Source organism: Diabrotica virgifera, chromosome 2 (genome assembly GCF_917563875.1).
Source record: "Diabrotica virgifera virgifera chromosome 2, PGI_DIABVI_V3a".
NCBI classification, from domain to species: Eukaryota; Metazoa; Arthropoda; class Insecta; order Coleoptera; family Chrysomelidae; genus Diabrotica; species Diabrotica virgifera.
Window position 1 is genome coordinate 173,954,766 of NC_065444.1, and position 72,089 is coordinate 174,026,854.

A 72,089-nucleotide genomic window follows, 5' to 3' on the forward strand; every position below is an offset into this window, starting at 1 on the left:
ATCGATGAAGGTTTAACAAAATAGGAAGTGAAAACTTACAGTGACTGCACTTTCAGAAATCTAAAAAATAATTTAAAAAAAGGAGTGTATTTCACCCCTAAAATGCAAAAAGCGCAAGTTGGCACTATATCACCTTTGTTCCTTGAGGTATCTTTTAACCACTCACCAATTTTTATGAAAATCGATGGAGGTTCAACGAAATCTGAGGTAATAACTCATATCCACCTTCATTGCCTCCACTAATAAGAATATATTGATTTATAGCATGTATCAATATCTTCATTCGATGTATCATATGATACAATATATCGATGTATAATTTTTTTGCCATCCCTTTTGGGACGTGATTTGGGAATTCCTCGCATGTAAAAGTCCTTACATGTTCGCTAGATGACTTTCGACTCGGCTAAATTGGTTTAGACTAGGCCCTACTAGTTTTTCCTGAAGTGCGAGTCTTTATTGTATCAGGATAAACTAGTTTGACCTAGGCCAAACTAGTTTGGCCTGAAGTGTGTGTATTTATATCAGGATAAACTAGTTTGGCCTAGGACAAACTAGTTTGGCCTACGCACGATACGACAAATTAGTTTGGCCTAGGCCATACTAGTTTATCCTAACGCGTTTAGGACAAACTAGTTTGGCAAACTAGTTTGGCATAGGCCAAACTAGTTTGTCCTGAAATCGGGTTTGTCGGTAACATATATACTTAGAACAAAAAATAGAACTGTCAAAGCTTAACCTAAAGGCTGATTTAAATAAAAGATGTTCCTTAGCATGGGCAGCATTTGCTCGATTACAAACAGTATTTAAATCAACACCAAACGTGTTGATGCCCAACTAAACCAGACTTTACGTATTATATCAGGTACAGTCAAGGCCACACCAACGTATTGGCTACCAACACTAAGCCACATAGCCCCCTCACAAATCCGTCGAGAACATGCTCTTGTCAGGGAGTATAGAAAAATTAACGCCGATCCTGTACTCCGCTCTCACGTTGATATTAACGACAGAGACATAAGTAGGCTTCGTTCAAGAAAAAAACCCTCTGGATTCTGCAAGGATACTAATTGAAAGGAATTTCGAAATAACCGACCGTTGGCAAGAAGATTGGGAGAAGAATGCTCCACCTGACATCCGAAATATGCCATGTATTACAAGCAAACCAGAGGACTTCAATCAACCAAGACGGATCTGGACTACACTAAATAGAATTAGAACCAAATGTGGTAGGTGCTCTGACTCACTTTTTAGATGGGGAAAAATACCTTCTCCAAATTGCGATTGCGGTGCTGAAAGACAAACGGTTAAGCATTTGGTGGAGGAATGCCCCATCAGATCGTACAGTGGCAATTGGTCCGATTTTTTAATGGCGACCAATGAATCGATTCAATATATTTATCAACTAAATTTTCGTTTATAAAAAATTAATTATTATTATTTTTTAATGTATTGTGATCTTTATTTTTATACAAAAACTGTGATAGAGCCATACGCTAAATAAATAAATGCCAAACACTTTAAATGCAAAAACGTTCGATCAGTACCTGTTGCAGTTCTGACATACGGAACTGAAACTTGGGCTTTTAACAACAGCGTAGTCCACAAACTTCAAGTGACTTACAGAGCTATGGAACGGAGAATGCTCATTAAGTTCAGTGATCGCAAGTCCAATGAAGTGATAAGAAGACGATGAAAAGTAACAGATGTGGTCCAGAAGGTTGCCGTGTTAAAATGGAACTAGGCAGGACACATAGGAAGAATGGAATACAACCGTTGGACAAAGCGAATTCTCGAGTGGCGACCAAGGGCAAGCAAAAGAAGTAGAGGCAGACCTCAAACAAGATGGACTGATGACATCAAGCGAATGGCCGCCCACAAATGGATGCAAAAACAGCCAACAGATACGAAGGGACACACCTAAGGGAAGCTTACATCTGACGATGGATGGAATAGCTGTAGATGATGATGATGATGAATAAATATTGATTACAACCGGTGTTGCCAGGAGGGTGGTTATTTCATATACTTTCTGAACTAGTTGATATCGTATATTTAGGTATTCTTCGCCAAAGAGTTTTAATCATTCTACAGATATGTCATTGGGAACTGCCGCTCTTTGAGGTTTGGCTAGTTTTATTGCATCAGATATTTCGGTCATTAATATAATATTGAGTGACAGTTTATTTTATTCTCCTGACTAGTTCTGTTCCATTGTTCTTGAAGATTTCCCATATGTATTTTACCTTCTATGTATTTTACCTTTGCTTCTTCTATGTGTTTTTGATCCATCAGTAATCGAATATTATCTATTATAATTGTTTGATGTTGTAGAATTCTCTTATTGTGTTTTGTCCCTTTTTTATTTTCGAAATTTCCCTTTTTTAATTGTTGAAATAATCATGCATCTCTTGTATTTCCTCTAGTTCATTATAGTGTTCGTTTATCCATTTCTCTTTCCCCATTCTTATTAGTCTTATAATCGTTTTATGTGTTTTTCTGTGTCTAGTTTTATCTCTGTTTTTCTCTGTTTATCTCTGTTTTTGTCTGTTCTTTTATACAATATTGTTTCATCCAATAACGATACAATTTTACGTGTCATCTATTTATTTTTCGAATATTTTCTGTCCTGTCGAAACAGTGTTTAACAGTGTTTCTTGTATACTGTTTTTATCTTTCCCCTATGTGTTCTCAACCTTAGCAACTGTTAACCATCATCATAATTCATATGATTTGTCCAATTGTTGAATATAGGCCTCCTCCAGATATTTCCTACTTCTTCTATTCTGCGCCTTCTGCTATCCAATTGGACACAATTTTTTTGGGGTTGTCGGTCCATCAAGTTTGTTTGGGGCCTTACTCTGCTTTCTCTTATCTGCCCGTGGTCTCCACTCAAGCAATTTTTTTGTCTCTCTGTCCATCTCCATTTTTGCCTTGTAATACGTTCGATAGCATCTTCTACTCTGGTTCGCTTAAGAACTTCCTCGTTTTTTACTCTATTTCTTAAACTTATTCCAAGCATTGATCTCTTAATAAAGGCAGGAGTAAGGCAAAATACAAAGAAATCCAGAGATTAATAGGAAAGAAAATAAAAAACTCCAAATCCACCTGGCTGGCAAATCAATGTAGTGAAATAGAAGAATATTCTAAAAAGTATGATAACTTTAACATGCATACGAAAATAAAGGAAATCACAAATACACAGCGAAAAAAGAAAGATGGCCTTCTTAAAGACATAAATGGAAAAATTATTATAGAAGTCAAAGAGAAATTAAAAAAGTGGAAGACATACATAACAGATCTGTTTGAGGATAATAGACAAGAACTGGAAGAAATCGACAGCGAACTGGGACCAGAGATCATAATGGAGGAAATCGAACAAGCAATACGAAACGCAAAAAACGGAAAAACTGTAGGTCCAGACGAAATACCTGCGGAATTACTGAAATGTCTAGAAGATGAAACTCTACCGGTACTACTGGATCTGTTTAATGAAGTATATAAAACCGGAAAAATCCCTCAGAAATGGTTGGTGTCCACCTTTGTAACAATACCAAAAACAATATACGCCAAAGATTGTTCGGACTATAGGACAATATCACTAATAAGCCATACCCTCAAAATATTTCTAAAGGTGATTTACGGAAGATTATACAGAAAGCTATGGATGATACCCAATTTGGGTTCCTCAAAAGACTTGGAACAAGAGAGGCATTGTTTGCGTTTAATGTCCTCTCTCAAAGATGCTTAGATATGAACCTGGATATTTATTCCTGTCTCATCGACTTCGAAAAAGCGTTCGACAGGGTCCGACATGAAAAACTAATAGAATTATTGAAAAACAGAGATATAGACAGACGAGATTTACGTATTATCATCAATCTGTATTGGAATCAAAATGGAGAATATAAAGATAGTAGAACAAGAATCCGAGAATATTGATATAAAGAGAGGAGTAAGACAGGGTTGTGTTCTGTCGCCGCTACTGTTTAACCTGTACAGTGAAGCCATATTTCAGGAAGCGATAGCGGAGCTAAGTGATGGAATCCCTATAAAAGAAAGAATAATAAATAACATAAGATTCGCTGATGACACCGTTATAATGGCAGACACCCTGGAATCGCTACAAGAATTGCTAAATAGAATTAACGATTATTGCATTCGATACGGACTAAAAATAAACACGAAAAAAACTAAATTTATGATTGTCTCAAAAACAGAACATGGAAATGAAAGGTTAATGATAGAGCAAACCCAAATAGAAAAGGTTAAGACATACAAATATCTGGGAACCTGGGTTGATGACAGAAATGACCAAATCAAAGAAATTGAAGTACGAATTGAAACTGCAAGGCAAGCATTTATAAAAATGAAGACACTGCTTACAAGCAAAGACCTTCAGTTGCCTCTCAGATTGAGGGCTCTAAGATGCTACATATTTTCTATATTGCTGTACGGAATGCAAGCTTCGACATTCAAGAGACAACACATAAGAAGAATAGAAGCGTTCGAGATGTGGTGTTACAGAAGAATATTGAAAATTCAGTGGGTTCGAAGGATTACCAATGTTGAAGTACTACGACGTTTAAATAAGGAGTTAGAAATTATGAAAAGTATAAAAATATTTGGGTCACATTACCAGAGGAGAAAAATATGAGTTGCTGAGAATTATTATACAAGGAAGGATCCAAGGAAGAAGAAGCATAGGAAGAAGGTGCATCTCCTGGCTGAGGAACCTTAGAGAATGGTTTAACTGTAGTTAATTACAACTATTCAGAGCAGCAGCCAACAAAGTGACCATAGCCATTATGATATTTAAGAAGAAGAAAAAGATCTCTTAATATTTCGTTGCCTCCTTCTCAATTTTTATGCTGACGTTTTTGAGAGAGTTAAGGTTCTGCTCCATATGTGGGGACTGGTAGAAGGCACTGGTTAAAAGCTTTCCTTTTTAAATAAATTGGTATATTTGTTTTACACACCTCTCTCATTTTTCCAATTGCAGCCCTAAAACTAAACCTAAATTTATTCTTCTGAATTGCTCGCACGTTTGGTTGTCTCGCGTTAACTTTATTTCGTGACCCAAATACACATATTTTTTCACAAGTTCTATGGGCGATTTCTCGATTTCTATTAGCTCATTGGGAATGATTTTTTTTGTTCCATTAAAACAAACTGTATTGTAAATCATTTCTATGGTCAACAATAAAAATTTCGCTTTCAATAATCTCACTGAAGAATAAACTACTGACGTGCCATCCTATATAAGTCTCCAAGAATTATTATATGTAGATGTTAAAAAATAGGAGTAAACTCAAACAACTATTATAGTGACTAAAAGATAATAAAACTCCTTAGAATACGAAGAAAGCGCTAATAAATTAATAAAGTAGTATGGTGGTGTATTTTAATCCTTTTCCTACTTCCAATTAGGAAGATATACAAAAATCGCCATTTTTCTTAACACTGCAATCTCATACTTATAAAAATCCGTTAGCACTTTCTTATGGTGAAGAAAAATATCAAATCTGTTACGGTTTTTATAGGTGGATAAGAAACTCACGACTTTAATTAACTTGCCAGAGTTTAAATAGTTTAGCTAAAATACGGTAAATTAACTGACGATCTGATTTTATATACTATTAAATTCTGCATATTACGTATACATACGAGTACAAAAGAACTAATATATGGATAGAGAAGTTTATTTTCTTGAAAATGTATTCAGTATACCTACAGATATGTTTTAATAAGACACGTAACACTATACACTGAAGGAAATATGATTGGAAGTTTTCACATGTTTTTCTTCATATTCTAGCAAAAAGGAAGAAGATGTGAGCAAATTAAATTTATTCATTTTGTTCTCTTTGATTTCATCCAACCTGCTGTATAGTGCGTCTTGTTTAGTTGTGACTTTTTAGTTGTTCAAATTTACGTTTGTTTTTGATAATGAGGTTTATAAAAAAATTAAAATTCGTGAAAATTAAAATTCGTGATGATGCATATAAGAATTTCAAATCATGTGGTCATGAAACACAAAAACAAGTTATGTGTAATAATTTCAAAAAACATAGAAATGATGTAGTTAGTACTTTAAAGTCCAAAAAATCTGCATACTATTATAATCAAATAGATAATTATAGATCAAATCCTAAAAAAATGTGGAAGACACTAAAAAAATTAGTCAATACAAATACAAAAGATACACCTAAATGTGTTCAATTTCGATGTAACATCAATGGTGAAATAGCCGTTAAAAGAGACAGTATGGACATATCTATGGGTTTTAATGAATATTTTGTTGAGAGTATTTCTAGTATTGTAAGTCATGCAGAATTTTTTAATGATTGGATAAATGTAAATTGTAATCTTTATTTGCCATTTGACAATTTTGTACAATTAACTTTGAAAGAGTTAGGTTCATTTATGAATGTGTTGGATAATAAATATTCTAACTATGAAATTTTAAATGGTAGAACGTTAAAGGAAATTTATGAGACAATTGGTCACATCATACTAAACTTAATTAATACGTCACTGGATGCTGGTAAGGTGCCAAATCAGCTTAAAATTATTGCTATCCAAAAGATCAGTAATACAAATAAGGCTGAGGAATTTAGACCTATTAATACATTACCGACAATTGAGAAACTCCTGGAGCTAGTTGTTTATGAGCAATTAATGGAACATGTAAAAAGGAATTCAATTTTAATAGAAAATCAATCTGGGTTTAGAAAGAACCATTCTTGTGAAACTGCATTACAACTAACAATCTGCAAGCTAAAGAATGATATAAAAGATGGTAAATATACTATTGGAGTTTTTTTGGATCTGAAAAGAGCTTTTGAAACCATTGATAGAAACATTTTATTAGCTAAAATTGAACAATATGGAGTTTTCGGTAAGGTTTTAAGTTGGTTTGAAGATTATCTAAGCAATCGCAGGCAAAAAGTATGTTTTAATAATACAGTATCGACTGAGAAAGACATTTTGGTAGGGGTACCTCAAGGTAGTGTCCTTGGACCACTCCTCTTCATACTGTATATAAATATAAATATAAATGATATAGATTTGTTTTTGGATTGTGAATTTATCAATATTTTTACTGATGATACTTTGATAGCATGTAGTGATGTTAAGTTAGAGAATGCTGTAGAGAAGATGAACAGAACACTTGATCGAGTTAATAAATACCTCAACATGAATAAATTAAAACTAAATATTGATAAAACCAAAGCTGTTATTTTTACTACTAAATACAAGTATAGTTTAATAAATTTAAATCTGATTAATTTACACATTAACAATGAAGAGATCAAAATTGTAAAAACGGCAAAATATTTAGGTTTTCAGCTTGATAACGTGCTGTCATTTGATGGACATTTTGAGTATATAAGTAAAAGAATTTCAAAAAAATTGTACTTTTTCACCAGAATAGCTCAAAATCTGTCGACTGAGACTAAAGTAACGGTATATAATACAATAATACAGCCACACTTTGATTACTGTGCATCGATTGTATATTTATTCAGTCTTAATAAAATTAGTCAGTTAAAAAAACTTCAAAATAGAGGGATGCGCATCATATTAAGAACTAGTAGAATAACGCCAATATTGATTATGTTAAAATCACTTGAATGGTTGTCAGTTCGTCAACGTTTGCATTACCTAACCATGGTTTTTGTGTATAAAATATTGAACTCGTTGGCTCCATCTTACTTTCAAAAATATGTTTCTTTTCAGAGAGATGTACATGATTATAATACAAGGGGTACAAATAATCTACATGTTGTTGAGTTTAAAAATAGCTTTATGATGAATTCTTTAATTTGCAAAGGGTTTAGAGAATATAATGAACTACCTGTCGATTTAAGAACTTGTAGAAACATTAATACATTCAAGTACAGTTTAAAAAAATATATTATAGAGAATAAGATGTGTTGAATGTATTTGTGTTGCCTTGTATGTATACTTATTGTGCTTACATTAATCGCATTGGTATTTTATTCAAATGTTTGTGGCTTTCGATATTGACATTTTAATTAGTTTCAGTTTTTTACTTTTTAAATTTTAAATTATCAAATGTTTGTGGCTTTAGGTATTGACATTTTAAATTAGTTTTAGTTTTTTACTTTTTAAATTATGGTATGCACTATATCAATACTTGTATTGTTTTGACTATATGTACTTTAGCATGTTTATATTAGGTTATCCTATTTCAAATAAATAAAGTATTATATTTATTTTTTGATCAATCTTTTTCAAAAAATGATATTTATGGTATAATTGTTAGCAGAAATTATGGTCGGTAAGATAACATAAATAATATAGTTATACAGTGTGTTTGGTAAAGAATGGGCCATAGCTTAACCCCAGACTGCTGAGGTTAAAATAGGTCGATTTAAGCTAACTTACCTTAGTACCAAAGTTGATAATAACCGAAATACAGGGTGTCAAAGTTAAACTTTTATTTTATTTATTTTTGAATATTTCCTAAGAGGCATGGGATATCAACACGAAATTTGGTAAGTGCGGGTTTTTGAGACGAGCAAACTAAATTTCCCACCAAAAGTTATGTGTTGCCCAGAGGGTGCCACATACGTCTTTCAGCACTAATTTAATACCTTCAATTTTTAAATCCCCACTCTATATATTTTGAGTTTCAATTTTTTATTTCCCTATTATTTTTACTTAAAAAAGGTATACTACATTCATCTCGCTTAATTAAACCGTTTTCGAGATAAACGCATTTTAAATATGCGATGCAACATAATTTTTTGCATATCGTTGTAGTTACACCCGAAAAATAAATTTGAAACCATAATAATTGTGAAAGTTATCATATTTATGTCACTGAATCGCAAATTCCATTTAAAGAAATTGGAGATATATTTTTGGAAATTATTAGTTTTAAATTTATTTTTCCGGTGTAACTGGAATAATATGCAAAAAAGTATGTTGCATCGCAGAGTTAAAATGCGTTTATCTCGAAAACAATTGAGTTAAGCAAGATCGATGCAGTATACCTTTTTTAAGTAAAAATAATAGGGGAATAAAAGTTTTAATTTCAGAATTATATAGAAAGGGGGATAAAAAAATTGAACGTATTAAATGAGTGCTGAAAGACGTATGTGGCGCTCTCTGGCCAAAACATAATTTTTGGTGGGGAATTTAGTTTTCTCGTCCCAAGAGAACCCAACTAACCAATTTTCGTGTTGATATCCCATATCTGTCCGCAAACATTCAAAAATAAATAAAATAAAAGTTTAACTTTGGTACCCTGTATTTCGGTTATTATCAACTTTGGTACTAAGGTAAATTAGCTTAAATCGACCTAATTTAACCTCAGGAATTTAAGGTTAAGTTATGGCCCATTCTTTACCAAACACCCTGTATATGGCAATAATCTAGAAAGGCTAGCATATTGTAAGTAATAATTGTACCTAATATAGAGGGTGTAACAAAAATGCAGGTCATAAATTAAAACGTAATATATTCTAGGACCACAAATAGTTCGATTAAACCTAACTTACCTTAGTACAAAAAATTTACACATAAAAAACGTTAGAGCTCTTTGAAATTACAAAATGAAAATCGATTATTTTCAATATATCGAAAACTATTAGAGATTTTTTATTGAAACTGAACATGTGGCATTATTATGGCAGGGGCATCTTAAAAAAAGTAACAGTGAATTTGTACACCAGATAAAAATTTTATGGGGATTTGTTCCCTTAAACCCCCCCAAACTTTTGTGTACGTTCCAATTAAATTATTATTGTGATACCATTAGTTATGCATAATGTTTTTAAAACTTTTTTGCCTCCTAGTATTTTTTCGATAAGCCAGTTTTTATCGAGATGCGGCTTCTTTTTTAAAATATGTTTACATAAGAAATTTACGGGAGTTTTGTTCCTTTAAACCCCCCAAATGTTTGTGTACGTTCCAATTAAACTATTACTGTGGCACCACTAGTTAAACACAGTGTTTTTAAAACTGTTTTGTCTCTTATGGTTTTTATTAAAATGGTGTCTAACTTTTTAGGTATATTAAAATATACCTAAAAATGCAAATTATAAATAAATCAGATTATTAACAGGTCTCTTCTAATCGTACTTAAACATATACAAAAATATGTGATGTATTCGACAAATATTCTGAATATCTCGATAAACACTGGCTTATCGAATAAGTACTAAGAGGCAAAAAAGTTTTAAAAATACTGTGTTTAACTAATGGTGTCACAATAATAATTTAATTGGAACGTACACAAAAGTTGAATGGCAGGATCGCCATATGGTGGTAAACGAGTTTTTACTACCCTAACAATGGGGTTGATTAACTGGATACACTATTTGCCCATTTAATACTTTATTAATATATAAGGTACATTTATTCGTGGTTTCTAGTACTCAGTTGACGATGGAATGAACGTACTCTCTTCGAGGTGGCACTCTCTCAAGTAACCCCAACATTAGACTGTCCTCAATATCTCTGTGTATCAATACTTATTGATTACCTATGTTTGTGATACTTTCGTATATGTATGTTAAGATTATTATGTCAATAATAATATAAATGCAATCTTGCACTAATACCTACATGTGTAATTTTGTTTACAAGACTACTTAAACATTCGGCATGCTTGATTATTTACTAATATATTTAAATATAGTACAGTGGATTAATTTTAAGATATTTGAAATTATCTGAAATATTGTTAAAATCTAGGACAAGGGGTTTAAGGAACAAAACCCCCATACAATTCTTATGGGGTGCACAAATTTCACTATAATTATTTTTTAAGATTTTTGCTCCCATAAGAATGCCACATGTCCATTTTCGATAAAAAATCTATGGTAGGGGAGCAAAGTATGCTAATTGTGCAGTCACTCGAGCGCTTTGGGGATCTATTGGGTTGTGAAGAGTAGGTCCTAAAACCAAAAAAAGTTAAGTAAAATTTTCCATTTTAGTGGGCGCTTGCCATTTTTTAATTTAATTTTCCATTTCCAACAATCGTTTTTTCCAATTATAACGCCATCTATCCATAATTTGAAAAAATGTTTCGAATAAAAGTTACTTTATAATAGTTTTCGATATATTGGAAAAAATCGATTTTCATTTTGTAACTTCAAAGGGCTGTAACTTTTTTTGGGTGAACATTTGTACTAAGGTAAGTTAGGTGCAATCGAACTATTTTTGGTCCTAGAATATGTGATTTAATTTATGACCTGCATTTTTGTTACACCCTGTATTTCTGTTTGTAGAATCTGACAAATAGACGACGCTAAACGCTAATATTGAAGTAGGAAAATAGTTCACATACCTATGTGTGCAGATAACTGAGGACGGTAGCGAGAAGGAGGAAATAAGCAAACGGATAAAGCTTGCTAACAAAGCATACTTATCTCTGTCGCAGGTATTGGGATCCAAACCATCCATATGGAAGTGAAGTTCAAAGTATATAAAACTATCGATAGCAACATATGGCGTAGAAACTTGGATCTTGTCACAAACGACAAACCTTACCAATACTCTTGAAAAAAAGATATTGAGAAGGATGTTGGGACCCATCTGCGACAACGGTATGTGGAGAATTAGGTTCAACCACGAGTTATATCAATATTACAAAGAACCCTCGATAGCAAATTATGCAAAAATTTAAAGATTTTGCTGGGTAGGTCACCTCATAAGAATGGATAATGACAGATCACCTAGTAGAACGCTTAGTGGAACTATTGTGGGACGTCGGCTAATAGGAATACCGAGGAACAGTTATACAGACGGAGTGAGAACCCATACTAAATAGATATTGAGGGTAGATAAACGGAGAAGAGCAGCGAGGGACAAAGATACTTGGAGGTGGATGCTGGGGAGGTCAGGACCCGACTTAAGGTGAAACAGTAGCGATCAACAGGTAGCGAAAACGCGTTCCTAGATTGCGGCTGTAATTTTGAATATTTTTTCGAGATATTTGGTACGCGTATTCGTAACATAATAAAGAATGGCGGTACAGAGTCCAATTTGAAAAATATATTAATATGTGGAAATTACTCTGTAATTAAATACAATATTAAAAAACGAGCCTGTACCGCCATTAAGAAGAACAAAAAAATGCACTTTCTTCAAATAAACTTTTTTATCCAATGCCTAGATTTTGTGTCATTTTGGAATTACTAATGAAATAAAAAAATTTAGTAGTTCCAAAATGACACAAAATATAGGCAACGGATAAAAAAGTTTATTTGAAGAAAGTGTATTTTTTTGTTCTTGTTAATGGCGGTACAGGCTCGTTTTTTTAATATTGTATTTAATTACAGAGTAATTTACACATATTAATATATTTTTCAAATTGGGCTCTGTACCGCCATTCTTTATTATATTACGAATACGTGTGCCAAATATCTCGAAAAAATATTCAAAATTACAGCCGCAATCTTGTAACGCGTTTTTGCTACCTGTTGATCGCTACTGTTTCCTCTTAAGCTCTAGCGCCATAGAAGAGAGAGAATCTACTTCTGCTTATTTTTGCAACAACTGCTGTCTTTTAATTTATGGAAATAAAAGACAGATAACGAGCAACTAGTTTATTAAATCTTACCCAAGTATACTTTTGCTCCTAAAGCATCATCAGAGGCGTTTCGTCAAATCAGGAAGGTATCCTAGCAGAACGTCTTAACATTTGTTTAGTAAGAGAGATAGCTTGGCAAATTAATATAGTACATATAGTGGAGTCACTGAAGGTTTTCACCTCCGATTTCGTTGAACCTTCATCGATTTTTATGAAAATTGGTGAGTTGTAAGAGGATACTTTAAGCAACAACGGTGACATAATGCAAACTTGCGCTTTTACCTTGGAGGTGGAAGCCACCCCTTCTCGGGGTGAAAATTATTTTATCAAAAATAATACTACAAATCGGTATAGGGACAAATTCTAAGCAAAATTTTTTATATAAGGTTATTAATATAAATCAATGCTTTTTGAGTTATTGAAGATCAAAGATTTGATTTTTTCGTAAAAAATGCATGTTTTACAGCAGATTTTCACGTATAACTCAAAAACTATAAGCTTTTACAAAAAAGTTATTATTACCAAAATTGAAGGTAATAAATAGTTGAATACACTTCTTACTTAAAGAACTAAACTTATGTTAATTCAAAGTATATTATGGGCAATTGAATGTAATTTTTTTTTTCGAAGAGTACACAAATCTAAGTATTCAAGCTTAAATAACGGGAAAACGATGCATTTTATTAAATATACCTGCTGAACACTTGTCAAAGCACTTTAGATTACCTATCAAGTAAGCTCCAGAAGAAGTTAAATATCATTAAAATTAAGCAAGTTATGTTGAAAATAAGAGAACCCTTCCGAATTTTCGAGAACCCTTTTTAGGAAAAAGTGAAGAATAAAACATACGCCATTTCCATAAAAAGCAAAATTTATAGTAATACTTACAACAATTTCTTTATATTAGCATAAGTAATGATTTCAAAAACTTTGACCTGTTTAGAATGCAAAATTTGAAAAAAATTTATATAATTTAAATAAATCATAATTTTTAAAATTAACGTAATTTTTATTTTCTTTTGATATTAACTCCAAAAATACTCAATACACGTAAAAAATGTTATATAACCAAATTTTAGTTTTTTCTGTATCATATATATTACCTTTTTTTATTTCTGTAGGGTAAAAAATAACCGACATAGAAACGTTTTAAACTGAAATTTTGCTGCGGGAACCATGTAACCGAGGCCATTTAACCTTTTATTTTTAAAAATGTAAGGTGTCTAAAAGATTACATTCAACGTCGTTTAATAGCCCTTAGAATTTACTTTCAAATGGTTTTTAGGTGAATCTGAGATCCTAAAAATTAACGGAGTTATTATAAAAAAACAGTAACATTTTTTGGAAAAAATTTTAAAAGATAAATTTTGTAAAATTTTGGAACATAAATTTTAATGCTATCAACTTGTTCGAGTACTCATTTGATAGATATTTCTAAGTACTTTGACAAATTTTTTATAAGGTTATGTTATAAAATGCATCATTTTTCCGTTATTTAAGCTTGAATACTTAGATTTGGGTACTCGCCGAAAAAAATATACATTCAATAACCTATAACTCAGTGTTAGTAAAACATTAAAAGGTTTTTCTAGTAAGAGGTTTATTTCATTTTTTATTATCTTCAATTTTCGTAATAATAACTTTTTTGTATAAACTTACAGTTTTTGAGTTATTTATGAAAAGTCAGTAAAAACATGCATTTTTCTCACGAAAAATTAAAAGCTTTGATCTTTAATAACTCAAAAAGTTTTGATTTATTTTAATAACTTTATATAACATATTTTGCTTAGAATTTGTCCATTTATCGAATTATGGGATTATTTTTATTAAAATAATTTTCACCCTCGAGAAGGGGTCGCACCCACCCCCAGGATAAAAGCGCAAGTTGGCACCATGTCACCTTTGTTCCTTGAGATATTCTCTAACCTCTCACCAATTTTCATGCAAATCGATGGAGCTTCAACGAAATCGGAGGTAATAGCTCATATCCGCCTTCAGTGACTGCACTAATAAAACACACGCTGGACAAAAAACAAAATAGATGAAAAATTAATAAATGATGTAATACCGGCACCTATTAATTTTTAATTCGAAATTAGTTTTGTCAGAAAATACCGAGAAATCCGAAAATATGGGAAAATAGAAATTTTTCGCAATTTTCTCGAAAACTGCAACTAGCGGAAAAATAATTAAACCATTGTATTTTTGGACGATTTTACATAAAAATAGATGTTTAAATTTTAAAAAGTAGATAATTATAGTGACAATTATATAGGGTGTCCCAGAAGTAGCGGGACGGTCGATTATCTCGCGAAATATACATCGGATCAAAAAACTGAGAAATACATTTTATTATAGCCCATAGATTATAGCGCCATCTATCCACAATTCGAAAAAATGTCTCGAATAATAGTTACTTATTTTTGCGTAGGCAATCCGATTTTGCAATAAAAAATGTGTGTTTATATTTAAGATTTTAAAGTTACCCCTCATCCCACCTCCAGGGTGTGGAGGGGATGTCGTGTTTGGTGTCATTCGATAGATTTTTGAAAAATATTGAAAACGTATTTTTCTAACTATGGTTTTAAGCATGTACATATTTATCTGAATAACTTTTAATAACCCTTTACATCAAATAAAAAAAATAAAATGAACGAAACATTTTATCATTTGTGCATTATTTTGAACTCTTGACTATGTAGTACTAACGAACTATATTAGTACATCGAATTTCTAAAAAAAATCTAAATCGATTTTATCTATAAACATTTTAATACCTCAAACTGAACAAAATAAATTTTACACTTCTACTTTCTTAATTAAATATTCCTTACCGCATCCGTTCACATTTCACAGTCAAACGTCTTGATAAATAGCATAAAATTTTTGATTTACGAACTCTAACAACTATATGTATATTCGGACAAATTAAAATTTATTACAAATTCAGGTGTTAATTTATCATTATATTTTAATAAAATTATGATAATAATGCTAAATAGGCAATATTTTAAATTGTAACTAATCAAAAAATGTAATTATTTTTTATAGAACCCATATAATTTATTAATGTCATAAGTCATAAGGATCACAAATTAGTGACAACTAAACAATGAGACAGTAGTATGAAGTAGGTTCCTGCTAAAAACCGAACAGAATAAGACAAGTATGATAAAAAACAAAATGATAAAAAAGCATGCCAACCCTAGAATACTCTACGTTGCTAAATATAATGCTAGATTCCTAGCAATAGAAGAAAGAATAATAAAGATGGCAGAAATGAGATGTAATGTGCGTTAGTGATGCAAAATCATAGACACATTAACAATAGGTCAAACTGGCAAACAGGTGTATGTTCTCAAAGAAATTGAAAGTGTGTAATTTTTTTTTTTTTAATAATCAGCTAAGTACTTTCAACACATTACGTGCCATCATCAGAGCTTCGACCTATTATAAATCCTTCATAGAAGAGCAATTGTTAAAAATCACATAAAAAATCATGGATACTGGGCAAAAGCCACAGATATCGGGTATAAAAACCTTAAAATTGTAAAATTTCACATCTAAATTCTCTTTTAGTTTAAAATTACCACATGGCTGCGTCAAACCATTTGTGAGTTCACGTGAACAGCTCGTGAGTGAGCATTGTGAGTTCATTTGAACTCACAATGGTTTGACGCAGCCATGTGGTAATTTTAAATTAAAAGAGAATTTAGATGTGAAAGTTTATAATTTTAAGGTTTTTATACCCGATATCTGTGGCTTTCGCCCAATATGCATGATTTTTTTATGTGATTCTTAACAATTGCTCTTCTATGAAGGATTTATAATAGGACGAAGCTCTGATGATGGCACGTAATGTGTTGAAAGTACTTAGCTGATTATTAAAAAAAATTTTACACACTTTCAATTTCTTTGAGAACATACACCTGTTTGCCGGTTTGACCTACTTAGAAGTGTGTACAAGTCATATAGTATTTTTCAATATTAACAATAGATCAGGCTAGGTATATTCCACTCAATGCATCGGGGTATAACTCTAATATCAAGTACGGTGGTCTAGCTATCTTTGTCTGTCGTACGAGTGTGAGCGTATCTACCAAGAGGTGAGAGTAATGGAACGACACAGACACAGAGGCAGCGGCCATCATATGCTAGAAAGAGAGAGCTAAGTGCCAGTAGAGAGAGATAGATAGACCATCGACCCGAACTGCTCCGCGTTACGCTATTTTTCAGACCTTGCCTAATCTATTTTTTATTATATATATGGGCAAAATACCGATCAGAAAGCCTAAAAAAACTGAAATCAGTTTATTTGTTTTATTAGGTCGATATTGAACCTGAAACAATGAGAGGCTTTGACTACTTTGTACACAGAAAACATAAATACAACATTATATCAGTAAAAAATTTGTCTACTACAGTTGCCTTCTTTAAAGTTAGAACCTAATGAAAGGTATGATTTAATATCGTAAAGGTATAATGCCTCAAAAAGTCGCCATGCAGTCTACAAAATAGACGAATTCTACGATGATATTACTCCATCCCCAAACGATCCAATAGCACACTATTCACTAATATATGAAGGCTTCACCGCTGAAATGGGGAGAAAGGCAGATGAGACAGAAAAATTACTGGGAAATTTTGTTTTGGGAAAAAAGAACGAGCGCGGTAAAACTGGCAATATATTATAAAGTTGAAGAACACATTAAAGTTTTCTCGAAAAGCAATAAGATTTTAGGCTTATTAATTGTCAACACTACTACTCCAGGGAAATAGGGCAAAAATATACCATGTTTTTTGGGTACTATATACCTAATACATTATACATACAAAAATGCCCGTCAGAGTTCGGACGAGAAATTTAGTTATTAACAAATAAGTGTCAAAAATGGCAGTTTTTTCGTTTAAATCGCTACGGGTAAAAATAGGGTAATTGAATATCTTACTTATACTGTTATTCTCATATTAGATGAGCCAAAGTTTAAAATGGCAGTTTTTGAATTTCGGTTTGATCATTTGTTACTTCAGAAATTGCAAAATAAGGCTAAAATTTCGAAAATAAAAAAATTGCTATAACTTTTGTGAAAATGACCTTAAGACTTTCATATTGTATGAAAAGTTAAGACAAATAGTCCATATAATGCACAAAAATTTTTAAGACGATTCGTCAATTAGTTTAAATTTTATTCAATTTGTTTTTCCCAATGAGCTTTTTCTTCGCAATAATATTGTTCAGAAAATAGTAACGTAATAGCAATTCCGTGAAAACTACATGAAAGAAGAAAAGTCATGATTTCAAAGTGTTTAAAAAAACTCATTAAAAAGTCATTTTTATCATTCCGAAAACATTTTACAAAAGTAGGGTCATCTTTAGTTCATAAACAATTTGAATAACTTTGTTAGTATTGACTGTAGACTAAAACTACTTTGGGATTTGAAAAGCTGGTATTTTTATACGAATTTTCAAAAAAACACTTTTTGCCTAGGTTAATTACAGTCAAAATTAGCCACTTTTTTTATTTAATTGACAGCTACTTTGTTTATAACAACTAAGCAACCCAACTAGCGCCATTTCGAAGTTGAAGGTATACAGTTTATGTGTAAAAGTTTGAGTAAACTTTAAACTTCAACAGAGTTGTTAATAAAGCTTTAAAAATAACGTTCTAACGAAATCGATTTGTGGTCGGTGGAAATGAATTATTAAAATCCGTGCACTCAAAAACTGAAACTGATTCTTCAAACATATGCTGCGATTAATATCTCCAGAGCTTTTTGATGGATTTTGATCATAATTTTTTTAAATTGTATGTACTCGTAGTTTTGTAGAGTACGTTATGTACGTAAATCCCCGCCTAACATTTCAAAATGTTAGGGGGAGTTCCCCTTATCACTCAGGGATATGAAAAATAGATTACGACCGATTCTAAGACCTACCGAATATACATATATAATTTCATAAAAATCGGTCAAGCGGTCTCGGAGGAGTATGACAACTAACACTGTGACAGGAGAATTTTATAGATGTAAATATATAGATGGGTATTAACAAATAGGGGTTGGTGATGGAAAAGTGTAAATTAAGGGTTGTATGTATTTCTTAATCCTACATCATAAAAAATTAAGATAGACAATTTTGTCCAAAAAAATAAAAAAATGTCAGGGGGGCAACCCCCCTTATAACTTATGGATATGAAAAATAGATTAAAACCTATTCTCAGTCCCATAGGATACACTTGTAAAATTTCATAAAAATCGGCCAAGCCGTTTCGGAGTAGTATGGTAACTAACACTGTTACAGGAGAATTTTATGTATATTGAAGTAACTGTGAATTAAATAATAAAAGTGGCTAACTTTGACCGTAATTAACATAGGCAAAAAGTTTTTTTTTTGAAAATTTGTGTAAAAATACCAGCTTTTGAAATTCCAAGGTAAATTTACTCCACAGTCAATATTAACAAAGCTATTTAAATTGTTTTCAAGACAAAAATGACTCTACTTTAGTAAAATGTTTTCGTAGTGACAAAAATTACTTTTTAATGATTTTCTTCAATAATTTGAAAACAAGACTATTGTTATTTCATGTGGTTTTCACAGAATTTCTATATAATTATTATTTTCTGAACAATAACATTACAAAAAAAAGCTCTTTGGGATAAACAAATTGATTAAAACTTAAACTAATTGACGAATCGTCTTATAATTTTTTGTGCAGTATATGGACTCTTTGACTCAACTTTTTGTGAAATATAAAAGTCGTAAGGTCACTTTCGCAAAAGTTATAGCAAATTTTTTATATTCGAAATTTTAATTTTATTTTGCTATTTTCGAAACAACAAATGATCGGACCAAAATTAAAAAAAACTGCCGTTTTAAACATTGGCTCATCTACTAAAAGAAGAATACTATAGATAAGATATTTAATTATCCTATTTTTACCTGTAGCGATTTAAACGAAAAAACTGCCATTTTTGACCCTTATTTGTTAATAACTAAAATTCTCGTCCGAACTGTGACGGGCATTTTTGTATGTATAATGTATTAGATATGTAGTACCCAAAAAACCCATTTGCAACCTGGCTGCTCAAGTGTCCCGACAAAAACCTTATCTCCCTGGAGTATACTGTTTATTTTACGTTAAAAATAGAACATTACGCTTACGGAGATCAGTATTGCCAAACCACTCGCGCACTGGTGGATACTCGACTGCCGATATACGATTCATTCTAGTCAGTACAGCGTGGCATCGGTGTGCTTCTATCGCTCATAAGAAATGCATGGAGCTATCTCCGCAATATTCTATTCTTGACGTGAAATGCACATTAGACGCTTGTTCTATATTATGTAGGTGAGGCAACGAAGCATTAAACCTAGGAATTTTGTGCAGTAAGATAAATCGTCATGGAACTTTTTGCATTCGATTCGGGAGAGTGTCAGAAAATTTAGTGAACTAAATTGATCTCAGGGAGATGAAAATTGCATTTGAGCATAATAAAAATATATTTTCAATATGCATCTCGAAGAGATGCACATTGAAGAGAATTCAGGAAATATTGACGGATATGAGTTCAATTTTTATACTCGTGGTTTTGATGATAGCTGAACATGAATTTCATATCGGCGATGTTCTCTAAGGTACCTGGTGCCCAGGGTGGAACTCGTCGCCTGGAGTTTTATCTTATAATCATTCAAAATCAGTCAATACTTATTACTCGGTGATTTTGGGCGCCGCTGAGCATGAATTTCATGTCGACGATGGTCTCCAAGGTGCCTGGTAGCCAGGGTGGAACTCGTCGCCTGGAGTTTTATGTTATATTAATTCAAAATCAGTCATTAACCATTACTAGGGGGTCGCTGAGCAAGAATTTTATATCGGTGATGGTCTTCAAGTTTGCATTTTTATTGAAAAATATAACTGACTCAACAAAGGAGAAGAAAATAACTCTCAGACAAGCTGCAGCGAAACATAGCATTTTAGGGAGACAAGGTTACAAGCGTTGCCAATGCAAAAGTGGCTGTAAAAATAATAATAAGTGTGCATGTCGTGCAAACAATAAAATTTTTAATCCTAAATTCCATGGATATTATCATTATCTTGTCAAAGAAAAAATTATTATTCTCCAAAAGTTATTTTAAATAAAAAATAATACATCATGGATAATTTTATTTATTTATTAATAGAGCTCGGGAAATATGCAGAATGCATATTAAGTGCATATTTGCATATTTTGGATAAATTTTGTAAGTGCATATGCATTTATTAAAATTGCATATTTTTAGACTTTTTTGCATTTTTTGCATAGATGCATTTTAAAGAGAAATGGGAAGTCCCAGATCTAAACAATAAATCTGAAAATTCTCGTGGAACCACTTTCTGGTAACATCCTTTCTCTGCCTTTTACAATTTTTAAGGCGACGAATAAAGGAGACGAAGCAGACTCTACAATATGCAATGCAGTCACATTTTGTTAGTGAAAACATTTTGTTATTGTTAGATGATGCTGCGCCATATGACCAAAAGTGGACAACATTTAAAAATATTTTTTCAAATTTATTACTTGTCTAGAGCACGCTTCTGCTACAAATAGAGTAGCAGGAGGCTACAAACTGTAAGGATGGAATTTCCAATGATTAATACCCTTCTATCCAAAATAAAAACATAATTTTGAAAGCCCTTCTGCGAGTATATGTGTATAAAGATAGTTTACCTAATGTGCCTTTACCACCTGAACCTGTGATAACTAGATGGAGAACATGGTTAAATTCTGTAAATTTCATAACCGATATTTTGAAGGAATTAGAGACGTCAATTTGTAGTTTCGATGTAGACGTAACTCAGGTGCTATGAAAAATGTGTGGATGTTTTAAAAAACCGTTATTAAAAAGTAATTTGACACATATCCAATCCAAACCAATTTTGTAAATATTGCTTAGCCAATTACTAAATTAGAAAAGCGAAACATTTCTTTAGACCAAAGTATTGAAATTATCAATTCATTAAATGAAATAATTAAACACCTTGGTGAAACCAACAAAATGTATCAAAAATTCTGCACGGCGTTAAAGAAAAATGAGGAATATCACAAAATAATTAAAAGAAATATTATTATGATGGGGAAATGTGAAGATAATTTAATTTTATAGGTAGAACCCTCAATTAAATAATATTTTAAGTAAGCTTCTTTAACTTCATGTGAAGTAGAAAGAATTTTTTCCGTGTATGCTTAAACAATTACAATCAGATATACCTACGGCTGTTTTTCTGTAGAAAATTTAGAAAACGTTTAATAATGTACAGTTTTAATAATAATTGTAATAATAAATAATAAAGAATGATGATAAATAAAAAGAATAAATGAATATAATGATGTAGGTTATAGAAATTTCCATAAATATTTTTTATGACTTTAGCATAAAATAAATATTTTTTTTATTTAGCTTAAATGCCTCGACAGTCCATTGGCATCAAATAAATAATTAAATACCTTCAAAACAAGGATTACCGTGTTGTTTATTTATATGCATTAAATGCATAAAAGCATATTTAAGTGCATATTTCAACTGTTTTTTGTGCATATTTGCATGCATATTTTAGGGTTTTTTAAGTGCATATTTCCCGAGCTCTATTATTAACATTGGTCATTTGCTTTTGGCCAATGTCGTTATTGACCTGTTATTGATGAAATTCTAATTTTAAGTTATTTTTTTACAACATTGACATTAAGAGTTGTTATAAATAAAAAATAATACATAATGGATAATTTTATTTATTTATCAACATTGGTCATTTGCTTCTGGCCAATGTCGTTATTGACATGTTATTGATTAAACTCTAATTTTAAGTTTTTTTTACAACATTGGCCAATAAATAGCTGATGTTATTGTCGTTAAAGGTCGGGCATTGTCGTTAATAACCAGGGATAACGGATATTCGCGACAGTTCCTTTATCGTCAATGTCCAATTTACATTATGGTCTGTAACAAATGTATCCATGGCATTTCATCCAGGCTACCGTACAAACTAGTTGAAAAGCGCCAAAATTCAAAAATAATTTTTGGATATTTTTTAGATATAGGTAATATTAAAATATTTTAAGAAAGTTTACTAACAAAAATTCACATTCGGCGACCCCCCAACAAACCCCCGGCTAAAGGTTATTGACTGATTTTGAATGATTATAACATAAACCCCCAGGCGACTAGTACCGCCCTGGGCACCAGGTATCTCGGAGACTATCGCCGTCATCAAATTTGTACTCAGCGACCCCCAAAAGCCCCGAGTAATGGTTATTGACCGTTTTTGAATGATTATAACATAAAACTCGAGGTGACAAGCTCCACCCTGGGCAGCATGTACCTCGGAGACCATCGCCGTCATAAAATTTGTGTTTAGCGACCCCCAAAATCACTGAGTATAAAAATTAAACTCATTTCCGTCAATAATATCCGAGTTTTAAATTTTTCATTTTCTATCTTTTCAAAATGTACAGTTACGATCATTGAATAGTTTACACCTTAATTTTTATATTGTAATACTGTCAAATTGCAGTGTCGTACGGATTTCATAAATGTCAAAGTAAAAAAATTTCAAAAAGTCAATGCTTGTCAAAAATTTCGCGAGCGTTGAAAAATAAAATAAAACGATACCAAAGTCCTCCAAAATATTTAAAATGCATTTGAATTATGAGCAAAAAGCAATAGCAATTGCCAAACTCGAAAAAGGTTGGTCACTAAGGCAAGTTGCTGCAGATTTGAACGTGATCGATATGTGCATAATGGAAAATCAAACAAAGATAGGATAATGTTCACCCTATTGCACGGTTGGGCGGTTTAAGAGGGCAAAAGATCTCCACAGATCAACAGGATGAAATGTTCGTAGATTATTTGAGAGAATCTCCTTTTACCACAGCTCAAAAAGCTAGCGAAGTGACAGCGTTTCCGGGCAGTATTTGCAGTACACGTAGAAGCATTAAAACAAGTGGACTGATAAATTGTGCAGCTGTAAGGAAACCTTTTTTAACTGAGGATCACAAGAGGGGATGAGTTGCATTTTGTAATGAATTGATAAACCGTTAAGAGAACTTTTGTTCTAGGGTTGTTCCTCCTCCTCCTCAGTCGTTTCCTCATTGCTGAATGTCGTGATTCCCTATAATACGAGCAACTATCTATTTCCATCGGCTTCTCTCCTGAGCTTCCCTCATGGATTCAGAGAATGTTTTTCCACTGGCTTTCTGTACTTGATCCGTCCATCGAGTAGGTGAGCGACCTCTCCTTCTGCTTTTGAAGGATTAATTTTGAATTCTCGTGCTTTCTCAATGAGTTGTCGCATATTAAGAATTTGCTCCCTTGTGCCTTTACCCTTCACGAAGCCTGCCTGTTCTTGTGGTATTTGTCTATCCAGATATGTTTGCATGCGACACTTGATGATTCTCAACAGAACTTTACTTGGGTGTGAAATAAGTGAGATGGTTCGGAAGTTACTACATTTTGTGGTTACGCCTTTCTTATGAATGGGAGTAAATAGTGCGGTACACCAATCACTGGGCCATTTGCCGATTCTCCATACATGGAGATGCATGTCTAGGGTTGCATATTCCAATTAAAAATTATTTCAGTCATATAGCAGTGGTCGAGTAAGGTATGATAAACAATATCCGCATCATTTAAGAAATAGTGGAGAGTTCTCAGCCAAGGTATGGGGATGGATAAGTGCGGAAGGCCGGTGCGTTTGTTATCATCTAGAAGAAAAATTAACAGGATTACATTACAAACATTTATTGAGAACCCAATGTTGTCCTCAGTGATAGAGATTCCCCAACAACGACTTCATCTTCCAACATGACAATTGCTCGGTGCATATAAGTAAAATTGTTCGAGAATGGCTGGAAGAAACTCATGTTAAGGTACTTCTGTGGTCTTCCCGGAGTGCAGACGACTTTAACCTCGTCGAAAATGTGTGGGCAGAGTTAACAGAAACCAAATGAAAGAAACCTTAGGCCACGAAAAAGAATTGAATTATGGGAAGCAAATGAGCAGTCCTGGGAACAGTTAGTTGACTATATCATGAGGAGATTGGTGCTATCTATGAACAGAAGACTGAGAAGTTGTATTGACAATAGGGCTTTCACCAAATATTAATTATTGTTTATTATTTATCATTGTTTATAATTTTTTATTATAAAATAGATTTAAAATAAAATGGATATTTTAAAACCAGAGTTCCTCATTTTCGTTATTAACCTTCGGATGACCAAGCGTGGGAAATTGTGACCCCAGCGTATGTTTTTCTTTAATAAATTCAAAAGTATTTTCAATTTTTAACTCAGTATTTTTTTATTTGACTTTAATATCATTTTAGATATCCTCATATTTTGAAATAAAAAAAAATTCCATATATTTTTTTAAAAATATATTCTGAAGTTGATGTTTAGTAAAATACCGTCTATTATGTGTAAATCCAAGTAGTTTGACGCTAATGACGTCGACTTTGCAAAGTAACAAGACACCTACTCAACTTACACACTGCACATGATACTAATACTCATGTTGTGACTGGCTGAATGACATAAAGTCCATGCCATTAAAAAATACTTCATTTTTTTGTTAATTGTCATTTTTGACATTTTTGACCTGGCGTCATTTTTCTCCCTTGGTCATCCGTGTAACAAAAAAAGGTTGGTCATCGGAAGGTTAAGACCATAATCCATTTTATACAAAAAACTTTTTTCTATACTTTCCATTTTGTTAAATTTTGTAAAATAAATATTTATATTATTTTGATTTTTTTATTTTAATCAACCTATCCTAGGTAGACCACTGGTAACGTCACTTTGACGTAAAAGGTGCGTTTAAACGAGGTATAAATTTAAAAAATCGGCTCCTAGATACGTAAGCCTGTAAACTATTCAATGATCGTAACTGTACTTTAAGAATGCATCTTTCTTATGCACAAAATGCATGTCCCGGAGATCAATTTAGTTCACAAAATTTCATGACACTCTCTCGAATCGAATGCAAAAAGTTGCATGACGTTTCATCTTACTGCACAAAATTCCTAGGTTTTTGGGCTTTTTAGTGCTTCCTTGATTCGCCCAACAGTTTGGCCAATTCTATTACCTATATAGCATTTTTTCATAAAGTTTGTAGACCATTCTTAGAAACGCAATCGGATGTTAACTTTTTGGCATATTGTTAGCTTTCCTGGTTTTAAAAGGACAACCAGTTTTACCCTTTTTGTTGATGGGGAACATTTCCAGTGAGAATAGTGAGAAGAAATTTGCAAGCCATTGCTTAACAAAAATGTAACTGTGCTTTAGAAATAGGATGAATGCCGTCAAAGCCAGTGGCTGTTCTGGTATTCACATCATTAAGAGCTTCCGTGATTCTTCACTGCTGAAAGGGTTGAAATACTCTGTTTCACATGAACAAGTGTATTTTAAATTCTTGAGGTGTTTTTAAATTTAGTTGAATACAAGCGGTTTTGAGGTGCTCGTGATGTATCCCTAATGCGGGACGCCACTTGACTTGGTTCCTAGTTTTAGAAGATTTTTCTATTGGTGTTTTTAACATCCAGATTTTCAACTGTCTCATTTTATTTAAAGTGCCTAGTGGTATCATTCCTGTAAAGTGATTTGACTGCAATTTCCTGCTTTACTTATTAACATAATTTTTCACACAGTTTATTAGTTTAGAGAAATTAGGAAAAAAAGATATCCTGTTGGTGACACAACCTCTTCCAGGCCAAAACCAAATTTTTTAAGTAGTATGGACATCTATAATAATAACCTATATGTTTCCTGCAGCCGATTTTGTTGGTATACATAGTTATAAACAAATGAAGATAAAAAAACGTTAAATTTTTGCTTTTTTCGTCTATTACCAAATTTTAAACAAATTTGAGAGTAAGAAACTCATAAATCGTAAAAAAAACTTCAATCTGACGTTCGCTGAATATGTCTGTCCTTAGTCTATTGGTTGCTTAGAAAATTGCAAAATATATAATAAATTTTGAGTTTTTATAAATATTCATAACTTATGTAAAAATTAATTAGAACCTTCTTATTAAACGGAATGGTGAGACTTCTGGTGCTTAAATCATACCCTAAATTTCAAAGCAATTGGTCAAATAGTTTAAAAGTTATTTGATTTGTTTATCCCAAATTAATTTTTTTTATGCATTAAGTTACTTTGCAAGTTACAATAATAATTTGGAAAGTTTAGGACGAAGAAGATTTACACTATTAATTTAATTAAAAAAAATGACAAAAAATAATTCTAAGTGTTGCAAAATATTTTGCAAGAGTATGTGAATTAAAAAAGGGGGGCTAACTTCATCCCTAATTGTCCTAGGACAATTATTGTTTTCCTTTCTAAATGTGTATAAAAATTTAGTCTTTCTAAATATGAAAAAATCATTTTTCTACGAGTAACGGTTAAAAAGTTATTCTAATTGTTTTTAAGTAAGCAAAAAATCGACATGTTTTGCAAAATAATTTTACAGTGTTTAAAATTACTTTTTGTCATTTTTTTTTAATTAAGTTAATAGTATAAATGATCTTCTTTCATAAAATGTCCGAAATTTTATTGTCCCCTCATAATTTTCTGACTTATAGTGTTGCAAAAAAATGATCTTGGGATAAACAAATTAAATAACTTTTAAACTATTTGACCAATTGCTTTGAAATTTAAAATACAATTTAAGCACAAGAAGTCTCAGCATTCTATGTAATAGGAAGGTTCTCACTACTTATTTTTACATAAGTTATGAACATTTATAAAATCTCAAAATGTATGCCTTATTTTGCAATTTTCAAAGCAACAAATAAGGATAGACATATTCAGCAAACACCATATTGAAGTTTTTATATGATTTATGAGTTTCTTATTCTCGAAGTTTAGAATGCTTCACTTCTTAGTAATAGACGAAAATAGCGAAAATTTACCGTTTTTTAATTTCCATTTGTTTATAACTATGTATATCATCAAAATCGGCTCCAGGAAACATACAGGATATTAATATAGATATCCATAATACTCAAAAAATTTGGTTTCGGCCTGAAGCGGGATGTGTCACGAGAAAAATCTTATTTCTCTGGACTATATCGCTCTGCGACCATTCAGGAATATAGTTTTTGCCGTATTCTCTAGGAATTGCTGCTTTTTCTGATGTTACTATTGCTTCCTTCAATCTCTCGTATTTACACTTTTTGGTAGAATCCAACCTACGTCTTTATCAAGATTACTAGACAAAGCAGGCCAGTTAGCTTTCCTGAATTTCCATCTGGAGCATAACAACAATCTTATAATTGGAATGTTAATACCGATTTTGATCAGAATAGAGCGGTGATGGCTATGGGGGAAATCGGATATGACTCTTCTTGATGTTAGTAGAATGCTTCTATTTGTTGTCAGTGGTAAGAAGACAAAGATCGGGGTTATAATCCCCTTTCCAAGCTGCAGATCTGAAAGTGTCACTATCCTTGGCGTCGAATAGAAGGTGGATACCATATTCTTCTGATCATTTCAAAAGGGACGAGCCATTTTTGTCATTTCCAGAGTATTTTCACATCTCATGGTAAGTGTTAAAATCCGATACATATATTTACGGCTGGGTGTTCGCAGGATGCTTGTAAATATTAGCTATTGTGATATCTCCGATCAGAGTTACCACGTGGATGTTGTTCTTGGTAAAAGTGGAAATTAATGCTGCATTTGGTATGTTTGTGCGTACAAAGGTTGCTACATCATAGACTCCATCGTAGGTAGCACTCAGTAGATCATAGCCTGGTATTTTTTCGCTTGAGCCCAATTTGACTTTATATATCAATGTGTTTCTTGTATTGCGACCATGGCAATATCGTTTTCATTTATTAATATGGACAGAACTCATTTTGTTCTGCTTATGCCTTCTATATTAACTTGGCCAACTCGTACACTGGGTCCGAGTTCTTTTGCCAATTGGTCCTTAGAAAGTTTAATTATTGGCAGTGGCATCTTTATTAACTTTGAAACCTGTAATTTCTTTCTACCAGGAGATCTTGTGAAATATTGTCTGGCGCCACTTATGCTAGTTTATTTAGTTAAAGAAAAAAACACTGGATATTCTCCCACTTTCTCGGTAAGCAGTTGTCTATTCTTTGTTGTGAATCTTCTTAACCTTTAACTACCCGCGCATCAAGTTATAACATAACTACACGCGTGGCGTACTTTATACTCCACAAGAAAATACACTTATAAACAGCGGAAATAAAATTACTAAAAAAAAAATTTTTGAACTGTGATTTTCTACGGGAGAAATAGTATTGTTTATAAAGAAAAATATATTTTGTGCCATAATAACTAAAAAACAATTGAAATATGTACTTATATTACTACTTATATTAACATAATCGTGGCATATATTGTCCACCACCGGAAACCACAAATAATAAAGTGTAAATGCGCATTCTTCCCAGAACGCCGCGCCGATTAGAACGAAACTAAAACCAAATTGTAAAGCACATTTCAGTGATGGGTTAGGGCAGTGTTTCCCAAACGTATCTAAAGCGCGACCCCTTTTTGTTAAAAAAATTGTTCACGACCCCCTACTCATCACCCAAACCAAAATAGCGACAAAAATAGCGTGCCTAATTTACAACTGATGGTTTCTCAAATTTTATTTTACTTTACTGTTTAAATTCAAACTAAATACATTTAATAAATTCAACAATTATTTTAATAATTGCGATCTGTCCACTAGTACACTAGTAGTACTTCTGCCAGACTAGCATTTACAATAAAAATAAATAATAAAAAGTCGACTGCACATTGTACACCGCGACATCTTTGTGTCTACATCGCAATACTTTTCCATGATATTCGCGAAGGCTCTACTCCTGACTTCGCTACTATATGGCACTCTGGAACGTTCTCGTAGCCTCGTTTTGGCTTTATATAAGCGGCGATGTGCAATGAGACCTCAGTTCGAAACAGCACGTTGTGGCGAATCCAGCGGTATTAAGTAATGAGTAAATATTTTGCGACTTACGTATTCCCGTTTACGTATTTACGTCTACGATAAATTACAAATTATGGATAAGTTTTTAAAAAGAAGTGCAGAACCATCTACGTCTGAAAGTGGCAGTAATAAAAAGAAAAACAGACTTTACAGTGATGAATATCTTAAATATGGTTTTACCATTATTTCCAATAAACCACAATGTGTTATTTGTGGAGAAGTATTGTGAAACGAAAGCATGAAGCCATCAAAGTTACTACAAGCAACTCAAGCAAATAGCAAACATCCAGATAAAAAAGACAAACCCGTAGAATTTTTTGAAAGAAAGCTGAACGTCCTTCACAAACAGCAAGATACTTTTCAATTGGCAACCACTACTAATGAAAAAGCATTATTAGCAAGTTATAAAGTTGCTTATCGCGTTGCCAAAACTAGTAATCCGCACACAATTGCTGAAAATCTGATTTTGCCAGCAGCTGTTGAAATGGTATATATAATGATTGGTGAAAAAGAGTCTGCAAAATTAAAAACAATACCTCTGTCAAATAATACTATCCAAAGAAGAATTAGTGATATGGCAGAAGATATTCAAGCGCAATTTGTGGAAAATCTTAATAAATGCACGTACTTCTCTCTTCAAATGGACGAATCCACGGATATATCTAACTGTGCCCAATTTATTACGTTTGTAAGATATGATACAAATAATGGCATTCAAGAAGATATTTTATTTTGTTCCCCATTGGAGACCAATACCACTGGAAAATGTTTATTCGACAGTTTTGTGAAACGCACAAGTAAATATGTTATTGACTGGGGAAAATGTATTGCTATATGCACAGATGGCGCTAAAGCTATGACAGGACATCAATCTGGTCTTGTCGTCAGATTACAAGAAATAATGCCTAATGCCACATGGAGACATTGTTTTTTACATCGAGAAGCTCTGGCGTCAAAAGCTTTACCTCCTGAAATGGACTGTGTTATGAAATCCATCATTAAAGTTGTAAATTCCATTAAAGGAAAAGCTTTACAGACCCGTATTTTTCGAAAAATCTGCGAAGACATGGGTGCTATATTTCAAAATATTCTTTATCACACCGAAGTAAGGTGGCTTTCAAGGGGCAACGTCTTAAAAAGAGTATTTGACTTAAGAGCAGAGCTTTTAATGTATTTGAAAGATGAGAAGTCCCCATATGAAAATCAATTTTCCGATCCTATTTGGCTTTTGAAACTAGGTTTCCTTGCTGATATATTCGAACAATTAAATATTTTGAACAGTAATTTGCAAGGTCGCGACATTGATATAATTACAGCCACAGATAAAATGAAGGGGTTTATAAGAAAAATCGATTTATGGTCAACTTCACTTGGCAAAAAACAGCTCGATTCATTCCAGTGCGTTCAGGAAATTATAGAAAATGTATGTTACAGTGCTACAAATTTTGAACAAGTTTATGCAGGCATGCAAGTTACTTTGCTTAATTTAAAACAACAGCTCTGTGATTATTTCCCCGAAGAAATTCAAAACAGTTACGACAGTTGCAGATGGATACTGAATCCGTTTTTAGCCGATTCCTTTCAACATGCTGAAATACCAATAAACATGAAAGAACAACTTATTGAAATATCAAGTGATGGAATGTTGAAGCTCCAATTTTTTTCCCAGAACCCGGACGAATTTTGGACCAAAAAGATGCAGGAATACCCTCAGTTGGCGAATGAAGCTGTAAAATGTTTGGTTCCATTTGTAACATCATATTTATGTGAGTTAAGTTTCTCGTCTATGACTGCCATTAAAACAAAAGTCTGAAATCGTCTCGTACTTGAAAACGATATAATTGTGTGTGTCTCAAATACACAGCCTAGATTTGAAAGACTAGTTTCAAAAAAACAGGCGCATGGGTCTCATTAACATTGTAATATTTGACTTTATTTTTTTCTTTTACTTTTAAGGACTTTTAATATTTAGTTTTATGTTTCGTTTGATAATTAATTGTTAATTTTTATTTACGGCTTTATTAAAATAAAAATACATGATTTAACAAAGTAGTGTTTTTGTCTTATTTTGGAAATTTCCGGCGACCCCCCTAGTACCTCATTGCGATCCCCCAGGGGGTCGCGACCCACACTTTGGGAAAACTGTGTTAGGGAGATAAACAAGGTCAAAAAGTAAATTTTTAAATATATTTGCAGTAGAATTCTTATATCTGGCGTACAAAATACGCCAGCGCGTGTAGTTAAAGGTTAAACAATATAAATATTTTGTTTTTATTTGGATTATTTTTAGTGGAATTTTTTGCCCTGTTTTTAAGCTATTATCTTCCTTTAATAGAACTTATTTTTTAGTGTTACTGAATTATTTACAAAAGTCAAACAGTAATATGCATTTTTTTAAATTATTTCTTTTATCATTATCTTGTATTTTCAATTTATTATTTCACGTTTTACATTAACAAGTAGGTACATAAGGAGTACGAGTAAAACGAGATTTTTTTGCTTCAGTTCTTAAAGTGATTGGATTACCTTTCTTGGTATTTCTATTTTTTGATTATCCGATCATTTAATTCTAGTTTAATGTACTTAATGATGTGTTAAATAACAAATTAATGATTTTTCGGCAAAAATTAGTTTCGTGGTCAATATCCATCGATGCCTGAAGATGTTCGCAAAACGTACGAAAAAGTATATTAGTATGGTGTCTTTAGAAAAACAGTGCACTCAATTTTAATTATAAACATTTGATTTTACTTGTCTATTTTAAAACTTAATTAGGAACTCTCCGAAAATTATAATTTTATGGGCAATAATACGTTTATCAATCTTTATTAAACCAAAATTTTTTAAATATCAAATTAATATATTTTTATGGTGTTTTATTCCATTTTGTTCTAGACAATTTTTTACTTACAAATTTTGCTTAAGTAGCGTATATTCTAGACAGTCATTGACACCATTGTAGTCGTAGAGAGGTTCTCGTTTCTTGGAATAATTGATAATCGTGTTTTATAAATTTGTTACATTTGATCCAATAAGTAACACCCCTCCAAAGGTACCTCTTCTTGATTAGAACTATAAATATTTCACTCAATGGTCCACTAAAACAGTCTCCTTTGTACCTTTCCAACAGTATCACAAGAAAAGTAATTGCCAACGTAAGTAATTTCTCAGAATTTTATTACGTTATTTGTTGTATCTTTTATTGTTATAAAAATTTTAGTGATTGAAACAAATCAAACATTTCAAGAATCTGCTAAAGTTTTTAAAGGAATGATTGGTCAAATTAGCTTGTAATGAAATTGTAAAATCTAACGTTTAAATAATGATTTTCAATGACTGGATTGTTTGTTTTTACTGCTAAAATTAACCCTATTTTATCAATTTTTTCTAAAATATTTTTGCAATTGTTGTATTTGTAAACGTTTTTATAGATATGATTTTGGAGATATTTGTCTTTACACAAGAAATTTATTAAATCTTTCTTTTTTATATTGGTCTTTACACCATATTTTCTTCTTTAATATTGTTCTGAGTGTCATTTTATAATCCGTTAATTTTTTACTTCGCCTTAGGATTTCAGATCCTCCTTTTGTATGCTATGTTACGAAGTAAGGTTATTTTGTTTCTCGCATTTTATTTTTTTGTCTAGTCAAATTTTGTACAGATTAAGAACTATTTTTTCTACTTGAAATATTAGTTTGATTTTTTTTATTGGTTAAATTCTTTGTTTTTGAAATATAAAGTTTCCATTGTATAAAGCAAGTGTTGAATACTTTTATCAGCACTTAAGTTTAAATTTTATTAAACTGTATTAACTACGTCTTGCTTAAATTTTTCATTAATTAAATTCTTTGTTTTTGAAATATTAAGCTTTTGTTGTATAAAGCAAGTTTTGAATACTTTTATCAGGACTTAAGTTTGAATTTTATTAAGCTGTATTAACTAATTATTGCTTAAATTTTTCATTAACCCGGGAGTAGTCGTGCTCACTTCTGTAACGTGAATAGTCGCGTGTTAGATTCTATCTCAAAATACGAATTTAAATACGAATTTACAACAAATTTTTATTTTATAGTATTTTATTTTACTTGTTATGTTAGAAATATTATTTCTAACAATTATTAAAGCTAATTGGCTATCCCCAAAGCCATAAATTCCACAAAAAGAAAAATAAGAAGAACAAAATACACCTCTCCTCGAGGCACTTACGAAATTTTTTCAAAATTGCAAAATTTTTCATCAAGTTATCGCGAAAAAGGATAAAATGTCAGATTCTATCTAACGGCGCGACTACTCGCGGGTTAATAAAATTCTTTGTTTTTGAAATATATAAAGCTTTCGTTGTATAAAGCAAGTTTTGAATACTTTTATCAGGACTTAAGATTGAATTTTATTAAACTGTATTAACCAATTATTCCTTAAATTTGTAATTCTAATAATTTGGCGCTATTTCTACTTTTCATATATTATTTATACTAAAATCACAATCAAGATGCAGTAGAAATAAACAAACAAAGATACTTCAATATTATGAGGAGCACTTCCTAATCATGATTTATAATGTGTAAACATTCTAAATCATGATTTGAATTGGTAAAATATATATACATTTTAAATCAGCATTTGAGAGTGCTCCTCGTAACATTCAACGTGTATATATGTGTTTATGTCTAGTTCACCTTGATTGTGAATTTAGTATATATATTGTTTATTGTCTTTTCTATAATGATCCGAAGTTTACCGGATTCCTACGAATCTTCAATATAAATCTATTTATAAGCATTTTTGTTTATACTTTTACATATTTTAACGGGTAGTTTTGTCTAATACGTCTTATGATTTCTTATCCTTTAGTCTATTTAAAGTTGTACTTATTATATTTTTAGTTGTGTATCCAGAGTCATTTGATTGTTTTTGATATAAAGGTCTTCGTTTCTGTTTGGTATCTAAATACTGGCGTAATGCAATGTTCTACTTTTCAGTTTTAGCTATTTTTGGTTTTACTCTTCACTATAAAGTTAAATGTGTCTACTAAAATACAAAAACTTTTATGTTTGTGTCTTTGTCTAAGTTAATATTAATTTTGTCGTAGTGGCTGCTATTACCTACTTAATATTTTCGTTGTGATCATATTGAATTCTTTCACTATAATTTTCTTAAATCAGAAAATAATGATTATTTTCGATAGAATGGTTGGCTAAAATTTTAGTGCTGAATTTATTGGTTTGTACATTATTTTTATGTGCAACAACCCTTTTATGTAGATTTTGATGAGTTTGTCCAATATACATGTTGATTTGCAGGCTTTACAATTACTTTATAAACAACATCTGACTGCTGATCTTTTGTAACATTGAATTTAAATTTTGAAAAATATTTTCCTGATTATTTATGTCCAACATTGACTATATTTTGCCAACATGTCCGACATTTGTTCGAAGAATTCCTTAATGTATGATAGAGATAGGTAGTATGTGTTTGAGTTAGGAAAATACTATTATTATTGTTAGGTATAGTTTTGGTTTGTTTAAGATTTGTATGGGAATTAAATTTTTTTTGATAAAATAACTTCTTTTGTTAATTATACGGTTGTAAAATTCTGGTGTATATCTTTAACTTTAACTCAGCTTTCGGAATGGTATTGTGGGCTGGATAGCTTTATTTTGCTCTGTCTGTATGGCTGAAAATATAAAGACTTTTTTTGAAATGTAATGGTCTCAAGGGATAGTACTATTAATCATAAAGATGGCTTATCTGCCCTGCATATTTCTTTCATTTATGGCTTTATCGGCTAGTTCGTCTTTAGTTATCTTTAGACCTAGGTACTTATATTCTGAAGGCATTATCCTTGTTTGAGTCTTTTTTTTACTGGAAACCCGTAAGACAATCGCTCATTTATTTTTACATTGGTAGTTATTTCTTCGTATATTCGTTTAACAGATTTATTTTTACATTGGTAGTTATTTCTTCGTATATTCGTTTAACAGATTTTATTATACCATTATGTACGTATATCTTTTCCGTAATGCTACTTATATTTTTGAAATGGTATGCTATCATAGCCTTTTTGCAAATCTACAAATTGTTTATTTATTCTCTGATTAATTGCAGTCTTTTTTCAATTATTCGGGTAATACTATATAGGACTGAACTCTGGATCTACCGGCTCTACCCTGCCTGTTCTTCTGCTTCTTCATCTCCAATTTTCATGCTAATTTAAACGAGTTTTTTTCTAATATATTGTTGTTTATCGAAAAACGGTAATTTATATTTGGAGTTTTGCCGATTTTCATTTTATTGATTTTCTCGATATGGTTGATTATTTATATTGATTTATAATTTATGGTCATTTATGGTCATTTATATTGATTGATTATATTTATATTGATTTTCTCGGGTCAAGTCCCGAATATTTGCAAGACAGTTTCATACTGTTAATTAGACGTGTAAGGAAGACCTTCACAAATGAGTTCATCAAGTCTCTCCAGAGATTTTATTTAATATCCTATTCAGTTTCCCCAACAGTATTCACTTAATAAAATTTGAAAATTGTTAGTAGTAGATGTACATAAATATGGTGAAAATTAAAGAAATAAATTCGTTATATCGTAAGCAGGTGACTTTAAGAAAAAATGCTGAAACAGGTAGATTTTTATTTTTAAATTATGATTTTTTGACAATATATATCATACTAGTGACGTCATCCATATGGACGTGATGACGTAGTCGATGGGGGGGGGGCAATGCTTATTTGTGAAATAAATATTTTTTCTATTTTCTGATACCAATAAAATGTATTTTGAATTAAATAAATTACATACAGTGAGGACGTTTGAGTTGGAATAAATTCATTATCTCGAGAATGGACAAATCTAAAGGGAAATCCTGAGACGGGTCGATTTTTATTTTTAAATTATGACTTTTTCGCATATATATCATACTAGTGACGTCATTCTTCTAGGTATGATGACTTAATCGATGATTTTTTTAAATGAGAGTAGGGGTTGTGTGATAGCTCCATTCGAAAGGTTATTTAATTCTCTATCCAGTAATATAAACATTAACATAATTATTTGTACAGGGTGTACAAAAAAATTTATTAAGTAAATTAATTTACACAAAAAGAAGAATGCCGCCAATTTTTTTAATTAAAAATACATTTTACTTCTGTCAGAAAAACAGGTAATAATGTTAATTTCACAACTAAACATTGCTTTTCTCTAAAATTCAATCTTCAAACTGCTAAGAGAGAGGTTGGTGGAAGTTTTAACATTGAATTTAAGCGATAAGCGATTTATTTGTCAAATAAACATTTCTTTCTGTTTGCTGACAATACTCAAATGTATTTTGAAATAAATGAATTACATACATTCTTCTTTTTTTTCGGAATTAATTAAATTCCAAAAACATTTTTTGGACGCCCTGTATAAATAATTATATTAACGTTAATATTACTGAATCCAAAATTAAATAAACTTTCAAATGAGCTATCACACGATCCCTACTCTCATTTAAAAAAATAATCGATTACGTCATCACGCCCAGATGGATGACGTCAATATTATGATATATATGCGAAAAAGTCATAATTTAAAAATAAAAATCGACCTCTCTCAGCATTTCTCTCCAAATTCGCTCCTTCTCGAGATAATGAATTTATTCCAACTCAAAGTCCTCAATGTATATTATTTTTTGTGAAAATTAATTTATTAAAAAAAATTTGTACACCCTGTATAAATAAGTATGAATGTGTATATCACTGAATAGATAATTGAATAATATTTTAAATGGGCTGTCACACGAACCCTATTTTCATTTAAAAAAATCATCGATTACGTCATCACGTCCAGATGTTTGACGTCACTAGTATGATATTATACAATGTCAAAAATCATAATTTAAAAATAAAAATCAACCTATCTTTTAAACTTTTCTTTAAAATGGCCGGCTTACGACATAACGAATTTATTCCTTTCACTTCCACCATACTGTATAGAAATGGAATTTTTCTATGGATGCTATACAATGTGCAACTTCTCTCACTACTTGCATACATTCAAAACGAACAATTTCTCAGGCTGTGAGAAAAGTCAGCCATTGCAGTGAGAAATATTTTTTCTCACGGGTTCAATACGTAGAATCGCTGTTTCCATGGTAACATGCACAAAACAAACACAAATATTTTTGTAAAATAAAATGTGTCAAATTAAAACTTACCAGGAATTACCTTTCAAAACTGTTCAAATATAACTGTAACTATAATTTTAAATAAATAAAAGTATGTAAATATTAAGAATATTAAATACCTACATATGTGTATAATATGTATTTTATTTCAATTTTGGCATATTATAATCTACATAAAAGCACCTAAATTATTTAATTTTAAACTTTGAACTCTTGACAAAAACGCATCCATAGAAAAAGTACAGTGTTCAACACGTGAGAAAACGACATATTTCTCCCTCGCTTGATTTGCGGCACTCAACAAACTTCTACACTCGTGAGAAAAATTTGTTTTTCTCTCTTGTTGTACAATATACTATTTCATATTTTTAAATATTAAATTTCCCATGCAATGAATTCCTTTATTAAATTAATATTTTATTTGTTTTTTAGTGAAGATGTTCAGGTTTTTCGTACTAGCTACTGCCTGTAAGTATTGTTTGAAATATAATTTTATTTTAAATTAAACGGCACTGATTATAAAAGTTTCTAAGTAAAATTATGTACACATTAGTGAGTTTTACTAGCTGTGGAAAATTATGTTACATAGTTATAGAATCAAGCTCTTTTAATTGTAATTTTTTGTAAATTTTTTAATGATTAGTAACCACTTGTCAGGTACGAAGTAAGTGATTTTAAAAAATAGTTATCTGAGCGTTTTAATTTTTTAAATATATTCTGGAAAAATTGCATAAATTATTTTATGGCAATTATGTATGTATTTCCGCAGTCATCACAAAACAGGAAAATAATATGTATTTATTCTATTACTTCTTTTCTTCAGTTTTAAATATATATTTTATTAAAATTTGCTACATACAAGATTCCCTATCTACAAAAGAAAACAATATTTGTTATAATTTATTATTTCATGAATGGTCTTCTTTCTATGCGCCTATTGTATTGAGCTTCGTGTGCAATCTCCGTGAAAATCTTTTTCCTTCTTCTTGTAGTGTCTATCCATTTCGGATGTTGGCGACCATCATGACAATGGTACTTGCACACTGCTGCTCTAAAAAGATTTGTGGTTGTTGTGTAAAACCACGTGCGTAAATTTTTCAGCCAGGAAATTCTTTGCTTTCCTGGTCCGCGTTTTCCTTCTTCTTTTCCTTGTAATATTAGTTGCAGCAGTCCATACTTTTAGCTGTTCCTCATGATGTGACCGAGGTGTTTAATTTTGGCTGTTTCTATTGTGGTTAACAACTCTTTTTCTTTTTGCATTCTCAGCAAAACACCCTGATTAGTAACGTGGTCGTGGAAATCTTTAACACATAATAAATATAGATTTTCTCTTGTTTGTATTTAGTCCCTACGAGACGCAATCATGACTTTTGATTTCTTCTTCTCCTCTAGTCTTCAAAGATGTTTAGAAATTTGTTCAAAATCTCTATGGTGATTAGATATAAAAGATAGGATGTTTTTTACCTTTACTGGTATTATGTAGATACAGGGCAGTATTTATTATGTTTGATACCGTCTCGTTAGTGGCAGATTGTTTTAAATCTGCTTTTATGTAGTACCTACTAAAGACAAATCATAGCGTTTTAGTATTTCCAATCTTGTGACAATAGATAGTTTTGAGTTACATATATCATATGTTTCGACTATGCACAAAACCTGATCACAATATTTGAGTGCTCTTTCTAATTCCCTTGAAGTGATCGAATGATATAATTTATCTTTTTATCAAGATAGATAAAGCCTAAAATATAGAGGATTAACACTACTCAAATGGCTCCTAAAATTATTTGTGGATAATATAATAAATATCGGAGTAGTACCAGCGGAATGGAAGGAACGTCTCCTGCTACCGATACTCAAAAAGGGAGACTCGAAAAATCCTGAAAATTATAGAGGCATAAGTCTGATGAACAGCACATTAAAATTGTTGACGGCAGTCATAAAAGATAAAATCGAGAAAAAAGCGAACATGGCAGATGAACAACAAGGCTTCCGGAAGAACAGCAGCACAATAGATGCAATTTTTATTATCAGACAAATAGTAAAAAATTCTATTGAATATGTAAAACTAGCATACATATGGTTTGTAGATTTAAAAAGTGCTTTTGACAGGTTGAGGCGAAATGACATCTGAAATTTATTACAAGCTGAACAAATAGACCACCAAATAATAAGGCTAATTAATTAAATTAACAAGAACAACAAGACCAGAATAATAATGTCAACAGGAGAAACAGAACGCATAGAACTAAAAGGAAGAATCCGCCAAGGAGACTCGCTCAGCCCATTGTTATTCAATATGGTGATGAATCAAATAATTCACGAAGTAAGAAAACGACATGGATACCACATGGGAGCGCATAAAATTACGATACTATGCTATGCCGATGATGCAGTACTAATTGCTGATAACGAGGATAACCTACAAAGGCAGCTCCACACTTTTAATATCACAGCAAATAAATTTAATATAAGAATATCAGTAGAAAAAACTAAATATATAGTGATAAGTAAAGAGCCGCATAGATGCAAGTTAGAAATAGACGGCAAAATTGTAGAACAAGTAATGAAATTCAATTACCTAGGAGTAGAGATCACTAGTGACAGGAATATAAGAACAGAGACCACAACACAAGCAACAAAAGCGGCAAGTGGTTGCTCCGAGAAACCATATGGAGAAACAAATATCTGACAACGGAAAGCAAAATAAAAGTATACGAGACAACAGTAAGACCTCTAATATATGCAGCGGAGACAAGGACCGATACAAGAAAGACGAAACAACAAATCAACAATATCGAAATGAAAGTATTAAGATCAATAATAGAGGGTATATCACTAAGAGACAGACAAAACAACAGAAGTATACGAGAACGATGAAAAATTCAAAATATTAACAGGTGGATAAAAACAAGAAAGAAAATCTGGAACGAACATGTAAACCAAATGGAGCCAGATAGATTAGCGAAAATCTGTATAAACAACAAGCTGTATAGCAGAAGACCCGTAGGAAGGCCGCCGAAAAGGTGAAAAGACAACGTACAGTCAACAACAACTGAAACAGAATAGGAGTTACTCATAATTATTTATTTTTGGTAATTTTGTTGATTTGTTTTTCTTTGGTACTATGTCCATTTACATTGAAAGGTATTTAGTATCATACTATCATCCGCTTTTTCTCCTTAAGGTGTCGTCTTCTTTCGAAGGTTGTTGATCATCATAACTATATATATTCTGTTTATAGCTGCTCTAACATAGCTAGTTTGATGAGCAATTAAACCACTCTCAGATTACGCAGCCCTTACAATCGTCGCTTTCCGACACTACGCTTTCCTAAAATATCTCCCTTCGTGATATTGTGCAGAAGATGTTATTTTATTATTTAAAGATGAGAGAAGGAAGAAGTATAGGAAGCAGGAAAGTGTCATGGTTGAAAATTTTAAGGGACTGGTTTAAATGCATTTCCATCGAACCCTTCAGAGCAGCGGTAGATAGAATAAAGATAGTGATGCTGATATTCAACCTCCGATTGGGAGACGGAACTTAAGGAAGAAGATTTCTTTTGATATAAGTCCTGGTCTTCATCTGGCTCGTTGTTCAATCGGCCCTTTTCGGTCAAAAACGTTTCTGACTGTTACACCTTTCTCTCACTCGATTATGTACATCCCCTACCATTTAAGACGTGTTATCTTAATGAATTTTACGTGAGGTTCCCAAAACTTCTATACAACTAAAAGTTGCAATGCAGGCGCCTTAAACCGTGCTCTTTTAGTCCTCCATATATTTTTCTTAGGTTTTTTCGCTTGAAACGTTTAAACAGTTCTTGGCCTTTCTGTGTTGATCCTTGACCTTCCGTGACCTGCTTTCCCCATGTGTTAGCACTGGTCGTATTAGTATTTTTGCAAACTGTCACTTTAAATGCTCTGGTTAGTTTTGAGACCATCTGTCTTGTCAAGTCATAGTATCACTTATTGGCAAGCACTTTTCTTCTTTGAATTTCTTCACTTACATTGTTATCTTTAGTCAACAGCGAGCCTAGATATGTCAAGGTGTCCAGACCTATCATTCCTTAATCGAGATCTAAATGCAGTTTTAATATTTTAAAAGAATTGTAGTTGTGTTTCTTGCATGTGCGTGATTTTTACCAAATAAAAGTTTGCTGTTTTTTCTTCTTGTCTTAATATTTAAATGACTTTTTATTTTTGTTTGTACTTATAGTAACAACGATCTCAGCCTCAGGATCTAAGCAGCAGAAGAATGAACCCGTAGTTCTTGAACCCTTTCCAGATGGCTCTTACGTTTCTTACAGTCACTTCGATGAAAACAGCGTAGGCGGACATGGACATGGAGGCGGCGATTATGATACTGGCAAAGCAACTGGTGCTGAATTGGCTAGCCTTGCTCACTCGTCGGCTGTTCAAGCAAACAACGCAGTTCAGAGTCAACACACAGCGGGTAGCCAAGCGGCATTTGGTATCAAAAGTAGTTTAGCTAGTGCTGCATATGGGGTAACTATTATGTTTATTTCTAGATTAAAAGTAAATTCATAAAATTATAATATTTTGTTTAAATACAGTTAAAATAGCTATTTGTATAACAAGGGAGGAAAGTGCCACTTTTCCTCCCGAGAATGAAGTTTACTGCCCGACGCGTAGCGAAGGGCAGTAATCATTCAAGGGAGGAAAAGGCACTTTACTCCCATGTTATACATATGACTTTTCCACCCTCCTCAAATAACGGTCATTTTTTTATTTTTAAATAATTTGCTTATGTACATAACAAACAAAATTTATTAGAGAACTAAAACTAACAAGTAGTTACATTATAACTGTCAACCATCAAATTTAAGTCAAATTATTAATGTAAACATTGTTAAATCAAAATAACAATTTACTGTCATTATGCAAAATACAAGGTGTTCTATAAATAAACGTTTAAATGTATAGATATTTCCGTAATAGATAATAGAATATTGTATAGGGTGTCAATAAGTTATTTCATCAATGACATAGCATGACGTCACTTTTACTTTTACTCCCTAGGGAGAAAAATTACGACTTTGCTCCCTAAAAATAGGTCAGGAAAAGTATACTTTCGGTAGGGGTAGGTGGAAATAGCTATTTGTATAACAAGGGAGGAAAGTGCTACTTTTCCTCCCGAGAATGAAGTTTACTGCCCGACGCGTAGCGGAGGGCAGTAATCATTCAAGGGAGGAAAAGGCACTTTACTCCCATGTTATACATATGGTTTTTCCACCTTCCTCAAATAACAAGTCATTTTTTTATTTTTACTTAATATATTTATATAACTAACCAACAAAATTTATTAGAACTAAAACCAACAAGTAGGTACATTATAACTGTCAACTGTCAAATATAAGTCAAATTATTAATGTAAACATTGTTAAATCAGAATAACAATTTACTGTTTTTTACCATTCTGCAAAATACAGAGTGTTTCTAATAAACGTTAAAATGTATAGATACTTACGTAATAGAAAATAGATATTGTACAGGGCGTCAATAAGTTATATTTCATGAATGAAATACCATGACGTCACTTTTACTTTTCCTCCCTAGGGAGGAAAAGTACAACTTTGCTCCCTAAAATCAGGTCCGGAAAAGTATACTTTCGTTAGAGGTAGGTGGAAATAGCTATTTGTATAACAAGGGAGGAAATTGCTACTTTTCCTCCCAAAAATGAAGTATTCTCCTTTTCATGAACATTTTTCAGTGCGTCACAAATTATAGAAAAAAAGGTAAGTCCGTGATAATACATATTTATGACATTTATTCTAACGTGACATTTTAGTTAAATCTGACAGTTGTCAAATTTTATTTTCAATTTGGAATAAAACCAAATCAATTGTGTCTATTGCATTTATAAAATGGTATTTTCTTTCATTTGTATAGTCTTATAAATTGTACAGATTATATTGATAATATTATTATTTTATTTAATAAATAATTCTTTTTTGATTATGGCGCCATCTATCGACAACTAGAATAATCACCGAACTAGAATAATTACCGAAGTATTCCCAGACGTGCCTTTTTTTCTGTCACATACAATTTAATGCGTTAGAGAGTAATCGAAAAACTGTGACGCACTGAAAGATGATCATGAGAAAAAGAATATACTGCCCGACGCGTAGCGGTGGGCAGTTATCATTCGAGGGAGAAAAAGGCACTTCACTCCCATGTTATACATATGATTTTTCCACCTTCCTCAAATATCAAGTAATTTTTTTCATTTTTAAATAATTTATTTATGTAACTAACTGACAAAATTTATTAGAGCACTAAAACTAACAAGTAGTTACAGTATAACTGTCAACTGTCAAATATAAGTCAAATTATTAATACATTGTTAAATCAAAATAGCAATTTACTGTTTTTACCATTCTGCAAAATACAGGGTGCTCTATAAATACACGTTAAAATGTATAGATACTTACGTAATAATAGAATATTGTATAGGGCGTCAATAAGTTATTTCATCAATGACATACCATGACGTCACTTTTACTTTTCCTCCCTAGAGAGGGAAAGTACTTTCCCTCCCTAGGGAGAAAAAGTACGACTTTGCTCCCTACAATCAGGTCAGGAAAAGTATACTTTTGCTAGAGGTAGGTGGAAAGCATATTTTTTATACATATGTTAGTTTGATAAGAGATGTTAAAATCTAAACCTTGATTTTTTAATTTTTACTAATCCAGTACCTAATCAATATTATTGATTTCTTTACATTTACCTTATCATTCAGTAGGCCTGAAAATACTGAACTTTATTATAGTTAATTATAGCGAAGTTAATTTTAAAACTTTATTCATGAATTTATGCTTTTAATTTAAGTGATATGCTGTCTTAAAAAGCTTTCTCCTATTTTTGAATGAGTTTATTTGTTGCTTTCTTGTACTGTCACTGATTTGTCTTGTATCTCTTTGTAAAATTGCCTGCCGCAAATATTTTTTTCTGTTTATGCTTTCCATACATCCATCATCAAAGTATTTTATATTTTTTAGTCCGTTTTACTCCTCGTGCTTACTTCGGTTTTCTTCTTTAACTTCTGTTACCTTTTGCCTTACTTAAAAATCTATACAAATCTTAAAATAAAGATGTCTCTGAAGGTATTTCCTTGTGGAACCTTTATGTTAGATACTATGTTTACTGTAAATTAACCGTAATTTAAGTTTACATATGTTAAACATTTTAAACTAGAGGACTTTTAACAGGTATTGGCAATATTTTTAAGGTGCGATGAGACGAATTAATTCACCTTTAAGTTAAGAAATCATGAGGAAAATTTAGGAAAAAACCCATGACACAATCCCAAATTGACTTGTTCTTCTTCTTCTTCTTCTTCCTCTTGACAGTCAATTCTGTTTGTTCATTGGCGGTTTGATAAATACCTCTATGGAAGGTTGTCACTCCATCTTTTATGTGGTCGTCCGATACTTCTTCTGCCTATTGGTTATTTATCTCTTCATATTTTGACTAAACGGGTCGCTTATGTATATTCCATTTTTTTATACATTCATACACTGTACGTTACATTTTCTTCTAATATCTTCACTCCTCTTTCGATCTCTCAGCTTATTTCCTGTAATTCTTCTCAGTACTCTCATTTCTGCCGTTTCTTGTTGACTTTATATTGTGGTTGTGTCGGATCCTATTTCTGATGAATATGTGACTATTTCTGATGAATATTGAAGCGTTTTACATGTCTGCTCATATGGGAACAAGGAAAGACTATCTATAGAGATACTGGGGGGTAAGAATGGGGCTAAAGAAGAAGAAGCAGACACATAAAGCCTCGTTGCGGGACGGCAGCTCATTTGTTGTGCGGGAGCTAGGTCGTAGATTCGTTAGGGAGGGTGAAGGGGTGTTAAGATGACTACACTACCATAACTAAATACATAAGGGTACTTACTCTGACTAGAGGATCTTTCTACTATTTAACAAAAAGGGACGCCGTTTGAAATAAATCCTCTATTTCACCTATGGGTACTTACTGGATACTTTCTTACTTACGGGTACCAATCGGGGGGACAATCATCATTGATTCCTCTTTGGGGTTACATTGGGACAACATCTTTCCTTATTATTGGCTTCTATGCCATATTCTTTCTTTTCTCCTGAACTAAAACTTTCATACAGTTGCATTAGTTTTCTGTTAAAATTTTTCCAAAGGCTACAGAAATGAGATGATAGATACACTTTCACAAACATTTATTTAAAACTTTACGGTGTTTTTTTTTTTAAACAAACAAAAAAACTTTTAACAGGAAATGATTTTACAGGACAAAATATCTACAAATCTTTTACATTACAAAAAAAATCTTCAATTTAACATAACAAAAGAATGACAAAAGAACTTGTTGGACAGTGTATGTCAAAACAAAATTTTGACGCAGCTGTCAAAGGTCAAAGTCACTGTCATTTTAATTTACAAGTTGCATCATGAAAGCACAAACAACTATTATTTTTCAAAACTCTTTACCAACAAAAATATTTATCCATTTGGGATCCTTGCAAAATTTAAAAAAATATATCATACCATATTTAAACAAAATCCTTTATCACACGTCACAAACTACACGGAAAGGGGGTTCATCTACAAACAAGCAGAGTCATCGACCTGAGGTGGGCTTCATGGCTTCCTTTTTATTTCGGGGCAATCAACTGGATAAACATCACGGGACTGGAACTCAAAATGTCTACATCAGGACATCAATCGGGACTCGGAAGACTTCATTTAAACAGGAACTTGGACAAGATACAGGGACTTCATACCACGCCGGCGTATAGTACTGCGTCACAACTCAAACACAGTGTAAGAGCACCCAACTTCACTACGGGGTAAAAAAAAAACATCGTGCCCTCACACTAGATCTTCCAGAACGACATACTATACCCTTTACCGGCGGGTAACAAAAGGCACCACGCCCTTTTGGGGTGAGTCGGCAAGCGATCTTCACGCTTGAAGAAATCAAACCGGACTGATCTGCGCTTCGGTCTGAAGCCACAGATCGGGGAAAATACGACGGAAGTACCGAGCGATTTTGATCCTTAGGGATGCTTAGTTGACAAGAACTCAACTTTCAGTTCAAGATTTGTTCTAGAAAGTTCATCTACGCATTAGAACTGTACTTTTGTCAACACTTCTTACAAATTCTGTTTTTGCGTCTCAAATAAACAGGAATCTTGTAACACATTGAAATGTTGCTGCAATACTTCATGGCTGTATACAGGGTCGGCTTGGGATCTTATAATGATATTGAACTTCACAAAATAAATTAAAAAAATAGACATTCTTTTTGGGAATTGGGATATTAAATTAATGTTGGAGTTTTTTCAAACGTTACAAAGCCTCCGCGCAAAAGAGAAACCTGGATAAGATTATCCAGTTTTCGATAACAAACAGAAAAAAATCCAACATGGACATCTTAGGTGTGACAGGACAACAATATCAAAATATTTAGATAATGGCTAGTGGGGATTAAACAAAACAAAAAAGTCGTTAGGGATTGGGCTAGCGTGCCATCAATCGCCAGACTCTTTAAAGTCGAGTAGACTTAAATGTTTCTTGACTCTACAAAGAACTGTAGGTGACAAGAGTTTCTGTGCCTTGGGAAAGAAACTAAACTTGTGCCCTGTGTGGACCTCGCTGACATCCACAGCAGTAACACAAGTGACATACCAGGGCAGACACAGCCTTGTCACCTCGTTGCCTAACCGCGAGCGGTTCTCAAAAACTAAAAAAAATCATTTGAGCTCTAGGCTCAGCAGATAGGCATCTGCCTAAACTCCACTAAACGCCTAGCGAGTTTCAGGGAATTTTGTTGGCAACGGTTCAGCAAAAATGAGGATTTAGACAATCCAATCTAAATACCTCAGTGAGACAAAATCTCACCAACAACTTACTTCAACAACTCATTCAAACAAAACAGGGCTAGACAAAAGGGTATATGACAACAACAAGGACTAAAATCAAGACAATATTAACAAGGGGGGAGGGGGGATACGTGTGACAACAACAAAAGACCGAAAAGACTAGTATACTGGGTTCAAACAGGATATCAAACTTTTTAAACAAGACTAAGGGAAATGAACGCAACATATGATATAGAGAACACTACATCATTACGTTTTCAATCAACAGTCCAATCCAGGACATAAGAACCTTTCATGAACGTTCACTAGACAACTCTCTCATTTTCAAATCACAAGCTGGGGAAAGACTTCATTTTCAAAACAGGGCTACACTTCACTTTTCGAAACAGGGGATAGACTTCATTTTTCAAGACAGGGGGGTTGGGCTTTACTTTTCAAAACTGGGGGCATTTCATTTCTCAAGACTGGGGGCATTTCACTTCTCAAGACTGGGGGTGGACTTTATTTTTCAAAACGGGGGGCTACTTTTTCAAAACAGGGGGTGAAAGCAACACGCAAGGGGAAGACCAAAGGGACATTGGAAAGTATGACAGTTCTGACGAACAACCGCTTCCATTTATCGACCGAAAGCAAGCTTCACCTGTACTCAACGCGGCCAGATCCTAACCTCACCAGCCTTGTCACAGCTTCTGCTCTTGGCCTACTTTCAATCAACAAAGAGAAGAGAGGTCAACTAACTATTCGCCAAAAAAAATCAAACTCCAGCACGGACACGGGCTAACAGACAACACGGGCTAATAGACAACACGGGCTAATAGACAACACGGGCTAATAGACAACACGGGCTAATAGACAACACAGGCTAATAGACAACACGGGACAACAGACAATGGGCTCTAAAACTTCCAGACAAAACAGGGATAGACAAACAAACAGACAACAACATACTTTTTGACTTCTAGATATACTCAGGGGCTTACAAACACAAACAATATTGAAATTTGGTTCCTATATGAGCTCACACGGGATAAGACATTTCTTGCTCCGACTACTAATGAAAGTGTTCACAGATAGCTGAACAACACTTCCTTCATCACGAGTATTACACTTGTGACATGTCAGATACAAAAAGACATACTTCATTCACGGGGGGACTTCAACTACTTCACTGGGGGGAGACTTCAACTACTACTTCACGGGCTCTTTTTAACTAACCTCTGGCATCCTTTTGACACCTACAAAGATAGATTAGTCAAAAAAAAAAAAAAACAAGGGGCAACACAGACAAGGGGGGGGCTTTTTCAGGGGCTAACTTCTACACTTCAAGACAGTTATTCTCAAACAGTGTCGACAGAGAACGCTATCTTCAAATCTAAAAGTGACAGCTTTTCTCCTGGCTGCTTGAAAAAAACACAGAAGTGGGGGGCCTCTCCACGGTTTCCCTCTTCACTTCTTCACGGGGCCACTTCTCAAGGGGATGACTTCTCAATGGGATGACTTCTCCAACTAACCTGTGGCATGACATACACCAACAGAGATAGGCTTCGCTGGAAAAACAAGGGACTACTCTCACACAGACTATACGGGGCTAAGCTCATACACGGACCATACCAACAACATCACACATCTAATCAAATGACCAAATCAATAAATCACAAAAAACGATTATTCTGTAAAAAAAACTGTTGATCTATAGGAATACATGCAAAAAATACAACATACTGTTATACTTCATAATTGGATTCAATATTCAAAATATTTAACGTTACTTTTAATCAAAATTTTCAAAAAAATTTTACGTTACTTTTTTATTCAACTGTTTGTCTATATATATTTCATCAATATTTTCAAAAAAATTCAAATCAATGCTTTCATCATGGGTACAATATCAATACAATACAGTTAGTACGCTACAATAACATACAATTCTGTTCTACGATACTTACAATACAATACAATACCAGTATACATATGGGGTTACAAGTTAAATACACTATGATGTATGAAATGGTACATGCCCATACAATCAACAGCACGACCAAATCAACATCACAACAAAATGTGTACTTACTTACACCTCTTTGGAAAAATTATTAACATTCTGCAACAAAAACTACAAAAATGGGCTCTTTCATGGGGACTAACAGACTGAAACAGTTTCGGGGGCACTAAAAGACATGAAACAGTTTCGGGGGGGCAAGACAAGAGGAATCTGGGCTAAACTACATGGGAAGACTGGGGCGATATCTACTCAGGTCAAACTTCAGGGTGTACGTTACAAATGTAACACTAAGTGGGGGGTGGCTAAAGACATTGGGGACTAGTAGATAGGCTAACTACTAGTTGAACATGTCTACAAGCTAGACTTGTAACAGTGGGCATACAAAACATGACACGAGTCGAGCTTCCATGTTATCGGAAACACTTGCACCACAAACTGAGATCGGCTACCCAAGACGGGCACTGCCTAACAGTTGTAGTACAAATGAGACCGAAAGGAGGCTAAAGGGATATGGTAGTGGGCACATGCTAATGGGGTCTAAGGGAGGCCAAAACAGACATGCCCCACGTAGTCGGGGCCATTTGAAGCATTCAACTGGACAAGACAACTACTGGATACTGAAGGAGGCAGAAAAATGAATCGGCCTCACACGTTGGGCGACATTTGATGCGTTTAGAGCCCCACACGTTGGGCGCAATTTGAAGCGTTTTGAGCCCCACGTTGGGCGCCATTTGAAGCGTTTTACATGTCTGCTCATATGGGAACAAGGAAAGACTATCTATAGAGATACTGGGGGGTAAGAATGGGGCTAAAGAAGAAGAAGCAGACACATAAAGCCTCGTTGCGGGACGGCAGCTCATTTGTTGTGCGGGAGCTAGGTCGTAGATTCGTTAGGGAGGGTGAAGGGGTGTTAAGATGACTACACTACCATAACTAAATACATAAGGGTACTTACTCTGACTAGAGGATCTTTCTACTATTTAACAAAAAGGGACGCCGTTTGAAATAAATCCTCTATTTCACCTATGGGTACTTACTGGATACTTTCTTACTTACGGGTACCAATCGGGGGGACAATCATCATTGATTCCTCTTTGGGGTTACATTGGGACAACATCTTTCCTTATTATTGGCTTCTATGCCATATTCTTTCTTTTCTCCTGAACTAAAACTTTCATACAGTTGCATTAGTTTTCTGTTAAAATTTTTCCAAAGGCTACAGAAATGAGATGATAGATACACTTTCACAAACATTTATTTAAAACTTTACGGTGTTTTTTTTTTTAAACAAACAAAAAAACTTTTAACAGGAAATGATTTTACAGGACAAAATATCTACAAATCTTTTACATTACAAAAAAAATCTTCAATTTAACATAACAAAAGAATGACAAAAGAACTTGTTGGACAGTGTATGTCAAAACAAAATTTTGACGCAGCTGTCAAAGGTCAAAGTCACTGTCATTTTAATTTACAAGTTGCATCATGAAAGCACAAACAACTATTATTTTTCAAAACTCTTTACCAACAAAAATATTTATCCATTTGGGATCCTTGCAAAATTTAAAAAAATATATCATACCATATTTAAACAAAATCCTTTATCACACGTCACAAACTACACGGAAAGGGGGTTCATCTACAAACAAGCAGGGTCATCGACCTGAGGTGGGCTTCATGGCTTCCTTTTTATTTCGGGGCAATCAACTGGATAAACATCACGGGACTGGAACTCAAAATGTCTACATCAGGACATCAATCGGGACTCGGAAGACTTCATTTAAACAGGAACTTGGACAAGATACAGGGACTTCATACCACGCCGGCGTATAGTACTGCGTCACAACTCAAACACAGTGTAAGAGCACCCAACTTCACTACGGGGTAAAAAAAAAACATCGTGCCCTCACACTAGATCTTCCAGAACGACATACTATACCCTTTACCGGCGGGTAACAAAAGGCACCACGCCCTTTTGGGGTGAGTCGGCAAGCGATCTTCACGCTTGAAGAAATCAAACCGGACTGATCTGCGCTTCGGTCTGAAGCCACAGATCGGGGAAAATACGACGGAAGTACCGAGCGATTTTGATCCTTAGGGATGCTTAGTTGACAAGAACTCAACTTTCAGTTCAAGATTTGTTCTAGAAAGTTCATCTACGCATTAGAACTGTACTTTTGTCAACACTTCTTACAAATTCTGTTTTTGCGTCTCAAATAAACAGGAATCTTGTAACACATTGAAATGTTGCTGCAATACTTCATGGCTGTATACAGGGTCGGCTTGGGATCTTATAATGATATTGAACTTCACAAAATAAATTAAAAAAATAGACATTCTTTTTGGGAATTGGGATATTAAATTAATGTTGGAGTTTTTTCAAACGTTACAATATGTGACTATTTTTCTTACACTGGCTTTACAAATTCTTCACTTCATCTCAATGTTAATTATTAATAATATGTCGGTTTCGTCATATTATAGGTTATTCCTAGTGTTATTTAGGCATCCTGCCTGTATACTTACTCTTTTTGTACTAGACCTCTCACGTCTTTGTCCAGGTCTCCATACCGGGACAGTGTAGTTCTATGATACTTTATTTTCATTACTTGTTCAATATTGATGCCATTAATTTATATTTAACATCGGATTAGTTATTTGCTGATTACTGTTGTTTTAGTTTTGTGAGCTGAGATTGTCATATTAAATTTTTTTGCTCAATCTGCGGACTATTCCTTGCAGACTCTCTTCCCTTTGTTTCCCATTTTGTATCCACTTCCTTTGTTGACATTTGTGATGATTTCATCCATAAATAAATTGAAGAATATATATATACAGTATGTCCCTGTAAGTTGTATCCATAATATGGAAAACTGTTTTATTATTAATTTTACGAAAAAAGATATTCTTCATAAAAAGTTCTGCATAGTCCAAAACCCAAGATTCAACTATCAGATATCAAATTTTATGAATGTTATACGAGGTATGTCAAAAAGTTTGAATTTCACTCAAGAATAAGGTAGCTTTATTCTTCACAACATTGAAAATTGCTATTATGAAAAGTTGTTTGGAATTAAAACAATATTCTAATATGCAATTACATCCTTCTAATTGAAAAAAATTTTTTTTTTTTTTAATTATGGGTAACTAACATTATTTTCAGTTATTTCAATTCTGATAACTCTCTTATTAATAATTTTACGAAAAATAGTTATTCTTAATAAAAAGTTCTGGATGGTCTAAAACCTAAAATAAAACCATCTTATATCAAATTTTATCAATTTTATACGAGGTACGTTAAAAAAGATAAATTTAGATCAAAAGTAAAGAACCTTTATAGTTCAGAATATTTTAATAAAAAGATGTAATTACATACTGAGACATAGTTTTTAATTTTAAATAACTTTTTAAAATAACAATTTTCGATATTGTGAAAAATAAACCTATTTTACTCTTGAGCGAAATTCATATTATTTGACATACCTCGTATAAAATTGATAAAATTTACCATAAGATAGTTGTACTTTAGGTTTTAGACCATGCAGAACTTTTTATTAAGAATCACTTTTTTTTTGTAAAATTAATAATAATCTGAATTGAAATAACTGCAAATAATGTTAGTTATCCATAATTTTTCAAAAAAAAATTTTTTCCCTACAACTTTTCATAATAGCTATTTTCAATATTGTGAAAAGTAAAGCTACTTTACTCTTAAGCGAAATTCTAACTTTTTGACATACCTCGTATAATATTCAAAAAAATTTGATATTTGATGGTTAAATCTTAGATTTTGGATCATGCAGAGTTTTTTATGAAGAATAACTTTTTTTCGTAAAATTTATGTGTAATTTGCTTTATGATGAATATCCATCTGTACATGATTTTCCAATACGAAAACCCTGTTATTAATCTAATAAACTTATCCTCTGGTTCATTAGTTCTTGTAAAATTTTAGTTGTAAATTTGAGGGTAGTACTTAACAAGGATTAAGTTTATGGGTATTACCTATGGTTTGTACTTAACAAATTTACTTAACAAGTTTTTGGATAGTAGACTTAGTTCGCTACTTCTCCATTATTTCAGTATTTTATTATGTTTTTAAATAATGTTGTCAATTGTTTTGCATTTACTGTTCCACAAATATTTCAGTAACTCGTTTGGTGCTCTGTCTTTACCAGCAGCTTTCCTGTTGTTCAGCTTTTTCGAGTGTTTCTCGAATTTCGTATGTATACGAATTTATACTAATTTCTTTATTTGTGGTCATTTCTGGTGACTCCGGTTCTAGTGTAGAGATGTCTTAAATTCCGATGAACCATTTTATTTAATTTGTATTTTGGGACCGCTTTCCGATGTGAAAATCAAATCGGTCAAATAAACGTATTTCCAACTCAAATTGTGTAGGTACCTACTAAATCTACAAAAATAAACTAGATCAAAAGTAAACATAAATATATGAAAGGTAGAAATTTAAAACATTTTTTTTGTGTCCACGTTATTATTGGTTTCATTTATGGCATTTTCATTAAATTTATACGTATATATTTTTCACTAACTAAATGTATTAATACTAGTTGCTCCCACTAAATAATTATCTAGCTATTTTAGATACAAATCACTTTTTATATAATAGTAACATAAACTTCTAATGTTTTCTTTATGTCTCTGTTTTAGATTTTAAATAGTTTGTTTAATTATTCAAAACGTTTGATTTCAGGCTGCTCAAGCTGCCCAAGCTGCCTTGGTCGGCAAACAAGCCCTAGCAGGTAGCATAAAGCGACAACTCGCGGAAGCTCAGCAACAGCTCCAAGGTGAAATAGCTCAATATCAACAAACTCAAGCTACGGCCCAAGCTGCTGAGAATACTGCTCATCAAGCCCAATCCCAACTTAGTGCCTTAACAGCAGCCGTAACTGCTGCCCAAGCGGGCGCTCAGCAAGCGAGCCAAGCCGCCGCCGAAGCCGCACAAGCAGCAGCTGCTCAGCATGCTATGGTAGTGGAAGCTAAACAGCGCATAAGTCAGTTATCGGCCCAGCTTCAAAACTGTTTGGCCGATTTACATCAAACAGAAGCCGCAGCACAGAAAGCAGCTGCGGCAGCTCATCTTGCACAATCAAATGCTGCGGCAGCTGGTGCAGCTGCCGCTGGACATGGTGGACATGGTGGTAAAGGATATGGAGGATTCGGTTCCGATTATCATCATTAGTGTTTAGAGTTTAGAGTTTATTTTTTTATATTTTTTTATGATGTTTTTTATGTTTTTTATACTATGCTTTCATAATAAAATCTTACGAAAATAATTTATTTGGTTATTATTTACTTACTATTGGTTATTAGGTAGGTATATTAGGTAGGTTATTAGGTAGGTTCTTAAATCATCTAATCTTTTCCGATAACATAGTTCTTATAAGCAACAAAACAGGAACAACACTAGAAGAAGTTGAACAAGAATCTTCGAAAATGGATTTAAAAATTAATTTAAATAACACAAAAGTGATGACACATTAAACTATCACAATATACTTAGATGGAAGTGAGATCGACAGTGTTGAATAGTATATATATATCTAGATGTCTCGATAAAACTAAACAAAGAGGATCAAACGGCAGAGATAACTAGTAAAATCAGAATGACTTGGGCAGCACAAGGAAGACTCGGTGTTGGGTTAAAAAAAACAAAAAGGTACCAATAAATCTAAAGAAAAGGGTATTCAACAGCTGTATTTTACCAGTTTTGACCTAAAGAATGGAGGCCGTGACACTTACAGAATTATCAGCCACTAGATTAAGAACAACACAGAAGGCCATCGAACGAACTATGTGAGGAGTTTTTCTGAGAGAACATATACAAAATGAGGATGTGCGAAACAGGACGAAAATAGAAGATATGGCAAATGAAATTCAACTGGGTAGCGCACGTGGCATTGCAAAACAACAAAAGAAAAACGACAAACATTGTACATTAGAGACCTCACAAAATCACATTCGTAGTAGAAGAAGACCACAAAATCGATAGCTACACTCCATTAATGCCAAAGTGGTGAGATACTGGCACCAAAAACCACATAACTAAGAAGATTAGAGAACTCATAGGGCTGCCTTATTTGTCCAGGGATGTCCTTATCCCTCCAGGAGTGGATGAAAACAGGCTGAAGAAGAATAATAAGAATAATGGTTTAGTTACACGATTGTATCTACAATTAGTAATTATATCATGTTTAGTGCAAGGACGTCCTCCTGATTTTAGCGCTAGAAATTTTATCTTGAGTAACTTTTCCCTTTTACGATAACATTACGTTTTTTAAAATAAGATTTTGTTGACACATTGGCACATAGGTTCTTCTTGGGTTTAAACAAACATAAATTTAAGTCGTTAAAAATTTGAGATAGCTTTTAGCGAGATAGTGCACTATCATTAACTTTTTGGACACCACAATCTTCTTCATAAAACAAGTAAAGTTGTCTTTTAGAGCTTCATTCAAGATAGTTCTTGGAAGTATGTTTCCGGTAGTAGTGAGAGTCTACACTGGATACGCTGAGTATAAATAAAAATTGTTTTCTATCTTGTTGTAAATGTCATCATCTGGGGATTCTGTTGTGGTATGTCCACCTGTGGTGGTATGTCCACCTGAATGATATGGAAATTTTCTGTTTTTGCTTTTGATGTTATATTTAGGAGTCTATCGTTTTATGGTTCATATTGCCCGATATATTTCGATATTCTATTATTTATTATTATAATGCTACTCCATATCCTGTTTTTCAATGTCCTTGATCCCTCCAGTGTGTTTCTTCTATAGTCCGTCCCACCTTGACTTTACAGTATAAGGAACACAAGAATAAAAAACCGCTAAACGCCGTAAAAATGAGTGGCGCATAAAATATTCCAGATACAAAAGATCTGATATGAATGTTACGTGGCGCGAAAATGGATTTTCATTTGATGCAAAACAAAATTCTAGTTTTATTTTAAAAGATTTTTCCATAATATTTGCTAAATTTGAAGTAAACGCGCCACAAAAGAGTAACCAAAGTTACTCAAAATACAGTTTGAATTTTGAAACTCTTTTGTGGCGCGTTTACTTCAAATTTAGCAAATATTATGGAAAAATCTTTTAAAATAAAACTAGAATTTTGTTTTGCATCAAATGAAAATCCATTTTCGCGCCACGTAACATTCATATCAGATCTTTTGTAGCTGGAATATTTTATGCGCCACTCATTTTTACGGCGTTTAGCGGTTTTTTATTCTTGTATCAGGAGTTTTTCAAAGTTATTTATAAATTAAATGTATGAAGTTGAATGCAATGTTCCTCTATTACACGTCAAGCTTTATAAATGGTCACCTTTGTTGCATTATCTCCCATATCATCTAGTGTCCATCGAATGTACACTAGATTTTTTTCTATTCGAAATAGATTGAAAAAAAATATATTGAGATGGCCGGTAAATGAAGTCGGATTGCCCGTTGCCAGATCAAATTTAGCGTCGTAACCACTACAACTCATAAACTATTTGGGGAATAATCGTTAATTGGATTATACTTTTGTATCTTAATAATTTCTCTAAACGGCTTAACCGATTTTGATCAGTAAACATGAGTTTGAAACGTATTGACCAGTAGTATCTGATGGATCTAAGGTCAAGTATGATAACTGAAGCTACCCACATAACAATGATGTTCGCATCATGCTCTAAGCATATACTACCAACATTCGTCGGAGTATATTCTTTTTAGTATATGTGTAGTACAAGCATAGCATCTACCTTAAAAAACATCCTAAATTTCATGTTCTTTGCATATACTTCAAAGTATATTCTCGTACCGAATATACTAAGTATATTCGTGTACGTAGGATCTCGGAATATTCGTAAAAGTTTATTCTTAGAATATACCTTTATCGAATATTCTTAACACATACTTATAAGTACATTCTTAACACATACTTATAAGTAGATACTTTTAAAATATCTTAAAAATAATTTGTATGTATAGGAAGTATAATATTAGCCTTACACTTCGTTATTTTTTAGAATACATAATTAATAAAATTTATGTATGTAGGTAGTATTGGACGAATTTCATTTCAAAATTGTTGTAGGGTAAAAAAGTTTAAACATTAATTGTATTAACGTTTACATAGATACTATTAAAAATTCGTTTTCATAATTGAAATGACTTTACCATTTCGAGTTTATCATGAATCATTAGTATTTTTACATCCTTGGAATTTGAATTTAGGTACATTCAATTCAATAGGCCATTTCGCAGAACCAAAACGTGCCAAACTGCACAACCAAAGCAACCAAAGGCTTTGGCGTTGCCAACCGTCGAGTAAGCTTTTTCCGTCAACTTACCTTAAAAATTCCCACTTTTATAAAAAAAAACTTCCCTCCTGTTTACAAAATCTGAGAAGATATGTTGAATTATTTTCAAATATTTTGATTTTTTCTTAATATTTTACAATTTGGACTGGAACAATAATTCCCTTTTGAGTTAACTTTTTCCCTTTATCACCTTTTATGTTGAAAATTCCCGCAAAAAGGGAAATTTCTCTCCGTTTGGCAACACTGACCACCGATTTTGTTATTCCACAATACATTCATAACCCCCCCCCCCCTCTCACCATCATATTCTGACCATTTCTATTCTTACCTGAATGGATCAGGGATAGGAAAAAACCGTAAAATATGAAAAAGAAAACAGGCATTATTTCATTATTTGTATCATCTATGGATCTATGCAGTGTTAAGGATGAAGGCGAATGATGTAGTACTAGGACTAAAGAACATACAGTAGGAAAAATGAAAGAATACCCATGAACGAACATATAAAACACGCTGTATTTTCCTATTACCTTGTCACACAAGAAATTAGCCAGCGCAAGTACATGTAATAATTATTGTTACATGTACTTGCACTGACCAATTTTCTTTGTAACACGATGACAGGAAAATACAGCGTGTTTTATATGATCGTTCGTGGGTATTCTTTCATTTTTCCGACTGTACATAATCTGTTTATTTTGTTTGCGGTGCTTCAAAATACATATAATCTATTTTGATAACTCAATATTACTTAAATAGGTAAGTACATATAAGTATTATATAAATTTTAGTTACTTATTATGCATAGTTTAGTTTAGCTAAATATTATATAATGATTTATATAAATAACTAAAATTTATAAATATGTACTTACTTTTTAAGTAATATTGTAGAATGTAGGTACTAACTACATTCTCATTTGCAATTAAAATATGTAAATAGATATTTGGTAGAAACAGTAGAACCTAAGATGAGATCAGGTGATGCTGAAAACATACTTCTAAGCAATATAGCACTTGATAGCACTTTCTTAGAATATTCTTAAAAATATAATATTCTTCCCATACAAAGATATGCGGCAGTACGTTCTTAGTATATAAATAGAAGGTTTATAGCACTTCCTTGGAATATTCTAAAAAGTACCTTCTTGGTATAAACTAAAAAGATGTGCGGTAGTATGTTCTAAGTATACACATAGAAGGTTTATAGCACGTCCTTGGAATGTTCTAAAAAGAACATTCTTGGTATATACTGAAAAGAAGTGCAGTAGTACATTCTAAGTATATACATAGAACGTTTAAGTACTGTAATGTAGTATATACTCAGTATCTGCTCTGCACATTCGCAAAGGTAATTACGCACATTCTCAGTATATACTTTTTCTGAAAAGTATGTTCTATGAATCTACTAAGAACATGAAATTGTTATGTGGGTATTAGGTACAGGAATTATTTAGCTTTCGAAACCGTTTTTCCCACAGAAAATAGATTTTATCATATTTATGAAGCCTATAACCTAAAAATTTGAATTTTCCCGAATATAAGGTATACATCGTTAGATTCGTCTTGAGTCCTTATACAAACGCTAAGTTATTGGCACAATTCGTACGTTGAAATGTTGAGTAATTGTCGAAAAACCAAAATTTTCAAAGTTTAGTTTTTCAGTTTTTCGGCTATACTGAGCCGTGTGTATGTCTGATCCTGACGGCTTGGACACCATTTGAAAGCTTAAGTCAACACTATTGATTTGATATATTTGCGATTCTCATGCCTCTTCTTGATCCGAATATATATACCCCCAAAAAATATGCCGTTTTGTACCTACAAAGTCCTATAGCTGGCTTATGGGTGGTCAAAAGTCACAAACTACACCGGTTCGAAATCGGCCCTGACCCCCTCTTTAAATACAGAGAAAAAATATCAAATCGGTTTAACTTTCAAACACACATACATACATATCCACAAACATTTTCTCTTTTTTAAATAAAAATTGAGTCACATTTCTAAGCTCTATAACTTTTGAATGGTATAACCGATTTTCAAAATTAGACATGCGTTGGAAAGGTGATGATCAGTTCTATTAGAAACCGCAAAGGTTGGACTTAAATTTTCGAAGTTTTTGGGAGTTTTGGGGACCAGAACGAAAAACAGACCCTAAATAGGAAGGGCCGTAAAATCGACACCCTTGAACCAAAATGGATGGTTGACATATGAATGGGTGAGTCTTTTTCTGAACTTGAAGATGGGAGTTGGCACAATTTTCAATTCAGTCAGATTTAGAAAATTGAAAATTTCGTGTATATAATAGTGTCGCGTGTAGGGGGGTGTATTTCTGCGCCACTGGCGAGAACTGCCGTTATCTGGTAATCTTTCCGATATAAAACTAACAGCTTCGATAACTAATAAATCGAAAACTATTAATTTTATCAAAAAAATGTATAATGAACATTTTTTGTTTATAATTAATATTTTTACCAGCATTTGCGGTCAAAATATAAAAAAAAAATTCCACCCACGAGATGAGGTGGCAACTACCCCCTTGGTAAAAGCGTCTTTCGGCATCATATAGATTTTGATCCTTGGACTATCCACTACTTATTGTCAAATTTTTAAACAAATCTATCCATTCTGTAAAAATTGCGAAGTGAAAAATTTCAGTTCCTGGACTAATTATACCTTTGGAGCTCTATAATTTCTGAACGGCTTACCTGATGTTGATCACTAAACATGAATTTGAAACGTACTGACAAGTAGTATCTGATGCATCCAAGATCGAGTATGATAACTGAACGTATTACAGGAATTATTGAGCTTGAAAAACCGTTTTTCCCATAAGAAATTGATTTGATCATACTTATGAACCCTATAACTTAAAAATTCGAATTTTCCCAGATATAAGGTATACACCGTTAGACGCGTCCTGAATCCTTCTACAAACGCTCAGTTATTGGCGCAATTCGTAGGTTGAAATTTTGAGTAATTGTCGAAAACCAAATTTTCAAAGTTTAATTTTTCAGTTTTTTGGCTATGGTGAGCAGTGCGTATGTCTCAGCTTGATCGCTTAAGGGCCATTTGAAAGCTTAACTCAACCCTATTAATTTGGTGTATTTGCGGTTTTCCTGTCTTTCTTGAACCTAAGATATATACGCCCAAAAAATATGCTATTTTGTATCTACTTAGTCCTCTAGCTAACTTACGGGTAGTCAGAAGTCAAAAATTAGACCGGTTCTGAATCGGCCCTCACACCCTCTTGAAACACAGAAAAAAAATTCAGATCGGTTTAACTTTTCCACATACATACATACAAACAAACATACATATCCACAAACATTTTCCATTTTTTAAATAAAAATTGAGTCATATTTCTGAGCTCGATAACTTTTGGATGGTACAACCGATTTTCAAAATTAAACGTGCGTTGGAAAGGTAATGATATATGCTATCAGAAGCCGCAAAGGTCGGGCTTAAATTTTTGAAATTTTTGGGAGTTTTGGGGACGAGAACGAAAAACAGGCTTTAAATGGGAAGGGCCGTAAATTCCACACCCTTGGACCAAAATGGAGAAGTAACATATGGATGGACGAGTCTTTTCGTAGACTTTAAGATGGGATGTGGCCCAATTTTCCATTCAGTCAGGTTTAGAAAATCGAAAATTTCGTGTATATATAGTGTCGCTTGTAGGGGTGTTGTGCGCCACTGGTGAGAACTGCCGTTCTCTGTGGATAGGCAATGCAGTCCTTACGAGAGTTTCTAGCGCGGTGATGCCGATTTTATCAAAAAGAATGTGTAATAGAACATTAGAGAAATTAAATTAAAACTTGTTTAGAAAGGCAATCTACAATTTTAGGATTTATATGCGTATAACTATAGTATATCAAATAAACTTAAACGCATATGAATCCTAAAATGGTAGATTGTCTTTCTAAAAGAGTTTTAATTTAATCTCTCTAATGTTTGATTACACATTCTTTTTGATAAAATCGGCATCAATGCGCTAAAAACTCTCATAAGAACTGCATTGCCCATGTTCCTTTTACTGTAAAGTCAAGGTGGGACAGACTATAGATCACAATATTTATATCCATATTTTGTATTATTAGATAGTTAAGAATGAAGTAGGTAGGTACTATAAAAATTTTCAATAGAAGATAAACGGAATCCAGGCCGTAGAAAAATCTCATTGTTGCGGAATTTGAGAGAGTGTTTTGGCTGCACCACTAAATGAACTTTTTAGGTCAGCTGTAAACAAGGTCAGGATAGCCTTGATGATTTCCAATCTCCGACAGGAGTGGTATAAGAATAAGAAAATAAAAATTTTAATTTTGAATTCCAGGAAAATTTGTTTAACGATTTGTATTAACGAATATGATATAAATACTAATGGATAAGGCGAAAACGACGGGTTCGTTGGGAAAAATATTCCGATGAGATTTTTTTGCATAATTACATTCGTGAGACATCCCAGAATAAGGTTTAATAAGTCGCCTACGTGAAAAGTGGACAAATTTTTTTAACAATATTTTTTAATCAAATTGCAAAAATTAACATTTTTGGCCCAGACAATTTTTTTTGTAGGTTTTTTGGACCATTCTGGATAAAAAAGGTCTCTTATAATTTTTCTCTAAAGTTGATCGTTTTCGAGTTATAAGCAATTTAAAATTGAAAAAACGAAAAATGGCGATTTTCAAGCTTAATAACTCGGTTAAAAGTTATTATTATGAAAGTCAGAAATTGAAATTGAAGTGACTAAATCAAAGTTTAATGCCCCCTACAAGACCCCGAAGAAATTTTTGTCATTATTTTATTACTAAGCTGTTATTTTTAAGTAACAATATTGAGCGCCATGCACGTGGCCGTAAATGCTGAGTGCGAGAGAGATGCCACTCCGACAGTCCAATTGTGCATCTTACTTGCACTCAGCATTTACGGCCGGCTACCACATGCATGGCGCTCAATATTATTACTTAAAAATAACAGCTTAGTAATAAAATAATGACAAAAATTTCTTCGGGATCTTGTAGGGGGGGGGGGGGGGCTTTACACTTTGATTTAGTCACTTTCAGACTTTCATAATAATAACTTTTAACCGAGTTATTAAGCCTTGAAAATCGCCATTTTTCGTTTTTTCAATTTTAAATCGCTTATAACTCGAAAACGATCAACTTTAGAGAAAATTTATAAGACAATAATTGTGCATCTTACTTGCACTCAGCATTTACGGCCGGCTATTACGTGCACGGCGCTCAATATTATTATGTACTTAAAAATAACAGCTTAGTAATAAAATAATGTCAAAAATTTCTTCAGGATCTTGTAGGCAGGGGTATTAAACTTTGATTTAGTCACTTTCTGACTTTCATAATAATAACTTTTACCCAAGTTATTAAGCATTGAAAATCGCCATCTTTCGTTTTTTTCAATTTTAAATTGCTTATAACTCGAAAACGATCAACTTTAGAGAAAAATTATAAGAAACCTTTTTTATCCAGAATGGTCCAAATAATTTACAAAAAAAAAATTTTCCGGGCCAAAATATTGATTTTTGCAATTTGATTAAAAAAATTGTTAAAAAAAATTGGCCCACTTTTCACGGGCGACTTTTTGAACCTTATTCTGGGATATCTCACGAATTTAATTATGCAAAAAAATCTCATGGGAATATTTTTCCCAACGAACCCGCCGTTTTCGCCTTCTCTATGATTAAAGCCGTAACTGTTCCCAAGCTGGCGCTCAGCAAGCGAATCAAGTAGTCGGAGAGATAGAAGCGGATTTTGCTCGTGATAAGATATGGAAAAACTATTTGGGGATTACCCAACTATTGTTGAATTAGTTGTGTACATCACTTTCCCCAAAGGGCGGAAACCAGAATGGGGGACGAGGGTAGTTATAAGGAGTCAAAGTCGCGGTTTTATTATTTTTTTGTGACGAGATGATCATGATCGAGATCATAAGGGTAGTTATAAGGGGTCAAATCGCCGTTTTTATTATTTTTTTTGTGACGCTCATGATCGACAAAGTGCACCAAAATTTGGGAATAAGTAAGCCATGACGTAACTAAGTAAAATCTCCAGGGGCGGAACGCTGCGTGACCGACACAGGTGTGGTGGCAGGGGTGAATATAAAAATTATAAGGGGTTTTTTTGTGACGTTCGTGATTGAGATAGTGCACCAAAATTTTTGAATAAGTCGATCATGACATAACTAAGTAAAATCTCCAGAGGTGGAAACCAGAGTGGGGGACGACGTGGGCATAAGGGGTCAAAATTGCGGTTTTTATTATTTTTTTGTGACGCTCATGATCGAGATAGTGCACCAAAATTTGGGAATAAGTAGGTCATGACGTAACTAAGTAAACTCTCCAGGGGGGACCCCGCGTGGCCGAAAGAGGGGTAGGCGCAGGGGTGAATATAAAAATTATAAATGATTTTTTGTGAAGTTCGTGATCGAGATAGTAAACGAAAATTTGGGAGTAAGTAGATCATGACGGAACTAAGCAAAATCTCTAGGGGCGGAAACCAGAGTTGGGGACGAAGATAGTTTTAAGGGATCAAAGTCGCAGTTTTTATTAGTTTTTTTTTGTGACGCAGCACAACTTTTGTCCCCCACGTAGCGTTCCGCCTCTGGATATTTTACTTAGTTATGTCATGATCTACTTATTCCCAAATGTTGGTGCACTATCTCGATCACGAACGTCACAAAAAACCCCGTATATTTTTATATTCACCCCTGCCTACCACCCCTTTGTACCCCAAGCAGCATTCCGTCCCTGGAGATTTTACTTAGTTACGTCATGACCTACCTATTCCCAAATTTTGGTGCACATGAGCGTCACAAAAAAAATAATAAAAACCGCGACTTTGACCCCTTATAACTACCCTCGTACCCCACTCTGGTTTCCGACTCTGAGGATTTTACTTAGTTATGTCAGGGTCTACTTATTTCCAAATTTTGGTGAGCTATGTCGATCATTAAGGTCACAAAAAACCCCTAACAAAAAAAAGTTACCGAGCTCAGAAATATGACTCAATTTCTATTTTTTAAAAAGGGGAAAATGTTTGTGGGTATGTGTGTGGAAAAGTTACACCCATCTGAATTTTTTTTCTATGTTTCCAGAGGGGGTCAAGGCCAATTCAGAATCGGTGTAGTTTGTAACTTTTGATCGATCACCCATAAGCCATCTATAAGACTGGGTAGGCACCAAATGGCATGTTTTTGGGGGTATATATCTTAGGTTCAAGGAGAGACAGGAAAACCGCAAATACACCAAATCATTAGCATTGAGATAAGCTTTTAAATGGCGCCTGAGCAATCAGGATCAGACATACACACGGCTCAGTATAGCCGAAAAACTGAAAAACTAAACTTTGAAAATGTTGTTTTTTCGACAATTACTCAAAATTTCAACCTACGAATTGCACCAATAACTGAGAGTTTGTAGGAGGACTCCAGACGTGTCTAACGGTTATACCTCATATCTGGGAAAATTCGAATTTTAAAGTTATAGGCTAAGTATGATCAAATTTATTTCCTAAGGGAAAAAACGGTTTTTCAAGCTCAGTAATTCCTGTAATACCTTCAACTTCCTGTAATACTTGAACTTGGACTCATCAGATACGACTTGTCAATACGTTTCAAACGCATGTTTAGTGATCAAAATTGGTTAAGCTGTTTAGAAGTTATAGAGCTCCAAAAGTATAATCCATGTAACCAGTATCGCCGAAATGGTTTATGTAGTTGTAGTGGTTACGACGCTAAATTTGATCGGGCAATCCGATTTCATTATCTGGTTATCCAATTTTTTTTCAATCTATTTCGAATAGAAATAAATCTAGTGCACATTCGATGGACACAAATAATTATATTGAAAAAAAAAGTATTAGGATGGCTGGGATATGAACTCGGATATTGTCCTATCACAAGTTTAGTGTCGTAATCACTAGATCATTTGGGAGATAGTGCGACAAAGGCAACCATTTATAACGCTTAACGTGTAATCGAGAAAGATTACATTCAACTTCATACATTTTATTTATAAATAAACTTTGAAAACCTCCTGATTCAAGAATAAAAAACCGCTAAACGCCGTAAAAATGAGTGGCGCATACAACATTCCAGCTACAAAAGAGCTGATATGAATATTATGTGGCGCGAAAAATGTATTTTAGTTTTGATGGAAAATACAATTCTAGTTTTATTTTAAAAGATTTTTCTATAATATTTGCTAAATTTGAAGTAAAACGCTCCACAACAGAGTTTCAAAGGGCAAACTTTATTAAAGTTACTATTTTGTTGCGCGTTTTATTTCAAATTTAACAAATATTATGGAAACATTTTTCAAAATAAAACTAGAATTTTATTTTTCATCAAAATGAAAACACATTTTTTGCACCACGTAATATTCATATCAGCTCTTTTGTAGCTGAAATATTTTATGTGCCACTCATTTTTACAGCTTTTAGCAGTTTTTTCTTGTTTGTTTTGTGCATGAAAATTTTAAGATGATCGTGTTTATTATAACAATTATATTTCGTCATTCAAATTAGCATTCCTCGTGGCTGCGGAACGAAAAACTTTAGAGAAGCCAGTTTAAGCATGGTTGTTTACATATTCACAAAAACACTTTCATACCTGGTTTACCTAAATATATTATGTTGCAAGACTTAATAAATAAATGTTTGAAGTTATAAGTATTTACTATAATTTTGTTGAAGGTACGAGTCTTTCTACAGCTAAGTGTTCATTTGAGACAAAATAGTCTCGAGAGCAGTCTCGAGATTGCACTCACAAATGTGTATCTGAGAAAACTGACTGAGACAAACTGTGACTTGTCGCCGAGACTGCGCTTGTCACAAGTGGATATGCTTATTTATGATCTAGAGATCTAATCTCCAGTCGTCTGTGTATGCCATAAGAGCTGAGACAAGTCTCAAGTTGTTTTTTAATGCAAAACTTAATATTGACTTACTAAAAATTTAGTGCAAGACAATGGACCGATGATTAAGTTTTGAAATTAATTCATGTTTACAAATAAAAAGAATTCTTATGAAATGTTTACCACAAGTTATACAGGAAACTCGAAAAAAAAAAGTTGTTATGATGAGGTTTCCATAAAATTTAATAATTGTGATGCAAACGAAACATAGGAAGTTACACAATTTAAATTTATATTCTCGTTAATCTAATGTTTACTAATGTCTGTTCTTTACTAAATCTTAAAGCAGTCCAAACTGCACAGAAGATATTCGAATAAAATTTTTGCATTGCTTTGGATCCTCCAACCGCAAATCATTTATGAGAGCTTAACAGGCTAACAAGTCAATTCCATGATCCACCTATTTTCTTACCCAATACCACTTTTTTTTCTCACCTTTCTTTTTCATTTTTGTAGAATCGTATACGCAATTATAAAAGCTACAATACAAAAAACACAATACAATAAAAACAAAACATTAGGCTTACTTTCTATCTTAATATTTTTTTATTCATACAATGTATTATGATTTTAACATTCCTAACTCCGCCTGCATGACGGCTGGGCGAATTGAGTAGTTTAGCTGTTATGTTGCCGGTCCCAAGCCCGGATAAAGGAGGAAGGGGGAGGAGTAACAACCTCGTTAAAAAACCAGGGTTCATCTGGCCCGGATGATAGCACCCTGTAGGGGCACCTGCCTAGGGTACAGGCGAAGCTACTGCCTTGTAGTTAGATGCTGAACCATCAAAGGCTAGAGGAAGAAAACCTTGACAACAAATCACCCAGGTTGGGGGTTGAGGCATTGGGCTAACTCCTCAATGTTGTTCTGAAGCTATTTATTGGCAATATTATTTTAAAGTCTACTTTAAAATGTATAATACGTGTCTGAATTGCCGATATAAATGAGTCAGATTAAATAAATTATTAGAAGAATTTTTTACTAAGCAACAACATTTTTGTTTATTTAGTATTATTTTGTATTTTGACAACGACACCCGACTTGGGCGTCGAAACGTTAAAAAAATCATTTTTAGGTAAAATTGTGGCTTATTTCCCATTTGAATATACTTGATTATAACTCTAAGCTACAGTCATTTGAAATGTGGTGTTACAGAAGAATGCTTAGAATAGCATGGACACAGAGGAAAACGAACACGGAAGTACTGCGAGAAATGGGTAAAGAATGCGAAATAATAAACACAATAAAAATAAGAAAGTTACAATATCTGGGACACGTAATGAGGGGACCGCGATATGAAATGCTAAGACTGATAATACAGGGAAAGATAAGAGGCGGAAGGAGTATAGGAAGAAGGAGAGTGTCATGGTTAAAGAATTTAAGGGACTGGTTTAGATGCAGTTCTATAGAACTCTTTAGAGCAGCGGTGGATAGAGTAAAGATAGTGATGATGATATCCAACCTCCGATTAGGAGACGGCACTTGAAGAAGAAGATTATAACTCCTCAATACTCAGAAAAATGTAGAAATGTTAAAAAGCCAAATCTACAGCCTCGGAACGGATGGAATAAAACACGACGACTTAAGCTACGAAAATGGATCAAGAATATAGGAACATGGAACGTACAGGGTCTCTCTACAAAAATCAATGAAGTAATGCATGAAACAAAGAAGCTCAATATGGACATAGTGCTGTTAACAGAAACCAAGAGAAAAGGTACAGGGTCAGAAAACTTAGGACATTACGACCATTTCTATAGCGGCATATCAAAAGAAAAAAGAGCACAACAAGGAGTCTCAATAATTATTCGTAAAAGCTTAAGAAGATATATCACCACTTGGGAAGCCATAGATGAAAGACTAATTAAAATAAACCTGAATATACATGGTCATAAACTAACAATAATCGGTGTATATGCAGTTAACGACGATGCACTGGTTAACAAGAAAGAAGAATTCAACGAGAAACTAAACCGAGAAATAACATCGATAGGATATACGAGGGAATTAATCTTGCTTGGAGATTTTAATGGCAGGGTCGGAAACAAACAACACTGTAAAATAGTTGGTCCTTACGGAGAAAACATAACAAATGACAATGGGACCAGACTCATCACAATATGCGAACAGAACCAGCTCCGTATTACAAATGGATTCTATTAACATCGAGAAGTACATAAATACACCTGGGGACAGAGAACAAGGAATCTAAAATCTATAATAGATTACTTGATTGTACGTTAAAGATCAAATCTTAAAATCTACAACGTAAGATCTTATAGAGGTGCAGTTTGTGGAGGCGATCACCATTTCTTAAAAGCAAAAATAATGTTTTTAAGAAGATGCCAGAAGGAACAACCAGTAGTTCGCTCAGAGATGGCAGAAGATGTAAGATATAATCTTATAAGCCTCGAACAAGATAGTGTAAAAATATTGTATCAAAACAGACTGAACGAGAAGCTTGAAAACATAAATTTCAATAACATCGAAGACCACTACAATTACATTAAAGAAAGTATTCACTCTGCAGCAAAAGAAGCCCTTGGATATTACGAAAAGAAAAACAAAAATACTCCATACTGGTGGGATGAAGAAATAGACTCAGCGATAAAACAAAAGAAACAAAAGTATGAACACTATTTAAGTGCAAAAACAGATACCAATTGGTCTAATTACAAAAACCATCAAGCAAAGGTAAGACAAATGATAAGACAGAAAAAAAATGAATCCTGGGATCAAAACTGTCAAAAAATAAATACGTATATAGGAGGAACCAGAAGTACAGAAAGCTGGAAACTTATTAAATCTCTTAGGACCAACGACAAGAAAAAAGATTTAATCTCACCAATTTCGTTAGAAACATGGCACGTGTACTTCAGTAAACTGTTACAAGAAGATCGAAGGGAATTCAAAATAAAAGAAAATAACCAAAACATACGCGTCGAAGCATCTCCTATAAGAATCACGAAAAAGGAAGTAAAGGATATCTGTACTTCACTCAAAAACAAAAAAGCACCCGGATCTGGCAATATACCCTCAGAACTAATAAAATATGGAACTGAAAAACTATATGAACACCTGACAATACTCTTTCAAAACTGCATAAATAAAGTAGAGGTTCCAGCTGAATTTAAAACCTCTACCATTTCAACTTTACATAAAAAAGGAAACAAACAAAACTGCGACAATTATCGTGGAATAGCAGTTACTAGTACCATTAGTAAAATCTATGGGAAAATTATCAAAAATAGAATAGAAAGAGAATACACTGCTATGGAGGCAGAAGAACAGGCGGGTTTTAGAGCTGGTAGATCGACCATAGACCATCTTTTTTGTATCACTCAACTTATAGAAAAAAAGGTTGCTGTAGATCAAGAAGTCCACTTTTTATTTGTTGATCTAAAAAAGGCCTACGATAGCATCCCCCAAAACAAGTTATGGAACACTCTAAGACAAACGAACATCAACTCAAATCTCATAACAGCAGTGGAAAAACTATATGATAACGCCAACGCCAAAGTTAAAATAGGAACGAATGTTTCCAAAGGTTTTTTAGTAGACAAAGGACTGAAGCAGGGATGCTGCCTATCGCCGACACTTTTCAAAATATATCTGGAACAAGCATTAAAACTTTGGAAGCGGAAGTGCAGCGGCATGGGTATACAATTAAATAATAACAATCTGTACACTCTATGTTTTGCTGATGATCAAATTGTGATTGCCAACGAATATGACGATCTGGAATACATGACTCGGAAATTAATCGAAGAGTACAAAAAATGGGGATTAGAAGTTAACATAGAGAAAACAATTTACATGAACATCGGTGGCAACGAACAGAATCTAGTTTTAAACGACGGACAACACATTAAGTACAACAATAAATATTCTTATTTAGGAGTAGAAATCATGGACGACGGAAAATCAGATCAGGCTATAAAAAAAACGAAACACTCAAGGTAGAAGGGCCATATCTCAACTAAATAATATTATTTGGGATCAACATATATCCAAAAAAAAATAAACATCGAATATACAACACTATTATAAAGAGCATAGTAATGTATGGAAGTGACGTATGGCAGTTAAAGACAACTACTGAAAGAACACTACAAGCCACGGAGATGGACTACTGGAGACGTGCCGCAGGAAAATCAAAACTCGAAAGAATTAATAACGAACGTATACGAGAGATTATGGGAGTCACACATACGATTGTCAAAGATATAAGAGTACAACAACTAAAGTGGTATGGACATGTGCAGAGAATGCCAGAACACCGTCTGCCAAAACAGATTCTAGATTGGTCACCACATGGAAAGAGAAAAAGAGGCCGACCCAGAAAGAGCTGGAGAGAAGGAATAGACAGAGAGATCCGAGAGAGGTTTAGACGAAGACCTTTGGGAAGATAGAGATGCATGGAGATTGGGCATCGGAAGATGAAAAATGGTAAAATATTTTTGAAAAATATTTTACTATTTTTCAATTTATACTCGATTTTTAGAACAATTTTTTATATATAGTTTTTAATTTTAATTTTTATTTACGATTTGTACCAGGACAAAATTTCGTTTTATATGTCAGTGTTTAACAACTAGGCTCAACATCCTCAAATAATTTTCCCTGATGATGAAAATAAACATTTTCGAAAGCTTGGAACTATTATAAAGAGTTTTCTTTGAGATTGCTGCTACCCCAATATTTCAACCTTGTTATATATATATATATATATATATATATATATATATATATATATATATAAATCCTACTATCAATTTGGCATCGATACATTATGCATTTACCATCAATTTGGCATCGTCTTGCAAAGTGGCATCTGTATATCGATGCCACTTTACACTACCTTAATAACTTTTTTCCTGTACTTGTTAGCAGAAGTCTAATCAACTCTGTAGTTAGAGATTTGATTCCTTGATGTTACTTTAATATATCAGCTTTCTTTGTTTATTCCTTACTGACTTATATAAGTTTATTCCATAAAATGTTTGAGTTCAAAATGATGGCACAGTGAAAATATTATATACATTTAGTTCAGTGTTTTACCGTTTTGTCGCTGCCGCTATATACATGAAAACGTATATCCCACTTTCATTATCAATCATTTTGGCATCAGAAATTTGGCATCACTGTTGAATACAATATTATCCACAACGAAAAATAGGCA

General features: G+C 33.0%; 1 protein-coding gene across 1 annotated transcript; it reads left to right on the forward strand.

The window, feature by feature from the left end:
* Positions 1-32,675: 32,675 nt before the first annotated feature.
* On the forward strand, positions 32,676-54,950 carry LOC114333833 (glycine, alanine and asparagine-rich protein-like). Its single transcript, XM_028283824.2, has 4 exons — positions 32,676-32,723; positions 38,188-38,223; positions 41,974-42,263; positions 54,368-54,950. Exons 2-4 carry the CDS (start codon positions 38,193-38,195, stop codon positions 54,854-54,856), a joined length of 810 nt encoding a protein of 269 aa, XP_028139625.1. The 5' UTR covers positions 32,676-32,723; positions 38,188-38,192; the 3' UTR covers positions 54,857-54,950.
* The last annotated feature ends 17,139 nt before the right edge of the window (positions 54,951-72,089 follow it).

Bases quoted from the DNA above. Each gene is read 5' to 3' on its own strand.
- LOC114333833 (XM_028283824.2), top strand. From the start codon at position 38,193: ATGTTCAGGTTTTTCGTACTAGCTACTGCCT. The intron at 38,224-41,973 runs GTAAGTATTGTT...TTGTACTTATAG, and splicing joins TTTCGTACTAGCTACTGCCT to TAACAACGATCTCAGCCTCA. The intron at 42,264-54,367 runs GTAACTATTATG...GTTTGATTTCAG, and splicing joins TAGCTAGTGCTGCATATGGG to GCTGCTCAAGCTGCCCAAGC.